Source organism: Carya illinoinensis, chromosome 8, assembly GCF_018687715.1.
Source record: "Carya illinoinensis cultivar Pawnee chromosome 8, C.illinoinensisPawnee_v1, whole genome shotgun sequence".
In the NCBI taxonomy this organism is placed as follows: Eukaryota; Viridiplantae; Streptophyta; class Magnoliopsida; order Fagales; family Juglandaceae; genus Carya; species Carya illinoinensis.
The window spans coordinates 23,661,641-23,721,833 of NC_056759.1; the positions used below are offsets into that span (position 1 = coordinate 23,661,641).

The 60,193-nt window shown below is 35.6% G+C and overlaps 1 protein-coding gene across 4 annotated transcripts; it reads right to left on the reverse strand.

The window, feature by feature from the left end:
- Window positions 1–20,528: 20,528 nt before the first annotated feature.
- Window positions 20,529–45,170, reverse strand: LOC122318430 (phosphoribosylaminoimidazole carboxylase, chloroplastic-like). Of its 4 annotated transcripts, none has more exons than XM_043135762.1 (16): window positions 44,758–45,170; window positions 43,422–43,637; window positions 43,202–43,313; window positions 37,217–37,279; window positions 36,963–37,101; window positions 27,764–27,819; window positions 26,482–26,555; window positions 26,266–26,350; window positions 25,859–26,032; window positions 24,960–25,047; window positions 24,759–24,875; window positions 24,098–24,195; window positions 23,878–23,995; window positions 23,693–23,787; window positions 21,195–21,301; window positions 20,529–21,030 (listed from the first exon to the last, which is right to left on the reverse strand). In XM_043135762.1, the coding sequence occupies exons 1-16, from the start codon at window positions 44,994–44,996 to the stop codon at window positions 20,937–20,939; spliced, it is 1,875 nt and encodes a 624-aa protein (XP_042991696.1). In that variant the 5' UTR covers window positions 44,997–45,170; the 3' UTR covers window positions 20,529–20,936. The 4 variants fall into 4 exon arrangements, with proteins under 4 accessions (XP_042991696.1, XP_042991695.1, XP_042991697.1 ...); XM_043135761.1 differs by having other exon boundaries at window positions 26,203–26,350; window positions 44,758–45,169; XM_043135763.1 differs by lacking the exon at window positions 44,758–45,170 and having other exon boundaries at window positions 26,203–26,350; window positions 43,202–43,317; window positions 43,422–43,608.
- Window positions 45,171–60,193: the final 15,023 nt, after the last annotated feature.

Consider the following 60,193-nt stretch of genomic DNA (forward strand, 5'->3'; position numbering starts at 1 on the left):
CTGAGAATATGCAACAATGGCTGATGAGTATCGAGTACCGAGACTCACAAGCTCGTAGATAAGTTCATTTTCTGACTTATTAGTCAGATCATTATTTGATTGCATAATAGCACCTATGGAAGAAGCAGAAACAACTGGGGAACGAGGTGCAGAATACCTCATGTTTTGGCAATGAGAAGATTGCTGAGCCATTGCAAAGTGAGTAAGCAGAAAGAGATTGCAGAGTAAGAATGCAGATTAATTTCAGAAAAGTGAAGAAGATGAGATGAGAAAGAAGATGAACTGAATAATTCTTTTATAGAGAAAATTATGACGAATCACCTCTCGTGAATCATTTCTCTACAAGAGACAAGAGCAATGTAGTATCATAGCTACGGTGCCTGACAATTACAGAAGAACAAAGTAGTGTCGTAGCTATGCGGCGCCTGACAACTACAGAAGACCTATAAAAATCACGCGGATCAGAGTTGTCTGGTCTAAAACAGAGTGCCACCGATTTTGTTAAAAAGAGAGAGGTTAACGGTTTAATTTTGATGAATTCTTTACTAACTATGGTATTTACAAGAACATTTAAAGTATATCACCTATGCTTTTTTAAAGAAGAGTTTCGGAAGATTATTTACTTAAAGTTTTAGGTTTGGAGAGTATGTCGTTACAACTTGGCCAACCTTGTGCAAAGAAGTATAACATAATTGTTGATTAAAATAAGAGAGTTAAGGAATGGCATAATCTCAAAGGTAAATATATACGGGATAGACACCAGGTTGGTAAGCAACACATATTTCTTAACTTGTTATTTCTTACTTACTTCGATTTCGAGGACGAAATCTTTTTTTTAGGAGGGGAGATTGTAACAGCCCGCTAGAAATTCAATTGTGAAATTTCTGTTAACTTTAAGAATCTCGTGAAAACCCCATAAGTTTTCACGAATCCATTAATCATATAGGTTTTTGTCTAATTACATAGTTAGTGTTATTGTTTACTATGGTATCAGAAGTGTGTTTTTGATTATTGGAGATAGTTAGAAGTGTCAAAATGTATTATGGTTTGTGCCATTAGACTCGGAGGGTTATTTAAAGTCTTATGGCGCAATAACATTTTTTCATATTTTCGGTCAAAACGTATGTTTAAAACTGTAGATATTATTGGATAAAAAGAAATATCTTGAGGTAATTTTCATGAATATTATTGGGTAAAAATATTTTGAGTTGATTTTTATAGATATTATTAGATAAAATATTATGAGATAATCTTTTATAGATATTTTGGGTAGGAGAAAACTACACTCAACTCTCAACTCCAGCCTCATCTCTTCCATATCTCATCCATAATTATCTCCAGCCACCTCTCCCCACGAAATTATCTAATTACACATTCCAATAAAAGATTATCAAACACTCTCTCTCGGACAGCTTTTAGGAGGTCTTTTGCACGCCCATTTCGAAGCTGTTGTAAGTATTTTATCATAAAGTCTCCTTCATATAAGTTGTTCCTTTTTGAGTCTAGTTTACATGGATATCTTATTTGCCCCATTTGAAAATCATTTGGTCAGTCAAATATTGTATAAACTATAGAAAGGTCATTCTGGGAGATAAACTGGAGAATATGTTATAGTTTGGAGTTTTTGACCAAACTAATGGATAGATATTGGTCCGAAATTTTTATGGAGTATTGTTAACATGTATATGTGACTATTGGTTGAGGATTTTTGCATGATTAAAGGTTTTGATGAAAGATTTACTTAGATTTAGAAACTTAGAAACTGGAAGAAGAAAAACAGTTTCTGTTTTGAGAAAGTTTAACTCTTTGGTGGTCTAAACCTATTCTAATGACTTTAATAATTTTATTGGAGGATCCTAAGTATCTTATATACATGTTATATTATTATTTTGAAGATATTTGATGTTAGTTTCAAAGATATGAAATTTTATGCAAAGAGATATTCAAACAAGCCAAAGTGTGGATATTCTTGGCTAAATTTATGTTTTGGTTAATTTCTAACCATGTGATCTTGAATTAGAAGCTTATATATGTTTTAGGACATCTTTTTAAACCATGTGATGGTTTGGTTTGAAGATCATATATTTATAAGTCATAGATCAAGATATTTATCAAAACTAGTTGAGGAAAAAGTTTCTGTTTTTGGATTAAGTGTAAAACCAAAAACTCCAAATGTTATTTTGTGATTTTGGTGACTTTGGTTTGATGATTTAAAGCATGGTTGATGTTAGGATGATATTATGAATATGTTAGAAGTAAGATTTGATTTTTTGAAACTCTTGGAGATGTTTTGATTTAATGTCAAAACTTGTGATTCAAGTGCTTGGATCTTTTTACAAAAAAGTTTGGTGTTGATTATTAGCTTTTTCTAAATGGATGTTTTAAGTATGGTTTTGAACTTAGGATTGGAAGATGTTTGTTGCAAAATTTTGGTTTAAGCATGAGTTTTGAAGTTGGAAGGAATTGCAACAAAAATAAAGGGAAATGGCCTATGGATGTTTCAACCATAGTGTGTTCTTCATAGTTGTGTTTTGTTTTAAATTTTTCTGAGTTGATATTTAAGTTTAGGATAAAATTTACATGAGGAATGTAAATTTTGGAAACTTTTGGAGTTAGTATGCAAAATCCTTAAGTTATGGGTAAAACGGTCATTTTCCCACATGTAGAGAGTAAAATGAAAATTTTACTCTTTAAGTTAGTATTTTCCATATTTCAAATTATTAGTGATTTAGTTCTAACTTTTAGAATCACTAATTACAGTTCCTCGTGATCGCACTTGAAGTTTTATAAGAAACGCGGAGATCGAGGTAAGTTAGCTTTTAACTTACTAGCAGTCTACTATGTATGTGTGTTAAGTAAAAGAATTACAGTGTATGTATGTATGTTATCATATATGTCATGCCATGCCAAGTTATCATGTAATTGTCTATTATACAGAATTTATTCTGTCATCAATTTTTATCTGTTACACAATATATTCTGTCATGTATTACTATACATTACAAATATGCCATGTTAAATATGTTGTCTGTTATATGTTATGCCATGTTACGAAATGTTACTATCTCAAGTTGGTTATGTATTTAACTACAATTGTGATGCGTAAAATACATGGGGCCACAACAACTGTGGAGTATGTATTTTTCATGTTAAGTCAAGTTTATGTAGAATACATGGGGCCACAACAACTGTGGAGTATGTATTTAACTGCATAGTGATGTGTAGAATACATGGGGCCACAACAACTGTGGAGTATGTATTTACACATAGAATATATGGGGCCACAACAACTGTGGAGTATGTATTTTTAATGTTAAGTCAAGTTTGTGTAGAATACATGGGGCCACAACAACTGTGGAGTATGTATTTACACGTAGAATACATGGGGCCACAACAACTGTGGAGTATGTATTTTTAATGTTAAGTCAAGTTTGTGTAGAATACATGGGGCCACGACAACTGTGGAGTATGTATTTACACGTAGAATACATGGGGCCACAACAACTGTGGAGTATGTATTTACACGTACAATACATGGGGCCACAACAACTGTGGAGTATGTATTTACACGTAGAATACATGGGGCCACAACAACTGTGGAGTATGTATTTTTCATGTTAATTCAAGTTTCAGAGCAAGTTCATGCTAAGTCAAGTTTCAGATCAAATTCATGTCAAGTCAAGTTTAGTTCATGATTCAATTTAAGCTATGTCAATTATGCTATGTTGTACGCTAAGTTATACTTTAATTACTTATGAATTTGATTATGCATTTATGCTTTTACTGTCATACATGCATCATTAGTCTGTATGGAAGTTTTTTTTGTTAACTTGCTGAGATTTGTAATCAAATCTCACTGTGGTAGTCCCAACTACCATTCCCCCCGAATGGTAGATCTTGTTACAGGACCTGAAGGAAGATCAGGAGCTGACCAACTAGATACAGTCGACTGAACGACGGTGCGTCGTTAAGGTTAATATAGTAGTTAAATTACTACTTGTACGATGGAGTTGCATCTCCAGTACTTTTAGATCATAACTATTTTGGAATAGTTCTGTGATCTTAGTTATTCAATGTATCTTTATATATGAAGTATGTTTTAAGTATTTGGGATATTTTAATTTGGTGCATAGTATTGCTAAAGAAAAAAATTATCCGCTGCGAATATTGCATAATGTTAGATGCATGTTAGGATTATTGCATCTTATATGTCATGAACGGGGGCAGGTAACCTTGTGTTGCATGTCTCGACTCTTCAAATGTCCGTCCAATCCCAAACGGAATTTGGGGGCGTCACACTTTAACTCCCTTGTCACCCCCATCTCCTGCTTTCTTCTTCTGTCTCCTAGTGATGGCCTAGTGGGCTATGCCTGATCTTGGGCCTGAATATTTTATCATCTTCAGTTGCCTGCAATTCTTATGGGTAATTTGTTCCAACAAAGACCTTGAGAATCTTTAAGATGAAATATGCAACAAACGTTGTCCATAGAAATCTGAGAGGAAATAAACTTTGGGAGTTGGTCCCTAGTTGTCAACTTCACTTGCATTAAGCGATGAAGATCTTCGAGCGAGGAGTTAGGCAGGAGGTGTACTTAACCATGTAAAGTGCGAGCGCAGAGCTCGAATGTGGCGGGAGACGTATTTGATTGCCTTAAATGCGAGCACAAGCTCAGATTTGGTGGGAGACGTATTCAACCGAATAAAGTGTGAGCGCAGAGCTCTTCTTGGAGAGTTGACTTGACCACGCGAAGTGCGAGCGCAAAACTCGGATGTGGAGGGTGACGTATTCAATCATGTAAAGTGCGACCGTAAAGCTCGTCTTGGAGAAATAAGTGGGAGGCAAGCTTGAGAGCATAAAGTGCAAGGGTAGGGCAATCAAGTGACTTTGCCTAAGAGGTTAAGTGGTCCCCGAACTTTCCTATTTATTGACTCGTTGTCAAAAATAACCCTAGAGAGGCAGTTTGTGGCACAAGCGTAACACTCGACATTTACTGAAGGAGATGTCGTCTTAAGAGTAATATCGAGCAGTCGAAGGTCAGATCCATATTTTGCCATGAGGCAAGCTGGGTCGCCATAAAGTTAGATCCACCTATTAATCCTCGACTGAAAGGTAAGTAGAGATCTTTGATAGTGCTGCAAAGTCAAATTGGTTAGTGTAAATAATCTCCAATCACAAGTGCAAAACTTGTAGACCTAAATTGTCTTGCTGGAGTGTGGTGAAGGTCTAAGGCAGTTGTTGTGACGCTAGTGTAACACTCTACGTTTGCTGGGGAAGAGGTTGTGTTGGCATTGCGGCCTAAGGGTGAGTCAAGGGACTTGGCTTGTTGCACTAAGGTTGGCAAGTCAAGGGACTTTTATTCGAGAGACCATTTGGGCAAGTCCTTGAACTCGTGCCTAGCCCGACTTTATGGCGAATCAGGGGACTAGGTTTGTAGCATGAAAGTCAGCAAGTCAAGGGATTTGTGTCCAAGGGACCATCTGGGCAAGTCCTAGGACTGGTGTCTGACCTGACTTCGTGGCAAGCCAAGGGGCTTAGTTTGTAGCACAAAGGTTGGCAAGTCAAGGGACTTGTATTTGAAGGGCCATCTAGGCAAGTCTTAGGATTGTGCCCAGCCTAACTTTATAGTGAATCAAGGGACTCGACTTGTAATGCAAAGGTTGGAAAGTCAAGGGATTTGTGTTCGAGGGGCCATCTTGGCAAGTCCTGGGACCTTGCCCCGCCTAACATCATGGCAAATCAAGGGACCAAGCTTGTAGCACAAAAGTCAACAAGTCAAGAGATTTGTATCTGAGGGGCCGTTTGGGCAAGTCCTAGGATTGTGCCCAGCTTGACTTCGTGGCGAACCAAGGGACTTAGCTTGTAGCACGAAGGCTAGCAAGTCAAGGGATTTGTGTCCGAGGTGCCATTTGGGCAAGTCCTAGGACTATGCCCGGTCTGACTTCATGGCGAATCAAGGAACCCGGCTTGTCTGGCATGAGGGTCGACAAGTCTAGGAGCTTTTATCTAATCATTGTGTCGAGGCGAGTCAAGGGACTCAGCTTTAATGATGCAAGGATCGATAAGTTGAGGGACTTGTGTCCAACTATTATTTCATTGCGAGTCAAGGGACTAAGATTTTTTGGCGCGAGGGTCGACAAGCCGAGGGACTTGTGTTCAGCCATTTGTCCATGCTGATTTGCTTAGCTATGGCGCAACGTAGGTTGGAAATGTGCCGGTGAAACCTGTGGCTGGTTATGTTTCGACAATGACGGAGGTTCAATGTGCCCGCATGCACATCAGTGCCCATAATTTGTCCTGACCAAGTTATATTGGGATGTCTAGGTGGTGCCCGAGCAGGGCTATGTGACCGATGTTCTGTGCTATATGAAGTAATTTTTCAGTAGAAATAAATTTACACAAATTTTGAGAAAGACAAACTAGGGAGTTTTTTTGTTGCCATAGTCGACTTAGCTTGATTGAAACTGCCCACATCTAGTTGCTTCTTTCTTCCTACTTTTTGTTGCCATGTGACCGACTAGAAGGGGCGCTATAGCTTATGGTTTGTTGCTTGAGCAGTTGAGGCGAGGGGCTTTTTATGCTGGAGGAAACCTGGGTGAGCTTGGTGCGCAATTATGTTGGGTGAGCAGACTTCGAGTAAGCATGTTAGGCGATCTAACTTTGGATGAGCAACTTTGGGTGAGCAATAGGGCAATCAGACTTTGGGCGAGCAGTAGGGTGGGCAGCCTTGGGCGAGAAACATTGTCCAAGGGGGTGATTGGAAACTGACTGTCCCCCCAGTTTGAGTTGTAGCTGAGTAGGGTGATGCAGGGAAGGGCACTGGCCAAGCTGCATGTTTGCTCGCACATGCATGGCTGAGAAACTCTGATCGAGATGCATCTGTGCATGATTTTTTTGGTCAAGCAAGGCACGACTGGGCAACAAGTGGCCAAGATGCTAGTAGCCAGAATGGTAACCAAGATGGGTGACCAAGTTGTTCGCCACATGAAAGAGGAAAGCATGCCCGCCACTAGGTGGCCAAGCAAAACACTGTAAGACTTGCCCGCCACTGCATAGCCAAGCGACATGCCTACCACCCTAGGTGGCTAGGAACACATCACGTGGGGGAGAAGTAGTTGGCCGAGTGTAGGGCCATGACAGAGATGTTCGCCACTAGGTGGTTGGGTGACACGTCTTTGTTAAGGGGTACTTTGCAGGTGACAGAGATTGTCAAAGGTCTTGGTGGTGGCGGGCAGCTGCTCGCCAGCTTGTGGAAGCCACGGGAGGTGGGGCTCCCTTTGGGGTGCATAGGGGAACGTGCATTTGTTGCCCACTATGCACAGCTTGCGCAGCCTTTCTTGACAGGGACAACCATGGCTGCAGTAGAAAATGGTGGCCACAGGTCTCCTCCGTTGGGTCAATGGACAGTGGGCTAGAGGCTTCTTGGGTGCATGTCACAGGCTACGGGTTTCTTGGGTGTATGGTGACGTGCACCTGCTAGCCAACATGTGCAGGGCCTCCATGGTTGGAGATCAGCATGGTGGAGATAGAAGCTACTGGTGGATTATGTGGTGGCCGCTGATGCCTCTCGCAGAGTTCACGACGATGAAGCCATGGACCCTTCAAGTGCATAGGAACATGCACCCATTCCGTGCATTGTGTATGGCCCCTAGCGTCGAAAGTGAGCCAGTAGAAGATAGAAACCTTCAGTGGCCCAAGTAGTGGCCATGAGCCTTTCAATCACATGGGGCAAATATCTAGTTATTGCCTTCCATGCAAGACGTATACGGGCTTCGTCACCGATGACAACCACGACCGCAACAGAGAACGTCGACGACCTTTGTGGTGGTCTGGAGTTCCCACCTATGGGCCCATGATGTGGGCTCAAGGTGAATCTCGAGTGCACAGGATGTGCACTTGTCTTGTTGCCATGCATGGCCTATACGTGCACAGCACGGTGCACTTAAGTGTGACACATGTTGTGCATGTATACTCTGAGTGCATCTTAGTGCGCATTTGCTCATATTCCTATCTCTTTTTATGTACAATGGTGGGGATGTGAATGGTTACTGGCATGTAGAAGCACAGTATTTTGCGTGGTACTATGCATTGAAGTGCACAGTATTTGCTTGCCAATGCATGTGCTATATGTATATGTCTCATGCATAAACTACACCCCCTAGGTTGAGAAGATGAGTGGACAAGTCACTTGAGCTGCAAGTTCCATATGTAAGCTCTTAAGTGTACAATATTATCAACTACATGGGTGAGGAAGAGTTTATTCGCCCGATTTTACAATGACGTCATTAATAAAAATAAGAGTGGAAAAGCTTACAGTACCTATATGGAGGAAGCTTCATTTTTTCATTCAAAGATTATTCAGTGTAGTGGAAAATCGCCTTTCTTCCGCCTCTATTGTGGAAAGTGAATCGGATCCTATAGAAGGCGCCAATGTTGATGCGTAAAAAATCGCACAATAGGCCTGAATGGGAGAAAGAGTTTTTCTTGAGCCGCTATGGTGATTTGGGCCTAGATTAGTGTAGTTTAGAGCTCCCAACGTGGTCTAATGCTGCTATATGGTATCAATGTGTACATCCATAACGGTGAAAGGAAAACAAATGCAAAGAAAGTAAAGAAAGATGAACACACAAATTTACACGTTTTGGTATATTGTTTATGTCTACGGGGTATTTACGGAGGGAATCCACTATAATATAATTGTTTTACAATCTCTAATGGACTTTCATTTTTCACTGTATAATAGAGATCTCGAATATATTGGTTGGAGAAGATGTTCATGCTAGAGCTCCCCTTTGAGAGGTTGAAGAAGTTGAAATCAAAGAAGAAGCCCTTTCATCGTCTGGCCGCTTGTTTTTTATTCGACTCCTTTCCGTGCGCTATCTACAGTGATGAGATATGGTCACCTTTGTGTGTCTAACCTCTTTCTATCATTTCCACTTTTTTCCTTCCCTTCTTATCCTTTCCTCCCGACACCTTCACTCCTTTGTCCTCTCTCTCTCTCTTCTTCTTTCTCCTAGTGGTAGTATAGTGGATTGGGCCTAGTCTTGGGCCTGAATATTTTATCCTCTTCATATCCATTATCATTGTTTAACTTGATGATTGAAGGGTGAGAAGATGAGCAAAACTACAAACTTCTTCATGTAGATTATAATGAAGCAATTCAAATTAAGAGAAAATCAATAACTTTCTCATGCACTCAAGAGAGAGCATGCAAACAACAAATATGTCATTAGCAATATATTAATAAAATTGTCCCAAAAAAATGCTAACATTATTTTAATATGCTCGTAATACCACTATGAAACTTAAATAAGCCAAGAACAATCCTCTCATAGTAGATCTGGCGAGCAGCTATTGGTTGCACTAAGTTACTAACCATGGACCACCTTCAACAATGGCACACTGTGCCATGAACTTACCGTTATAAAGAATTAAGAAATAATAATGATATATATAAATCTCAAATATATAAGTCTTGTGTATGTCTTCTTATAAGAAATTGGATCTCACTATGAAAAAAATGTGAAAACTCACTTTTTCTTGATGAGATCTAATTTTTTACAAAAAGCTTGCACAAAACTTGTGTATTTATGGTTTGTCCCTAATATTACTCATTAAAAAGAAACTAAGTAAAATATAAGTGAATTTAAGTAAAATAAAATGAAACAAGAGAAGATGGCGTGACATGGGAGGAGCTCAAACAATGAGTCTCGTTTGGTTGCACATATGAGATGAGATAAAAATTAAAAGTTCAATAAAATATTATTAAAATATCATTTTTATTTTAAAATTTAAAAATGTTGAATTATTTATTATATTTTATGTGAGAATTTTGAAAAAAATTATATATGATAAGTTTTATCTCATCTTGGTAACCAAATCAGGCCTAAGGGAAGTTTCTAAACCTTGCGGTTAAGGTCCTCTAAAGAATGGGTTGTCACGTGTTCTCCAAAGAATAGAAGCCTAACCAGTCATTCCACTAATGTCTAAAAAATACCCTACAATGAAGGGTTGACAAGTCGTCCTATGAGACTTATGTTGAACCATATAACACATGACTTTATTTTAGATCTCTTTTCTAGACCCTCACAAACTCGCCCAAGACCCTCTCCTAGAATTTTGTTTTCCAAACTCACCCAAAACCCTTTGTTCTAGAATCTACCCTCTCTCCCAAGACTAGGGGTGGGCTTCGACTTCGACTAGGATCGGAGATCAAAATCTATTCCGACACTGATTGGAGTTGGAGTCCAGAGCTCAAAGCTCCGATCGAAGTTGAAGTGAGCTTGCCCAATTGCCCTACTCAGATTGGGCTTGGGCCCATAGCCTTAATATCCAAGGCCCAATTTGAAATTTAGATTGGACCATTCTTGTTTAAAAATATTAAAAAAACAAAATAATGTAAAAAAATAATTAAAAAATCTAAAATATTGTAAAAAAAAGTTAAATAGCTAAAATTAAAATTAAATTAAATTAAAATAAAATGACTAAGTCAAATTACAAATTGCAAACAATAAATTTAAATTTAAAACTACAAAGCGCAATAAATTTATATTTACAACACCAAAATGTTAATATTGTCATAGATTTGATTCAAATATGAAATAGCCTCAATCCCCCACATCAATCTTGTCGATCCATGCATTTGAGTTGATGACTCGATGTGATTTTCAATTTTCCTATATGAAGTTTTATTGATTAGATGCACGACATTTTCTTTAGTCATTTAACTATAGACTTCTAAACTATCAGCCAAGTGATATATGACATTAAATAGGACACATTATGAACTTACTTCTATTTCTAACTCTGACGAGTTTTGCATGATGGTAATCATGGTCTTGAATTTCTTCCCAATAAAGGGGCCATCCCACAGTGTGTCCGTCTCAGTCATCTACAATTAGTCTAGGGTTTATAGATAGGTCTACAAAATCATATAAATTATAAATTAAATAATAAAAACATTAAAATTATGTAAATAATCATTTAAAATTATAAAGTTACCCTATTCAAACCTATAGCTCTCGACATCAACGGTATCTACTCCAATGGATATTGAACTTAATCAGTTCTGTGTGCAAACGAGAGCCTCAACAGTGCTCAGATACAATGAACTTCGATAAGCATCCACACGACCTTTGGGGTTAAACGCTGACTCAGAGGCAACCGTAGTGATAGGAATGACTAGTACATCCTTGGTTATTCAGGAAATGATTGGAAACTTGTCAGAATTCACCTTCCACCAAGTTAATATCTGGAATGTATCACTAGGTGCCTCGACATCTTCCATAAAATAACGCTTAACTTTAGACTTACATTGCATAATATTCCTCAATGCACAATTTTGATGATACTGTCTTAGCTGTAATAAATGTGAACTTTGTGAATGTGAGTCATCCCAGGAAGATGTCGAGCCAGTCAAGAGTGAGGAGCTACCACTTTCAGTTGAAGACTGATCACTACTGTTGTAATGGCTATATAAATAATCAATATCACATTTAAGTGATTTAATAAACTAATCAACGTCCTCATCACCGAGGACGTCCTTAATCCAATCTTCTACAATTGTCAACTTAAATCGAGGGTCAAGGATCGCATCCATAAATAATAATCTATTTACCTTATTAACATTCTCCTAATATTTATTATATTTGTATTTCATTCTTATAGCTATTGCATTCAACAAACTCACACTATTAGTATACTAAAAGATGAGATCTCAAATTGTTTGACTATTACCTTAAATTGGCGGACACAGTAAAGGGAAGTCCTCACATATCTCACAAAAGTTTCAAACTTTAATAATAGAATCATCAACTTCCTTGAACCCCTTAGAACCTATGAGGTTGATGATATGAGCACAATATTGAACATGAATAAATTGAGTTTTCATAAATAATATCCTCCTTTACTATCGTATTTCGCCTAAAACAATCAATGGCAGTGTCACTCGCACTGCAATTTCTTTGAAGCCGATAATCCATTTCCTTGCTAATGGATGAACCCTTATGATCAATAATTTCTTTGAAACCAATAATCCGCTTGTGCAACATCCACTCACTGTCAATAAAGTAGGTTGTGATACACATATAGCCCATATTCTGTTTGGAGGTCCATGTATCAATTGTAAATGACACTCTCTGGCTAGTGACCACAAACATTTTCTTTATTACTACCTTTTCCTTGGCATGTCTCTTCAAACAACCGCGTATCATAGTATATCGTGAAGGCATGAGAAATTATGGCTTTAAAATGTATACAAATTTGTGGAAGCCAACCTTGTCAATCAATACCGCTGACAGCTTGTAAGATGTGCTATTAATACTGACATGCCTTTCTTCTTCGAATGACAATCACATAGTTGCCCATAGTAGTGGCATCGAGCCTGTGGGTTCTCACGATCACCGAAAATTTTGGTAAAATGTTCTCATGTCCACAACCTTTTTTTACTAGGTCGTGTTGGTAGACCGGTCTCAATATTCATCAACTCCTCATCCTCATTAAGCATATCAACATCTTTTAGATCTATTAGGACTCGACTACTTGCACATGAGGTAGCTATTTTAAATGGGGGTTTACGGCCTGAAGTACTTGTCAGTGACCCCAACGGTACTGTGTCATCCTCTTGCAAATAATCTAAAATGATTAACAAACACCCATCATTTAACATGTTATGAAAATTATTTACAAATTGGAAACACATTGAAAGGGCAAAACATGTGTCTAGTGTTTATGATTTTAAAAATTAATAAACACAAAAAATGAACGTCCACTCGAGACACACTGGCTCGAGCGAATAATATGTAATGTTCACTCGAGCCACAATCAAGCAAAGGCTCGATCGAACAATCTATGTGACGTTCGCTCGAGTGTTGCTCGTTCGCTCGAATGTTCGAGCAACACTCGAGCGAACGTTATCTGGAACAAAAATATCCGATTTTTCCAAAACCTAAATTACTCAATTCTTAAATTTAACAGCCTAAAAACTGAAATCATTAAAATTCAAATAACAAATTATTGAAACGGACAACAAATCATACACATTCCACAAATTTCAAACCACAATATAAGAATTAAATGATTTTGGAACCCTAAATAGAACGAACAATCTGTGTGACGTTCGCTCAAATATTCGAGCAACACTCGAGCGAACGTTATCTGGAACAAAAATACCCGATTTTTCAAAAACCTAAATTACTCAATTCTTAAATTTAACAACCTAAAAACTGAAATCATTAAAATTCAAATAACAAATTATTGAAATGGACAACAAATCATACATATTCCACAAATTTCAAACCACAATATAAGAATTAAATGATTTTGGATCCTAAAATTCTATTAAAAAAAAAATTGAGTGAGTGCTGGGTGGCTTACAATTTATGATGAGCTACGAAAGGTGGCTTGTAGCCTCAGGTGACGAAAGACGATGGAGGAGGTGAAACATAGTATGGAGACGAAGGGAGTTGCAAGTTTGTTGTGCGAAAGTGAAGGGGGAAGAAGGTTTCCTGCGTTTTGAACCCACTTCTTCACAAAAAGAGGTTGTTCCAAGCAGAACGACGTTGTTTAGTTACTTCATTAAGGGGTCCTGCATTTTGGACTCCCTTCTAAGCAAAATGACATCGTTCTTCTCGAAGTAAAATAACGTTATTTTGATTATGTGATTTTAAAAAATATATGTCAAAGTTCGGATATCATATGGACTCCGACTCTGAATTCTGGAAACTTTAACTCCATTAGAGTCAGAGCCTTGTTAGAATTCAGCCAGAGTTAGAAATTCGAAGCTTTTGCCTATCTCTCCCCAAGATTCCAAGACCCTCGTTTTTCCACAACACATCAATCTCCTTCAACAGGCGTTCTTTGCTCAGCCACTCACCAAAGGAGAGGTAGCATAACCGCTTTTGCCACCATTGGTCCCATCTCTATGACTCCGATGAGCAGGATGGGTGAAAATAGAACTTCCTTTTCTGTTTTTTATTTAATTTGAAACCATACTAAACTACTAAAATTATGTCACTTCAGTTATTTTTCCATTAAATCATTCTAAGTAAGTACTCACACACAAACGATTATCCAAAGCCACATATCATATATTCCAAAGAGTAATTTGCAAATTCTAAATCCCCGTTATTGATTGCATTATTTCACCTGTCGTTGTTGGCACAACTGGTGGAACGTTATATCTTAAGAATCATACATGTTAGTACAGTTTTGGAAGCAAATGGCGTGAATATCGAGATTGAGTGGGATGTTGGCTAAAAAGATAGGAAAATGCTTCTCTCTTCGTGAATCCAGCGGGAAGTTACTACTGGAATTTTTTTTTATTTTTTTAAACAATATTAAAAAGTATTTAAAAAATAAATATAAAAACAAGTAAAAGAAATATATATATATATATATATATCTACTGACAAGAGCTTCCATCAGTGGGAGTAGCATTATCTCACATAGATTATCGAGATTGAAGAGTTTTGCATAACATGATTATCTCACGTGGAAAAGATATCGATGGTTTATTATAGAACTAGAACTATTTATTTATTATATTATCTTATGTATTAAATAATTTAATTTATTACATTTATTATCTTATGCATTATTTTTTTTTAAATTTATAACTATAAGTTATTTTTATAAAAAGTTACACTAGGAGAATTTTGTATCAAAATTATTCAAATTTAAACGTTTTTTTTATTAATCAAAAGATAATATTTAGAATTTTTATTTTTTATTTTTTATTTTTTAAATCGAGCTCGAGTCGTTTGTTTATTTTTGTCTGGCCCGAGTTAATTAATTCGAACAATTTTAATGGTTAACGAGCCGAATTCAAACAAAAATATTATATTTTTATTGGAGTTCAAGCCACATCCAAGGATACAAGAGAAACCATGAATGAAAAGCTCATCCTAATCCTAATGTTAAGATCTAAAATAAATAATAAAATCTACTTATTTACATAAGTTTAAATTTTTTAAACAAGTAGTGATTTCACATAATATATATCAGAGTAGAGATCCTAAGTTCGAATCCTGACTCTACACTTTATCTTATTTAATTAAATATTTCACATGTTGGGCTACCCATTGAGAGACAGTTTGGCCCACATATGAGGAGAGTATTAAGATATAAAATAAATAATAAAATCCATATCTTTTCAACTTCAAACTTTTAAAACAAGCAGTGATTTTGTGTCCGATTCCTTGTATTTCTTTCACGTCTTGCTAAGTCAGGATTTCCTTTAGATTTACCACCACGTACCATTCAGTGAGCATGCACAGAGATCAGAACTCCTCGTAAGCTAAAAGGATTCAGTAACTTGAGTTGCACTGGCTTGATAAAGAGGGATTTTAGGACAACATGAATGCTCATGATGTTCTGCATGAATTTTGTAGCCTTTACCAGAGGACTTTCATCTTGAAGCCATAAGGTGAGTTTCCTACATATAAAGTCTGCACTTTTAACTTATCATCATACCTGGATGAGTTCGGAGATAATCACAATTCCCAAACAATCAAGGTTGGAAGTAGTTGAAGTGTGAGGAATAAAAAAAAAAAAAAAAAAAAAAGAAAAAAAGAAAAAAAGAATAAGAATAAGAATAAGATTTGACGACTCCACATTTTGCAAACACCGATTGTATCGAGATACAAAAAAAATGAGTATTACTATATACAATCGTGGAATATTTAACAAACACTGCATAATCTTTTTAGAAAAGAGTGGGGTATGTCTACTATTTAAAAAATTAATTTTTTTTATATAAGTTTCGTATTGACTCACTTTTTTAAATGGATTGTGCATTGTTTTCATACTCCACAACTGTAAATATAATTTCTCTTATAGATTTTCCCCACAAGGATTCTGATTTTCAAGGAAAAAATTGGATTTGAGACAAACCTACCCATGAAAAAACAGAAGAATGAGTTCTGAAAAATCCCAGGCATACATTATAGAAACCATTCCATCATTTGAGTGATTCCACACTCTTATATCCCAGGCATACTGATTGTCACTTGATGGGAAACTTAAGCGCTTCGATAGCAACTAATTTGGAAGAGTCCCAACTGAACAACGAGTGTTCCTAGTCTTTGATGGCCTCAAGTCCTTTCCTCTCCCTTAGCGCACACTTTTTCCTAACAAGAACAAACCTGGCATAGCTGTAAAGTAGGATTCACAACAGAAAAATCTTACTTGATAAGGACCCATTACCTATCCAATTGTCACACCAAAAACTGATAGCAACACATTGACCTCAAAATAACTCAGTCATAAGATGTAGATTGAATAGCGTCAACCTTGAGCTCTCTTTTTAAGTACCTTTTGCCTAAAAGATTGGACAAAGAAGAGTTCCCTGTAATTACTCTCCAAGCTTGCCAACTTAGACTGGAGGGCTTGCAAAGAATATGGCTGCCTAAGCCTGCCTCTTGGTTTGATGATCTAGAAAGACAGCTTTAGCCATGAAACCCATTTCTTTTTTAGCAACCTTCAAAATCACCCCAGAAGAAGTCCGCAAAGGCTTTGTACAGCTTATGATCAATCATTTTTTTTTTTTGGTGGAGATAATATCGAGACATTTTAGCAAAGTAAGTTGTCCCCGCAGCCAATCACATTGAATAAATATTCTTTGCATCCATTATATTCATTTCTTCCAACGATCCGGCTTCGTTGAATAAAGTTTTATTTGGATATTGAGTTGAGTTTTTTATGAATAATAGTGAGTTAAAATAGTATAGTGAGTTTTGTAAGACCCACCTAAGATGAGTTTAGATATGTTTGGATGTTAATATGAGTTTAGATGTATTTATGTGAAATTGAAAAAACTTGTAGGTCTCATGTGTAAAAAGGTTTTGAGTTGAGTGATGTTTAGTGATTTGGAAGTTAAGTGTTTAGATATTCAGTTTAAAATTAAATTACATTGAGTTGATATATCTCAGTATCTTTTAACATCCAAATGAGACCTAAGTTGTGATAGAAACTTTGATAATAGTCAAGGAAACAACATTTACAAATAAAGTAATTTGTAAGGTAAAACTAGATCATAAGTTAAGTAGTTGAAAACCATGTATCTCATGTATGTGTTTATCTAAGAAGCATTATATATTGTAAACAGTAAACATACCTTTTAGTATTGATTAGAATTAAGCTCCAAAATTGTTGGAATAAAATTAATAGATCCCATGGGTATTAGTCCAGCCCATTGGTATATAAAGGGCCACTAGTAGAAGAGAGGAAGAGAGAGAGAGAAATCAGAGAGGGGCTGCCATGCACATGGTAAGAGGAATACAGCTCATGATCCGACATGCAAATAGGGAAAGTGACTTAAAAAGGAGAGAAGATACATAAAGCAAGGGACATAACTTCAAGGAGAAGAAACATGCAAGATGGATAAAAGGGAAAGAACTTCTTGACTCTAGGCTCCCTCTCTCTACCTCCTTCTGCACACCCAGGAGCTGAGGTACTATCATCTTCAACCTCTCCTCAATCTTCATTTCTATTACCATTTTAAGAGCAAAGAAAGTCACGAGAGATCATAAAATCACCAAATAAAATGAATTTCACCCTCGAAAAACTCATGGACGTATGTTTTAGTGCTGAACTATGTAAATTTAGGTCTGTCCCTTCATTTATATTTTATGCACTTTATTATTTACTGTTTGAGTCATGGATGAGAGTCCAAGCATTGCATCACCATCCAAGCACCACCGTGGGCCATCCAACCTTGCTATTGGCTTTCGGCCTTGAAGAAAAATTGAATCAACAATTTTCACAAAATGAAATGTCTAACGACCAGAAAAAAAAAAAAAAAAAAAAAAAAAAAAAAAAAAAAAAAAAAAAAAAAAAAGGTAATAAGGAAGAAGAAGAAGATCTCTTCATCAAAGTAATAAGTCCTCTGCTAAAACTTTTCATTTTGTTTATGCTATTTAAGTTCAAATTACACTATACACAACATGGATAAAGCTGGTGCATGAAAGTATGCACCCCACGCATGCCAATTACGTGTCATCTAAAGAATTAATTTGGATTGAGAAATCATTTCAACTCGTCTCATCTAATCATTATAATTTTTTTGAATTTCTAAATAAAATAAAATAAAAAATTTAATTCTTTCAAATTTTAAAATAAAAATATTATTAAAAAATAATATTATAATAATATTTTATTCAACTTTCAACTTTCATCTCATCTCAACTTAGCTTACTATCCAAACCTCTTAAATATATAGCTAAGTTTGAAACTCATCTAGTTGAGCGTCCTTGACATTTTGAGGAACATACTCCCCAAGTTAAACCTCGAGATGATCTGCTTGAGAGGACTCATCTGTATATATTCTCATGGTGATAGACTTGCTGAGGAAGAATATGGCCGTTTGGACAATGGATCCAGAGAGGAAACACATTGATTAGCAACAACACATAAAAGAATCCCAATTCTGATTCTGATTCTTGAAGATTTGCCGACATCAAATAATTTGTCCTTATTCATGTCAAATATACAAGGCAGCTCAATAAGAACTTTTCCAGAGCAAAACCACTCGGTGCTACCCAGAGAAAACCAATTCTTTAGAAGAATTCAACTGTATAGATAGTTTCAAGGTTCCGAGTAATTTGTCTATATGCATGCATGGCTTCCTATCCTGAAACTCCAATGGCTTCCTTATCAAAATTTCAACGTTGAGAACTTTGTGTGACTTTAGAACTAGTCTAGGAGATCGGTAGTACTGATCTCTTCGATCTCACAAATAGTGGCCAAAAGTCTAGAAGAGCACTTAAAAACTCATAGAAAACATAAAGTGATCACCTAGAACGTACAACTGATATATATGACCTTCTCTTTGGGTTAATTTTCCTCGGTGAGATTCATATATAGAATCCCTTTAAATAAACTAAGAAAGAATTGAACGACTTGGAGACTATTTTGGACGATCATTTAAATAAACTAAGAAAATCCTATATATTTTGGATCATTTTCTCTCAACCTGTACGTACGTGTAGACTATCGTATGTGAAATTTTTATTATCATTGTTTGAAGTACCACAAGTATCGATTGCTTTGTTAGGTCAATTTTTTTATTCGACTCAACTTGGTTTGAATTCAGTCCTACTAATTTGTTATTAAAACCAAAGTCTGTTAACATAAGTACCCATTATGCTAAAGCTCCTGATCTAACTTTTGCTATATTTAACCCATACATCCATACGTGCCTAAAAAGGCAAGAGTTGCTTGATGTATTTTCTTAAAATTTTCGGACTTTTATAAAGAATTTTAAAATTAAGTTTTATGAAATGAAAAATGATAGTTGCAGTTGGGACTCATGTGTGTGCAAGCGTCATGTAATCATTTTGAAAATAAATAAATAAACATGAGATCCACATAAAAAAAATCAATTAATTTTTAATAGTGAATCTCATTTTTTTTTAAAGTGACTACATGAAACTTAAGCATTCCGACCACACTGTATGTAACATTACTCTATTATAAAAGCGGTGAAACTATTAAATGACTCTTTTTTAAACTTATATTTGAGATTTTTTTTATTGGAATTTGAAAAAATGATGAGACCCATTAGATATGTGTTTGGAAATAAACTTTTTGCAAGAGCTTTTAGAGTTATCTATAAAGTTTTGAGTTTTGCTACATATAAACATAGTCGCGCACTAATCTGCATACCAATATTGATTTATTCATACTTAAAACTTAAATTAATACTGTTTTCAATAAAATCTATTTTTTAACCAATCACATCATATTGATGTATAGATTAGTGCACAATTGTGCTTGTAACTATATTTTTCCTAAAGTTTTTTGTTTTTGTTTTTAACTCAACTCGTTCATTAAATGACTCGTTGATGAACCCAAGATCATAATCAATTATTAAATAAAACTCAAGCGGACTCATATAAGTTTGTATAAATTCAAATAATTTTATATTTATTATTAATTTTTTTTTGGTAATATATATATATATATATATGATAAAAATATTCTAAGTATTTAAAAAAGATAAAAAGGAAATTACGTTTCTAATACACATGTTATTTGAAATCATTATGAATTATGTATAAACTTTATTATTAGCAAAAAGTTGAATTTTGTTTGTCAAAGATTTGTTGATAAAATTAGAAAATACAAAGTGAATAATCTATATTGTCAAGATACAACTCCCTCAACGATTAAATAAGTTAGTCGTGAACTTAAAATACAATCAAGTGATAAGCTTGAACTCGACTCGCATTCGAGTAACAATTAATCGAATAAACCTCGATTACTCGCTCGAACTCGACTCATTTACACCCTTCACCTTCGTAACCCTTCACCATCGTAACCCATGTCTTGTATGCTTCTTAGCATACCAATATACCATGCCTTTGAGAATCCGGTTGTACTTTGCAGGGCTCGAGGAACCTTAACCGTTCAGATTAGTGGCAAGTCTTGAAAAATTTGCAATGGTTATAGGATTCTCTCCTTTTCAACATTATCACTGATTCCAACTGTATTAAGCCATCGCTCGCCGTCTAGATAGTGAAAAACAAAAACCTCAAAAAGACATGCAACTAATGCATGAGGAAGTTCTTCACATCAATAAACTAAACCAGTACAGTGAATCTTATAGCTTACAACAATGGGCAGAAGGCTTCTTCCCATCCTCACGCTCCTCCCATATCTAGATTTTCTTTTTCTTCTTTTTTTTCCTTTTTTTTTTCTTTTTTTCTTTTAATTAGTAATTTCATTTCTTGACTCTCCATTCTGAAGCAAAATTGATACTTCCCATTTACACCTTTTTTTTCTGTTTTTTTCCCTCTTAGCATGTTTTTATTCATCCTACAAAATCATGATTCACTTGATATTTGTCATCGGGACATTTCCTTCTGTTCCTAATTTGTCCAATTCGAAGATCCATAATTAATGTTGAACTCAGGAAACCATCACAAGAGCTGCTTTGTACTCAGGGATTCAGATATGATTCCCAACCATCGTTTTCCAGCTTCTCTGCTTTTTTCAAGACATCATTCTTTGTATCTTCTTGATACTGACTCATTCTGTAAACAATATTAATCCCAGATCAGCAAATGCAGGACATGTCAGATAAATATTTTTTGTTCTTTCTTAGTTTCGTACTTGACACAAACTATAAATTATTTCTAACCACACACAGAGAGAGAGAGAGAGAGAGAGAGAGAGAGAGAGAGAGAGAGAGCTCAACCTTGCCAGTAGGTCAACATCTTTAATCCCCAACATCCTTACAGCAAGCAAACCTGCATTGGTAGCATTGTTTATTGCGACTGTTGCAACTGGGACGCCTCTTGGCATCTGCATTATCATCAAAAAAAAAAAAAAAAAAGGATTTTTTGGAAATCAGATCTAAAAACAACACAAAATGTAAATACATGCAATGGGGAAAGGAAACCTAATTTGAACTTGTAGATTACAGACGAAGAGATATTTTCTCTTAGGCTCCATAGTCTGTCAATTTTGTGAGGCTATAAAAGTCATCATTTAGGCACCTAATAAAACGTCGTTTAAAAACATCACTTCCATCCACTTGCCTAAATTCTAGGAGTATAATAAATTAAGAGTGGCAATATGTGACATGACTCATTAACCCAACACAAACAAAACACAAAATTGGTAGATTTGAATTTGATATAAATGAGTTCAAGTAAAAATGGATTGACCCGTTAAGACACAATTAATAAACGAGTCAATCCACTTAATCCAAAATCAATTCACAATAACTCATTTAAATTTTATTTCAAAATTATAATTATATCCTCTTAACCCTAAAATCTAAAAAACCCTAACTTATCACTTATCACTCATCTCTCATTGTCTTATGCCGCCCCCACTCCCCAATATGCTCATGTTTTTATTTTTGGGATTGTAATTTGAACCTATGCTCATATTTTTTGTTGTTGGGCTTGTAATATTAGTTTTATAATAGGTTAAACTATGAAAAATATTAATATCTTTTTTTTAGTATGTAGTCTTATTGTTTGTTTTAGAGATATAGTAGTTACTAATTAATATATATCTTAACTTTTATGTGAAATTATGCAAATTAAGTTAAATGGATTATGCGGGTTAGTTCAATCCATTTACATAAAAAGGGATTCAAATTGGTCATCTCGTCATTACCCATTTCTAATTAATTATTGAATGGGTCAAAACAAGTCGTATTGTGTCACCTGTTATTTAAATGGGCCGTGTTATTGTTTGAAGATCTAACCCATTTAGCTTAATAGGTTTATGACTTGAAACGACACAAACACGACCCACTAACACGAATTGCCACCCTTGTGATGCATAGTAAACATCGCACAATCATATTAAGGCAGCTTATAGAAAAATAAAAATAAATCATTTTCCTCGTATAAAATGGACAAATAAATTAATCAAAGAAAAACAACTAAAAGATTTGCCCTGTTTGTGAAAGTATTTCATATCTCATCTACTCATTACAACTTTTTCAAAATTTCCCACAAAATATAATAAATAATTCAAAATTTTCAAATTCCAAAACAATAATAATATTAAAAAATAATATTTTAACAATATTTTATTCAACTTTTAACTTTTATCTCAACTCACTATCCAAATCGCACCTTAGAAAAACAACAAAGATTGTATTTATAGGTAGGGCTACACCTCGGCCCGCCCAAAGATGTTTTGGGTCCGACACGACCTAGTCCATTCTGGTCGGGTTAATAAATGGAATTCACTTAGAGAAACTAACCCCATCTCATACTTCCCAAGCCACTTCATCTGAACACTTTATCTTCAACCCTTCTCATTCGAAGCCTTCGTTACCTGTGAGAGAAACCTCACGGCCATGGAAGTGCAAGCCCCATGACTTTAACTCGTGGATGTACTCCCTTCCCTCCACGTCATCGTGCCCGTGGTAAAACCTGGGTCCCTCATGGCCAAATTTGGCCCACCTCGCTGATACCTGACACACCCTTCCCAAGGCAATGGACGATTTGAGCTCGAATACTTCTCTCCAGACAAGATCATTTCATCTCCATGCGTTACACATGGCTCAACGCACGGAACAAGCCACCATAGGGTTTCCTTTAGCCGTAAAGCCACACCACCGCCATTGTCACTAGCATTGGTAATTTTTGTGGTCTCGATACGTATCTCACACGAATTAATTTGTTCTCTATTGTTGCCAACCTCCCCCCCCCCCCTCTCCCCCCAAAAAAAACACCGGATTTTGGAAATTAATTTTTATTTAGGTTGTTGAAAAGTAATTGCAGGGTAAGGATCAGGTGAGGGAAAGGTGAAGAAAACAGTCTTCGGTTCATTGACGATGGCATTGTTCTAGATCGGATCTAACAAAATACAGGCATGGCAGAGTGCAAACAAGAATAAGGAAAAACTGCGAAGAAGAGCTTGGCCATTTCGTGGTGATCAGACATAACGATGGAGAAGGTGGCTTTGGAAGGAGTCTTGACTGCGCACAAAAGACGTGTGGTCGATTTCGATCAATATTAGGTGAAATAAACCTGGTATTGGGTTTGACTTTTTGAACCCGACTTTAGTTTGGTGGGCCCATGTTGAGCCTTTCGGATTGATCGGGCCAAGCCCTTTTATGCACAGGCCTATTTATAGGATATGGGATCTTTACAAACTTCACAATACCATAAAGGTGATAATTTAGAAAATCATATACTAGCATACTAACCAAAAATATGGTATTACCTGGACAATGGATAGAAGCGAATCAAGTCCATCCAATGCAGAAGCACGCACAGGGACACCAATAACAGGCAAGGGAGTGAGTGCAGCCACCATACCTTCAAGTCATGCCAGGGTTTGATTAATGTCAGTGAGACCTGTGATGCATTACAACACTAAGGATGGAGCATAGCTCAGATATAACTTGCCTGGCAAGTGGGCTGCACCACCAGCACCAGCAATTATAACCTGAATGCCTCGCTGCCAAGCAGACGAGGCATAAGAAAACATCACTTCAGGGGTTCGGTGAGCTGAAACTATTTTCACCTGCAAATAATAAGAATTGTCAGGTAGAATTTGAATATAAAAGCAACGCAATCAATGGCACAAGAATTTCAAAAAAGTCAATGTAATTCACCAGAAGTTAACCTCATAAGGCACAGCAAACATATCCAAAATCCTTGCAGCATCTTTCATAACAGGAAGATCTGAATCAGAGCCCATAATGATTCCAACATGTGGTGTTACTGCACTCAGAATGGGAGCAACATTAACACAAATTGCATGTGACCGTGTCACATCTAAATCAGAACATATTCGGGATATAAACTTTGAAGGAAAGTAAAATGCTTGCAACTATAACAATCCATGACTCCCTAAGAAAATTTTATGGTAATCTCCCTCCCACCTTTAACTTTTCCACCGCAATATGTATAACCACAGAGCCTATTGACTGAAAATATATAGTGGCATTAGATAATTATTGCAGAAATTACCTAATTTCCACACTATTCCTTCTTTTCTATTGAATTGATCATAATCACAACCTACATTCCACAAAATTGAGAATACATATTTTCTCCTATTCAACATATTTAATCAAACTGATCAACTAAATGCAGATTTTTTTTGACATTTCAATTTTTATTTGGATAACAAATTTAAAATTTTTTATAGGTACATTTACGAAAAAAATTGCATCAGACACGATGAACAAAAACTACCGACCCTTCTAGACAAACTTACTTTTAAATCCACCAGCATCATGCCATTCAGTAGGTAAATATAAGGACAGTCTAGAGCAACTAACCTGCAGATGGATAACTGGAGCTTTCTTCCTTCAGCATTGCTTTTAATTGTTCTTCCACTTCACCCAAGGAAGAGCCAACAATGGTGACATGGCCCATCTTTCGCTGTTTTCGCATTTCTGCCAAGTCATTAAGTGCAAGTGAGTTTTCAAGTGGAGAGAGAGAGAGAGAGAGAGAGAGAGAGAGAGCTTGCAGAATCCAACCTGGCTTATCATACCAATGAACAGTAGCCCTTGGAATACTCAACGCCCTTCTGATCAGTTGGTGAGCTAAAACAAACCCAGACTCACCCTGAAATTTTAAAAAATTGGCCCAATAATCAACATCCTACCATTTGCATATCCTCTGAGGCTGTGTTTATTTCAATATAAAGCATTCGTATTGAAGAAACATTATCAGTGAAAAATTACCCAGTTACCATTGTTTGATTCAGAATGGGCTGGACTAACATGGCAGAGATGGCCTTGAGAGAGAAGTTTTAAATGGCGGAAAATGCTTTATGCTTTGAAAAAGCATTAAAAAAATTCCACTTTAAAAAGACATACAATATTTTTTTCTCATTTTGCTAGTTTTCCATTGAACAGGTAAAATTGTTTTTGTTGCTAAAGATTTTCAATGCACTAAACTCCATTTTGCGAGATACATTTACATTGGCACAAGCACACCCCCAAACATTATTCTTAGTGATAACTTTCAAGCATTTTGTTCAATATCCAATAGACAGATACACATAAAAACACATAATTTATCAACTAAAGCAAGGTTTCCAAGATAAAACAAATGGCAAATGTGTAGTTTACATCTTGAAGATTTAAGCATCCTTTTATTTTCTTCATTCAGAATTACAAGCGTAGACTTCATCCTATAAACTTGGTGCAACTTCAAGAAAATTCAAACATAAAATTGTCACTAAAGTATGTTACAGAATATGTTATCAACCCCATGATTCACCTTTTTGAAAAACGGACTTTATTTTCCAACTTTTCTCCATATAAATAAATGACTCCCCCCCCCCCCAAAAAAAAAAAAATTCTAATGCAAATCCAAAGTAAAAAGAGGAAGAAAATGGAAAATGGGATTATAATAGAAAAACGAACTTAACCTCATCTTCGCCTAGTATATTGTACATGATGGCAGCAGGAGACTTCATTGATGGATCACCAAGTGGAAGACCAGCAACAGCCCGCAAATGTTGTTCATATTGTGAGGTGTAGCAAGACTCAATTGTGTGATGACCACTATTGTGTGGTCTAGGAGCCACTTCATTTAACAGAATCTGTCAAGAGTTTAGAACATGTATAATTTGTCAAAAGTAGCAAATTGCAGAAACAAGGGATAAAATAAACATTTTTTTTCTAGAGAAAAAGGAAGCAAAATGCACTTCAATAAATTTTCTTTTTATAAGTACATTTCAATAAATACTATGTACGTCAACAAATACACAACCTGACCATCCCCAGTCAAAAACAGTTCAACTGCAAAAACACCAGCACCTTCTAATGAACTCACGGCTTTGTAGGCAACATCCGTAGCTCGGTTTCTGATCTCCCATGTCACATTAGCAGGTGCCTTGACTATGTGACAAATATTTTCCCTGCAAGATATCAAAGATCCCCACTGAAATATGAACAGTGCAAAGTTAACCTGTATTGCCACCAGGTGAAAGCTCCTCAGATACTTTTAACATAGACATATGGCAAAGTAAACATTGAATACAAATCTTACCTGTGAATGGTCTCAACAACGGGATAGCACAAGATGGAATCATCTCTTTCTCTTGCCACAATGACAGCCAACTCCTATAGTCATTCACAAAAAACAATAAGAAAAAATCCATAAGATGCTATCGTTCCAACTTTTTAAAGCAAAGTGAAGAATTAATATTTAAAAAGGTACTTTTATGTGAAAATACCTAAAAAGAAATGCCAAAGAAATACCATACCGATCATGGGAAAGCAAAAAATGAATAAAATCTAAACATTGGATTCCAAATCTATGCTCTTCACATAAAAAACAACTTCAAAGTAAAGAAATGATCTAAAAATAGTAATGCCAAAAGCTGCAAGATAAATATGATTAAGAAAATGGAATGCAAGTAATCAGACTTTTGTAAAAACCTTAATATTGTATAAATGCAATGAAGTAACCCCCAGGGATTGGCTCAATTGATAAAGGCCTTTGGCTTGGGGCTATGCTCCTTCTAGGTTTAAAAGGTTCAAATCCCCTTGGGTGCAAACAATCTCTAAGGGTCAAAGGACGGGAGGATTTTCCTCTTAAATTACCCGAAGTGCACTTATGGGAAACTCCTTGCCAATGGCCTGTGCACACCCGGGATTAGTCGGGATGCTATTCCTAGACACCAGTTGCCAATCAAAAATAAATAAATGCAATGAAGCATGAATGCTTAGAATTCAGAATAGATGGGAGTAAAAGGCTAACGAAATTAACTAAAAAGCTATGTGGTAAATGGACAGTATTACTTCATTACATTCTTTAGAAGACATAGCTTTGGGGGCCACAATATCAATTAATTACCTAGAAGGTTTCAAAAAGAGATTTCAGGATTAGCAACTTGTGTCTTTTTTTTTTTTTTTTAATAATTTGCTAAATAGAAGTGGCTAGAGAACTTGTTTTCAATTTCACAAGCATCTCCATTGCTCCTGAAGTATGCTAGCAAGCAGTTGATGCATGTGGGATCACACACCCTACACTATCAAAAGAAAAATTGGAAGCTCACTGCTTCCCTACAAAATAGATGGTTATATCTATTCATGCCCCAGTATCATGCAAATGAACCAGGCATGCGTAGTTGTAGAATTTAAAAAGGTGAATCACTTCAAAGAAAACTTGCAAGTTATTATTTTGGAAGGAAAATTATTTTGCAAATAAATCTTATATGTCTCGCCCAAAGTTTGGAACATGTGTTTCACATTGCAGCATCCATAAAAATTAAATTAAATAAAAATACAGATTATAAAAGCAAAACAAATTGTATATGTTCATTAACCTTTACAAAGGGCGCCCACTTCTCAACATATAAACCACGATCAAATCCTCCAAGAGCTGCAAAAATCAAGAAGTTCAAAGGAAATATAAGTATCCACCAATACAAATTTAAAAAACAGAAACATTGGTTCATGAAACTAAGAGGTTGTACATACATAGCTCTACACGACAATAATGTTTAATACATTAGGAACAATAACGATCACTCAAGTGTGATGGAACCATCTAAGCGTAGCAATGTTTCCATCTGATAGAAACAATCTACGATAAAGAATGCCTTTCAACATACCAGAATCAGCACGCTGCAAAAAGTCATTTAAGGTCTCAAAACCAGGTCACACTGATTTTGTTCAACCCATTTTGTCTCCATTTGGAGCCCAAAATACCCAACTTGAGGGTGCATAAAGACAAACCCTGTAAATTTATGCCCTCTTTTTAATTGACCAGGCCCAGAAAGATTACACATAATGTGATGTGGACAAATGCAAGCCTCTTCCCTCTGCATTCTTCCACAAGTATCTGATGTATAAAACCAGTTGATAAACTGAACACCTTTTTGGAAACGTACTAAATATAGAAAGGCCAATCAAACCTAACATAAGAGAGTCATCATCACCAGACCAGATTTCCTAATCCCAATAATGTTGATTTTTATTAAGTGAACTCCTTTCTAAACCTTATAAAATTAATTACACAAAGAATATATGAAAAAATCCCTGTTTGAATGACGCATATCTTTTCAGCTGTCATCTACCAGAAATGGTAAGACATCAGCATTTAGATTTGAAAGAGAAAAGAAGGCATAGCAAAAGTCCTTTTTTTCCAGATTAATTCTGATTTCATAGCCCATGTCCTCAGTGCCTCCTACACAAGAAAGCACTATCTACCTTATGACTCAGTCTCCTCTGAGCAAACTGAAATCAGGAATCATATTGTACAGTATTATGGGCATAAATTTTCAGAGCAACTAGCTTGGAGGCCAATTTGAAAGAGGTTGACCTCCTTGCTTTTCTCATGTTACAATCCTCTCCATTCTGAGCCCCCTTTCTTCTCAGTCCAATAAATTGCCGGGATGTACTTAAAAAAGACATCGTAAGTAGGGCTATTGAGAAGATCATTTCACAACCTCAAAATGCATTTGTCAGAGATGAATAAATTATGGACCCTGTGCTTATTGCTAATGAATGTTTGGATCATACACTTTGCTCAGGTTAGCCAGGGGTAATCTACAAATTATGTATTGACAAGGCATATGATCATGTTAATTGGGAGTTTCTGTATTATTTGCTTGAGACATGTGGTTTTGGGGACAAGATGACGGTCTTGGATGGCACATTTTATCTCTATGCAGGCTTTTCTCTATTGATGAATGATACTCTTGTTAGCTTCTTTTTAATTTTATAAGTAAAAATATTATATTAATAAAAATAGGCCTAACCTAAGTATACAGGGGGTATAAACGAGTTGACACCTAGTTACTAGGAAGAAATAGAAACAAGAAAATCATGAAAATATAGGCCATTGAAATCTACAGCTTTAGCCCAAAGGAATAAAATTTTAACAAAGAGGAATCTAATCTTGACGCCGGACAAAACGAGCAAATCTATTGTCTTCTCTGTGTTTATCATTTGCTAAAACTAGCAATCAAAATTAATCTCAATTCCGTCCAGCGTCAAATCTCCTCCAATGAATGCTCCTTATCGTCCAAAAGTCTGGTCATTTCTTTCTTTCCATAGGCACCATAGAATATATATATATATATATAGGAACCATCTTCCACACAGCTGTGATTTGTGGAATACCACCCAGATTCTTCCAGCTGGCCAGAAGCTCGACCATAGCCAGCAGGCATAAGTCAGGCTAACTCCAATCTTCTGAAGATATCATCCCATAATGCCCTGGCTAATGCCTTGATGATTCTAGTTTGTCGAGCAAAAAACCTCCAACCTCTTCTCATATGCTTCCAAACTCCCACTCTATAAACCTGTAAGGCTCTAATGGAAGGTTCAAACCACATGGCCTATACTCTCTAAAAGGACTAGTCAGTGGTACAATTAGAGCCCCATTAAAACAAAAGTAAGAATTTCTCATTTTCAAGCAATGTGAAATCTCATTCACCACCTACCCTTATCTTTATCATATGGGGTATCACAATCTCCCCCCCTTAAATTCCTAACATCCTCGTCGAGTTTGTTTGTTATAGGTGGCACAAGTCAAGTCCCACATTTTTTATTGAGATAGACTCCGATACCATTTGTAACACCCGAATGAAAGGCCCAAACCATAAGACCTATACTCTAAAAGGAGGACTAGCCAATGATATAATTAAAGCCCCATTAGACCCTTATAAAGAGCAAGAACTTCTCATTTCCCAAGTAATGTAGGATCTCATTCACCACCTACTCTTATTTTTATCATATGAGGCATCACAAATGACAAAACCCCTTGTACCTCCATAGTGCTTCCCCCCCCCACCCCCCCCCCCCCCCCCCAAAAAAAAAAAAAAACCAAACAAAAAAAAAAAAATACTGCTATATTGGATTGCTATTCTTCAAAATTGAGAACCTCGCTGTAGAGATTCTAAGAGCACCATCTTTCCCCAAATCTACACCTCCCAAACAAGCATAGTAGAAAGTCCCAGATAGCGTGATCATAAGTCTTCTCCATATACAGCTTGCATAAGATGTGTGGATCAACAGATTTTAATTTACTATCTAAACATTCATTAGCTATTAGTACTGGATCCAATATTTGACTTAGGCCTGGGCGGCGGGGCATCGCCATCCACCACCCATCCGGCCTCCGCCTGTCTAGGACAGGGGGCCCCACCCACAAATGGAAGGCATGTGGAGGCATGCCCGCTCATAGCTAGGGGAGGGGAGGGGCGGGCCGGGCCGGGGCCCGAGCCTGCCTAAGGTTTACCTCATCTACCCTGCCCAACCCATACATATGTATATCTATATACATATGTTAAAAAACAATTTCTTTAGTAAAACGACATTGTCTCAGGGTTAGGTTTTGTGTAAAACTTAACCCTCCCTCTGCGGCATCTCTCTCTCTTTCCTTTAAGTCAAGGCTGGTTCTTCTATTAGGCAACTTAGGCAATTGCCTAAGGCCCCTAGTGGGAGAAGGCCCAAAAAAAATCCTAAGTAAAATGAATTAAAAAGAATAAAAGACCTAATTAAAAAAAAAAAAATTAACTCAATGAAGAAACATCAAAAGTATCAAATAGATGTTATGTCATTACTAGTTTTAAAAGTATCTCCTTGTAATAATTATCTCCCTTGCTCTCCTTATAAAAATACACTTCTCCTTTGTCATTATTAGTTTAATATATAATGTGAAAATTATAAATAGTAAAAATCTAATTTTCGTGTGTTCATAAAAAGCTTTTGTATTATCCTTTGAAGAGGCAAGGACCAAATTTTTCCCAAATGCGTAGAATTTTATAGAATTACAACTTTTGCAAATTCATGCACAAAATATAATAAACAATTCAACTTTTTCAAATCCTAATTCAACTTTTTTAAATCTCAAAACAATAATAATATTAAAAAATAACATTCTGATAATATTTTATTCAACTTTCATCTAAAACCATCTCATCACATCTCATCTCTGAATCCAAACTAGCCCTAAGAGTCTAAAGCACGTCTTGTAAAATTAAATTAGATCAAATCCTCTCTAAATTGATAATTTTCTAACAAAGATTTAAGTCGGTTATTAGTTGAAAATGTGATATAAAATTCCAATCAGTAATTTACTTTGCAAAAAGATAGGAATTATTTTTAAATGAAAAGGTAACGTAAAAATTAAATTTAAAATTATTTTATTTCAATTTATTTTTTAAAAAACAAAAAAGCCTCACTCAAAATTTCCCCCTTAGGCCCTACAACATATTGAGCCGATCCTGCTCTCAGTCTCTCTTCCTCTCACCCAAATCCTCACGACCCCCCCATCCATCTCTCTCTCTCTCTCTCTCTCTCTCTCTCTCTCTCTACACCAGAGTTTGGTATTGGATTTTGATTTTTTTTTTTTTTTCTGGTTGGTATTGGGCATTGGTTTAGGCGGGGTGGGTAGACAGCCATGGGGGCCAATCTGCCCCCAGCATCTACGTGGGGGCACCTACCCATGGGAGGTGGTGCCAAGGTTTGGTGGAAAAGATCAAGGTGGCCCCCATCCAGGGGGTGCAGGTAGCAACCCTAATTTGCCTTCCCCTTACAAATGCATTTTGGGGTCTCGAAACAATCCTCCCCCAAGGTGGTTTGCTAGAACCTTGGAAATAATCTTACACGCTCCATTCACGAGGCCGAAAATCCTTAATATTCAAAGCCCCCACCTACTTGGGAATAAGCGCAATAAAAATGGCATTGAGCTTTTTTCTCAAACTTCCCAAATGAGAAAAATTCTTGGAAAACCTTCATCAAATCATGCTCACAGCTTCCCAACAAGATTGGAGAAAACCCATAGAGAAATAGTTTGGACTAGGTGCTTTGTCTTTGACCATCCTTTTCACCACTTTATGAACCTCTATCTCATTGAAGGGCCTCTTTAGCCAGGAAACACTCTGTTGCTCAATGGTCTCAAAAGCTAGACCATCAAGCTTTGGCCCAGACACCACCTACTTGGAAAGAACCTATTCAAAACCAGCAACATGCTCCCTAATCACTGGAAACTCTGTGGAAATAACTCCATCGATGTTCAACATTTCAATGGAGGTAGTCCTATGTGACTTGGCCACTCTATGGCAAACTTCGTACTTCAATCTCCTTTTAATCATAGTGCCCGAGATTTTTGATGCCATGAAATCTCCTCCAATAAGGTAACCCTCTGAATTTCTGAAACAATCTGTCTTCTGAGAGAGTTCCTCCATAGATAGTGCCCAACCCTCCTCTGCCCTCTCTACCTCATGTAGCTCCTCCAATAGAGACTTCTTCCAATCGCCTATATCTCCAAAAGATTGTGCATTCCATATCTATAAATCTTTTTTCTAAAGCTTTCAGCTTACCTACAAAAATGAAACTTGGAGTGCCATGGATCTTAAAGGAAGACCACCATTGCTAAACCCTTTCCATAAAACCTTCGGTTCTTAGTCACATATTCTCAAACTTTAAGTATCTACGCCCTTCGCGAATAACTCCACACTCCAACAAGATAGGAAAATTATCCAAACAGAGGCGAGTTAGTCTTAGATAGGAAAATTATCCAAACAGAGGCAAGTTAGTCTTTTCTAACATAACTCTGGATAATGAGTTTTCCCAATCCAAAGAGACAATCTGTCCAATCTAGATCACGTTTGATTGTTCGACCACATGTATGCTCCACCCATAAGAGGAATATCCACCAAACCCAAATCAAATATAAACTCTGAGAAATCCATCATTGTAGGCCAGAGCCTACTCTCTCCCGATCTTTCACTTGGGAATCTTATAACATTAAAATCACCACCTATGCACCATGGCATGTCCCACCAACAATGCAACCCAGCAATCTCCTCCAATAAAAGACCTCTTCTGCTGTCTAAATTTGGCCAATTAATTCCCGCAAAAGCCCAAATAAAATTATCTTCCACATTCTTAAAGGAGCATGCCGATGTATACTCCCCAATGTACTCCTTAATCTTATCCACTACCCTTTGATTGCAAATAACTAAAACTCCACTTGAGGCCCCAAGAGATGCAAGATAAACCTAGTCAACATATGGACAGTTCCACAAGTTCGCTTCATGAAATAATTCCCCTACCTACCAAAAAAAAAAAATAATTCCCATCTTAGTTTATTGCAAACAATTTATAAACAATATCCGCCTTCCACTTGCAAAGCAAGTTTTTTATACAAAGAAGCTTATTGGCCTCATTAAGCCCTTGGACATTCCAAGATACAATCTTAGGCTTCATAAAGAAATTACCGGCACCCTCCCTTTGGATTTTCCTCTGCTTGAGCTGCCCTCATAGTTAATAGACTAGGTCAATCTCTTTAGCTCCATCTGTTTTTTGGAACCAGACTTCCTAATCTGAGCATGTCCTGCTTCAATGGCAGTGAGCAATTCCATAAATTCAAAACCTTCACACTCAATCCCCACATAGTTTTGGATTTCCTTCACCTTGTGTAACACCCAGTTGAAGGAAAATCCTGAGGCTTGAGGCAGGGTGAATCCCTATATCCATTGCTTATTGTTATTTTCGTAGAGGTGTTAGCATAATGTTATGAGCTACTATTTATAGGGGCTTTCTCTTAGACTCCTCAGTGGGGGTGATAAATCATAAGGTGCTTACATTTCTCATATCTTGTTTTCAAATGATACCTTGATATACTATAAGGGGCAAACCTGGACCACAACACTCTGTAAGGGCTCTTTGACTATGCAATGAAGTTATTTTTGGTCTGGAAGTGAATTTGTCTAAGTCAAAGATGGTTCCTGTCAAGAATGTTTCTAATGTGACTAGATTGGCCACATTATTAGCATGCAAGGTATCCTCTTTCCCTATAAAATATCTAGGACTCCCTTTTGGGAGTCTCTTTAAAGGCTATTCTATTTGGGAAGCTATAATTGAAAAGATCGAGTGTAACCAATTGTATAGAGGTGTTACAGCAGGTGTTTATAAAGCAGGCTGGGTGACCAGTTCAAATTTCACCTAGTATGGTGATATAAAGCAAAGTTTTAAAATCCATTCCATTTTGGCCAGAATGGCCGAACCTTCCCGTACTGGATCAATGATCATAACACTAAACCTTTATATTCTGTTTTGTCCATGATACCAGACTATTTTATATTCTGTTTTGTCCATAATACCAGACTATTTCGGAATTTTTCGCATGTTTCGGATATTTCGGGGAAAATTTACATTTCGGCCTAAAATAAAACATTTTTATTTAATTTTCCAACAACCACAAACCGGTTAGGCATGAAAGGCAAAATCGCAATTTTAAAGCATTATGCTTTTGTGTTTCGCATGCCACACAGAGAGGAAGGGAGAGTTGCTTTTATTGTTGATGTTGAGTAAATCTTTACTTACTTTTTCAATGTGGGACAAGCTTCCAGCTTTCATGCATAGCACTTTTGCTTCTTTTTTTTTTATTTTTATTTTTTATTTTTTATTTTTATGGGTAGTTTCCTTTACTTAATGGGACATAACATTAGAGAGAGAGAGATATTATAGTATATTGCAAAGTGGAATAGTATATTGCAAACAAAAATTAAAAGATAAAGAGAAAACGGTATTTTAAACAAAGTATTACTAACAAATAATCATGAGACTGTTTAGAGATAAACAGAGTTTTTTTTTTTAAATAGCTATTAAATAGCAAATATAACTGCCTAAAAAATTTAAAAAAGCTAACAAAATGTTGAAGCTAACATAAACTATTGAGTAATTTATAGAATTACCGATAAATAGAGTAACAACCAACTATGTAAGTTTTCATTAAATTTCCATAATTTATAAGAAATTTAGAGTTTAAATTACATACATTTCTATATATATATATATATATATCTCTGTGTGTAGATACACATAAAGATAATCCCGAAATGGTACAATGGAATATATTGGTACCAAAATATTCCATTCCAATGCCTCAATCGAAACGGTTACCCAAATGGAATTCAAAACTTTGATATAAAGTGTGCTTTTGTTTAACTGTGCTCTCCTAGGGAAGTGGCTTTGACCTTACCAATATGAGAGAGAGAGAGAGAGAGAGAGAGAGAGAGAGAGAGAGAGAGAGAGAGAGAGAGAGAGAGAGAGAGGCCTTGTGGAAAGCTGCAGTAGATTCAAAATTTGGTTGTGTTTGGGGTGGGTGGTGCACTAATGAGGTACATAGGCAGACTGATGCTAGGATAGATAGATGCTATATGAGCAAGGAGAGCAGGAAATCATTAGACGGCCTCTTACAATATTGTGTGATTGCCAGTGCCTTATGGAATGACTTCCTCCTCTGTTGAGTTGGGTTAGCTTGGATTATAACAAAAGGATAGTGGACCTCTATGCCAATTAGAGAGGGTTACATGGCAATCCACAAATTGCAGCACAATGGGAGATGGTTCCTATTTGTCTAGCGTGGTGTTTCTTTTATCATTCTTCCATGCAAAAATACCACAACTTGCAAGCGCATGATGGAAGAGCTTAGAACTTTTTCTTCAAGACCATTTCTGTGGGCAACCTCTCTAGATTTTAATGGGCAAAGTCTTCATAATTTTCTTGTCTTTTTACCTATTCATATTTAGGTTTTCCTCTTGCATGCTTCCTATGTACTCAAGGATACGTGTTTTAAGTTGTTCTAATAATGTATTAACTTATCAAAAAATATATATGTATAAGTAATATGAGAAAAAAGACCATTACGTGCACATGACACCTTTGCATCATCCAGAGCATTAAAAAATGAAACCTTTGAGTTAAGGGACAAACCATTAATAGGAAGACTTCCCTTTTTGGATAAGATTGCATTAAAGAAAAGCACACATGGAGTGCAGTCCTAGTTACAGGATGTATACAAAAGAAACAGCCAATAGAAAAAGCTAAATAGACATGAAGTTAAACAAACATGCAACATATATGGAGTGCATCATGAAAATAACACATGATAACTAAGTTAAGCTAGATGAAAATGTTGTTATGCATCTTGAAATGTTGAAAAAGTACATTTTCCTCTTACAAACAAAAATTTCAGTACTGACCAAAGAAATCAACATCCAAAAGCCATGGTATTACATTGACATGAATGCATACATGCAACGATCTGGGAAAAGCACTAGCCACATTCACACTAAAACCCCAAAAAAGATTCATAAATTTGAAGCGCCATTACAATCACATTTCCATGATTCAGAATCGCCTAGTAAGTGGCCAATGTGGGACTTAATAGCTATGACTACCCTTATAACTTACCCACTCTAAGGAGATTATTCATATTTCCAATGTGGATCTGTAGTGCTAAAATAAATGCAACCTTCAGTTAACTAGTTTTATTCACCTCATTTGGTTTGTCAGCTCTTAACATAAAGAACTCTTCTCCAGCCACAATGTTTTGAATCCTTGTGCATATATAGACCAGAAAACAAGACAAAGCAATAATGTGCTTATTTAATGGAAGAAACAAAAGATAAATACAGACATTACAAGGCTAATAATTTTTGAATACCAAATTATAAGAAATCCCTACAAATATTGAGCTCAATCTTTAAATGCTGAACATGTTACCAGTTACAGCAGAGGAGAGCTCCTCCACACTGTTAGCAACAGCATTTCCACGCCCATCATAAGCTAATCTTTTGCTCTTAATCATGAGAGGATAACCAAATAGATCACCTGCTCTCTTGGCACCTTCAAGATCTTCTATCTGTTTTAGTCATGTTTCATAATCATCAAATTAAAATAACTTCCACAGATATTTAAAAAATAAAGTTAAGATATTAGCAAATCCCTTCAGTTGGATACTGATACAAGTAGTCTACCTGCATAAACTCAGGAAGTGGAATGGCATGCTGAGAAAAATGAACCTTTTGGAGATATTTGTCCTGTATGAATAGAAAATGTATTGACTAATTTTATTTCGATAGATAGGAGTAAATAGTATAAAAATAGTTATAAAAACTTACTTAGAACAACAAGAAGGATAAACAAAATTCTGGCCCATTGCCAACTAAACTTAAGTGGTCAAAAACAAATTCCTTATAACTTAGTCCAATTACAAACAAAAAGTCAATCCCAGCTCCAAAACCATGATAACCACCACACAGATCTATTTACATTTGCCCAAGTATTTTTTCTAATGAAACCAGAAACAGTCCCCCCCCCCTCTCTTTTCTCTCTCTTCCTCCAAACAAAATCTGTAATTAAAACTAAGGACATAATAATAGAACAACCTGAAATATGAATGTAATACCACAATAATGAAAAAAATGAATAAGAGAGAAAAATAAAGATGTGAGCATTGGAGAGTGGATAATATGCAAAGATGAGGGTCTCTTCTAACATAGGTACTCAAAACCATCAGCTATCCTAATTCAGCAGTTGAAAACAACTAGATCTTGATTACTTATTCTATTAAAGAGCTATCCTGAACCTTTTTTTTTTATAAGCAATAATCTTTATTGAATATGAAGAAACGTTGAGAGGAGAGAAATGTTTTCTTGTTTCAAACGATTTTCTTCCCGGATTCAACTGCACAGAACGAGCCGATTCACACGTTGGAGGTTTCTCGTGACTTAGTTGAGTCTCCTGAGATGCTATCAGAGGATGAGGTTGAGAGGGTGGGGGACACCGTTGAGGAGCTATCTCCACAACTGACGGATGGCCCTGTTATGCACCTTGAGTTGATCTCGGAGGAGGGGGCTGAGAGAACTGGAGCGAATATTTTTGTGGAGTCTGATCGGAATGTAGAGAACAATACTGATGGGGTTTTGGCTCCTAATTCACAAGTCCCTTCTACTCCTTTTGATGGGCAAAAAGATGTGGGCACAATGGTAGAATGGGAGGGTGGAGTGCAGCTAGGGGGGGATGAATCCCCTGGTGTGGGAGATCCAGTTCCGTTAAGCTGTTTAGAACCGACCGAATTTGAGGTCTCCGATTGGGTCTTCCGAAAGATCAAGGAGATTCAACAAGTGGTGGGCATGGAATGTGTGGGCTATGAGGAACAATTTCTGGCTCTTTTCACTTCTATTGAGGCGAGTCATTTTCAGTCCAAGAAAGCTGGAACTAAGAAACAAAGGGAGCTCAAGAGACTTAAATGGTCATTGAATGAGGGTAGCTCGAGCCGTGACAGGTCCAAAGGGAAAGGGCTAGCGACTCCTTTATGAAGCCAAAAATTGTGTCGTGGAATGTTCGTGGGTTGAATGACTTTAATAAGCGTTCGCGCATAAAAAATTTGCTTCGGGGTTGGAAGGCGGATATTGTTTGTTTACAAGAAACTCAAATTGGTGACCAAAGAATTAGTGAGAAGTGTATGGGGATGCCCCTATGTAGATTGGGTTTATTTAGCATCAAATGGGGCATCGGGTGGTATAATTGTGATGTGGGATCAAAGGGTGATGGAAAAAGTGGAAGATTTTGTAGGAGATTTTACTGTTGCCATCTCCTTCAAGATGGTGGAGGATAATTTTATGTGGGCTTTTGCAGGTGTTTATGGACCGAATATTGACAGCAATAGGAGATTGTTATGGGAAGAACTTGCACTTGCTGGAATTTATAGCTGCTGGGATCTTCCATGGTGCTTTGGCGGAGACTTTAATGTCACAAGATTCCCTAGTGAAAGATCAGGAGACGGTCATATACGACCAGCAATGACTGATTTTTCTGAATGTATCTTTGACTTGAATATGCTGGATCTTCCGCTGATAGGTGGGCCCTTTACCTGGTCCAATAGTCAGACATGGTCTAGGCTTGACAGATTCCTAATTTCGCCGGAATGGGAATCTCATTTCCCAGGTGTGTGCCAAAAGAGGTTGCCGCGTTTATGCTCAGACCATTTTCCCATTCTACTGGATGGTGGCGGTATTCAGGGAGGGCTACGATACTTTAAATTCGAAAATATGTGGCTCAAGAGCGAGGGCTTTGTGGACAGGGTAAAACTTTGGTGGTCTTCATACCAGTTACATGGTACCCCATCATACATTCTTGCAGGTAAACTTAAGGCTTTAAAGAATGATTTAAAGCTTTGGAATTTACATACTTTTGGTGATGTAGGGGGAAGAAAGAAAACTTTGTTGGAGGAGTTACAGAATATTGAGAGGGCTAATGAAAATAGACCCCTTACCATAGTCGAAAATGCCAAAAGAGCTGAATTGACATCGGAGTTGGAGAAAATGGTCTCCTTAGAAGAAATCTCTTGGCGACAGAAGTCACGAGCACTGTGGTTGAAAGAAGGGGATCGAAGCACAAAATTCTTCCATAGAGTGGCTAATTCTCATAGGAGAAACAATTCTATTGAAATGATGAATATTAATGGTATAGATTGCATGGAGGCTCCAGTGATCCGGGAACATGTGGTAAACTTCTACGAACACTTATTTACAGAACAAGAGGGGTGGAGACCAAAAGTAGAGGGATTGGGATTCGACTCTATTGACTCTCAGACAGGTGCCTGGTTAGAAAGAGCTTTTGAGGAAGAGGAAATATATGAAGTGGTCAGAAAAATGGGGAAAGATAAAGCACCAGATCCAGACGGATTTTCTATGGGTTTCTTTCAGACATGCTGGGAGGTTGTAAAAGAGGACATCATGAAAGTGTTTCAAGAAATATTTGTGTCTGGAAAATTCAAGAAAAGCATGAATGCCACCTTTATCGCTTTGATTCCGAAGAAACCGGGAGCAACAGAAGTGAAGGATTTCAGACCTATCAGCCTCATTAGTGGGGTGTACAAAATCATCTCCAAAGTGCTTGCCAACAGATTAGCGGTGGTTTTGGGTAAGATAATTTCGAATCCTCAAAATGCTTTTGTAAAGGGTCGACAAATTCTGGACTCTGTTCTAATTGCCAATGAGTGCCTGGATAGTAGATTAAAGTTTGGTAAAGCAGGTATAATGTGTAAACTAGATATGGAAAAGGCATACGATCATGTTAACTAGGACTTCCTCCTTTATTTGCTGAAGAGATGTGGTTTTGGGGAAAAATGGTGTTCATGGATTAGGTGGTGCATCTCGACGGCAAGATTCTCTGTGTTGATTAATGGTAGCCCAGAAGGTTTCTTTAGTAGCTCTCGTGGACTACGACAGGGCGATCCCTTATCCCCACTACTCTTTGTTATTGTCATGGAAGCTTTGAGTAGGATGACAGAGGCGGTGGTCAGAAATGGTTTTATGGCTGGATTTTTAGTTGGAGATTCACGTAGGGGTTTTATCTCGATATCACATTTACTTTTTGCAGATGACACCCTAATTTTCTGCGAGGCAGAGCAAGACCAGTTGAAGACACTAAAGGCGCTACTCTTATGCTTCGAAGCAGCGTCAGGACTAAAAGTGAATTTTGAGAAGAAAGAGTTAGTACCAGTTGGGAATGTCAGTAACACTCGACACCTGGCCAATATACTTGGGTGTAAGGTGGGGTCCCTCCCTATGACTTATTTGGGATTACCTTTGGGAGCCGCCTCAAGGGCCATATCTACTTGGGATACAATAATCGAAAAGATTGAACGAAGATTGGCAGGGTGGAAGAGATTGTACCTGTCTAAAGGAGGCCGGGTGACACTAATAAAGAGTACCCTTTCTAACTTACCAACCTATTTTTTGTCTCTTTTTACAATTCCAGCAAGTGTGGCGGCCCGGATCGAAAAACTATATCGAGACTTCTTATGGAGTGGGTTGGGGAAGGAACAAAAATTTCATCTAGTCAGCTGGGCAAAGGTATGCAGGCCAATTCAGTCAGGTGGGTTGGGGATTAAGAATTTGAGAACGTTTAATCGGGCCCTTCTGGGGAAGTGGCTTTGGAGATATAATGTGGAACCGGAAGCACTTTGGAAACTGGTCGTGGACTACAAACATGGTAGCTTGTGGGGCGGATGGTGTACTAGAGAGGGGAATGGTACATACGGCGTGGGGGTTTGGAAGCACATAAGAAGAGGGTGGGGGGTATTTGTTCGACACACTAAACTGGTGGCGGGGGAGGGTACTCGTGTAAAATTTTGGAGGGACATATGCTGTGGGGAGGAGGCCTTAAAAGATGCTTTTCCATCTGTCTTTCTAGTGGCCTGTGACCAAGAAGCTTCAGTGGCAGACCTTATGGTTCTCTCAGGGGACCAAGTCCAATGGGATGTCACTTTTAGTAGAGCTGCCCAAGATTGGGAAATGAACTGTTTTGAGGCTTTTTTCAGCCGTGTATATTCAGCGAGACTACAGGTTTCGTGTGCAGATAAGTTGTGGTGGATACCGGCAGGTAAAGGTATTTTCTCGGTCTGCTCTTTTTATAAATCTCTTACATGTCGACCGGATTCCCAATTCCCTTGGAGAAGCCTGTGGAGAAATAAGGCACCCCCCAAAGCACTCTTCTTCACATGGACAGCGGCTCTAGGGAAGATATTGACAACAGATAATCTGCGTAAGCGTCGAATAATTATTTCAGATTGGTGCTGTATGTGCAAAAAAGAGGGTGAATCAGTGGATCATCTCTTGCTACATTGTGAGATAGCTAGAGCATTGTGGAGCGAAGTGTTCAGTCGCTTAGAGTTAAACTGGGTAATGCCGGCTTCAGTAGTTGAGCTTCTGGCCAGCTGGGCAATTCCGGGTGGGGTCCCTCAAATCAAAGCAGTGTGGAAGATGGTCCCCATATGCATCATGTGGTGCTTATGGCGTGAACGTAATGATCGGACGTTTGAAGATAAGGAGCGGTCTTTAGAGGAGCTTCGGTCTTTATTTTTCCGTACTTTATGCCTTTGGGCCATAGCAATAGACTTTAATGGCCTAAGTTTTCAGGATTTTCTTGTTTCTAATGTATCGAACTAGATAGATGCTCCACCTGTATACCTTCTTGTGTACTTGGACTCTGTCCTTTATCATTAATACTACCGTTTACTTATCAAAAAAAAAAAAAAAACTAGGTAATGCCCAAGTACACAAGGAGTATACAAAGTGAGACACCTAGTTACATTCTAGTGGACTATAAAGAAAATAGAAACTCATGAACATTCCCTCCCTTTAGAACAATAGCAGAAAACCATTGAAACAAAGAGAATACAAAAAAGTTCCAGATCTCCCCCACTCCACGCTCCTTGGCATTAAAACACCTCTCATTCCTTTCCGACCATAAACACCACATTAAGCACAAGGGCATCATCCGCCACACTGCTACCAGTTGAGCGCTGTTGTGTGGTCTGTTCCAGCATGCAAGTACCTCCTCCACACTCCTAGGCATAACCCAATTTAGCCCGGACTATCCTGAACCTAGAATACCATACATGAAAATCCTAGATAAATTCAATGCACACCACATCATATGAATATATTGTTTCCAACCCTAGATGAGTGGGAGAGAAGAACCAAATGAGTGCCAGTTCAGTTGTATGATTGCATTACAATGACAATAGAAGTTAAAAATCAATCCTAACAATTATACACTTCCAAGAAATGCACTCTTTTCACCTCCTCCTACACCTCAACCCTAAGGAAAAAGGAATGTTATTGAAAATGTATCATGTCTTGGTTAATTTGCATTAAATAGATAGTAAATCTTAAAATGTATTTATAGAGAAACTGCCATTCCAATATATATTGGCAATTTGTTACCATGTTGTAATGCCAGAAAGAAAAATCCAACACTAAGGAAAATATGCAGTGGGACCTAAAATCCACAAGGATCTGCCTTTGAAAGGATGCAAAACAGAAGGGATTTCCTATTCGATACGACTTCTTATCTATGGTCATATTTTGCAAGATGACACTGTAAATCAAAATCTTCAAGATTAAAATTTCAATCTATTTATCTCTTTACATAAAATGGAAAAACCATACCTGAATTATTCGGATTGTGGAGGCTTTTGGTTGGCAATCCACTCCTTGTTGCTCGAGCATCTCTAGGGTTGCAACATCAACATGTTCAATTTCTACAGTCAATACTCCACACCTATCTACCACAAACATAGATATATTATAAGAAAATAATAACAAAAGAACGAAGAACAAAAAGTGACAGCTATGAACATAAGTGTCAACAAACTTGCGAAAATCGAACCTCTTTGCAAATTCCTGGACCATGGAGCTGTCATCAAAGCTTCCAACCATATGATGATAAGCAAGTGCACTTGCCGGGCAGTTCTCAAGTGGATCCAAAACCATTATTTTGATTGCCATTTTTGATGCTGCTTGACATAGCATACGACCTAGTTGGCCTCCACCCAGAACACCAACTATCATTTCAGATACTCCATGTGTTGGTCCATCATCTTTCCTGCATAAATTAGAATTGTGGGCGGGGGAGATTTTGTGTTAGATAAATGACTCCACCTACGGTCAAGATGTGGTGTAAGACCTAGTTTTACATCCTCCAATCACAAATTTCCAGCTAAAGGTTCTGTTGTTTTTCAAAAACGATATAACACGCTGGATTTTTTCACCTAAGGGTCACGGCGGATCTTGCCACCCAAATGCCAGGTAGTAGGAGATCCACTCACGGGTTATCTAGCCGCCCTGCTCAGGGTGGTTGCAGGACCGCCCGGTTGATCTGCACCCACCCCACGAAGGGTGGTTCTAGAACCACCCCAGCAAGGGGTGGATCCACACACCCCAGCACAGGGGATCCACCCCAGTGCCAGGCTGATTGCAGAGCCACCCTTTGTGGCAGCTGGTCTCACCCCAAATGGGGTGGCCAGCCATCCATGGAGTGGCCCTAAAAGGTTAAGTTGCCACCCAATTTTTTTATTTTATTTACAATTTTGACAATGCTGTAAAGAGTTTTGATTCAGCATGCGTGCATTCATTTTAGTAATTAATAAAATGGTGGTGCATCAAGTTTTTATTCAAAGGCGTAAAGGACTGATTGGATATAATTCTAGATAATCTCACCTCCCAAACAATTTTCAATTAGTGCTTTCAGATAAGTCCATGCTAACAAAAATCAATATATGAGAAGAGAAATGAAACTAAATCCATATTTCCTTTCTCATCCAAGCGGTGAAGAAAAAAATATTGTCAGTACGTTATCATAATAAGAATCATTTCATAGATAAACAAAATAAACTATATCCTCTAAAAGATTAAAAATATAGTTTTTTTTATCCAAGATGAAATATATACTCATTGGCCTAATAAAAAACCAAAATTGCTTAGCATTTCCCATATAAGTACCGAGATTTTGGGTCAAGCTGATAGCCAATCAGTGTCAAATTTATTCAAAATTCCAATATTATCAAGCAGAGAATCATTTCGAAACAATTTAAAAGCTTCAGAAAACATAATGATTTCGAAAAAGCTTCTCGCAGTTACCTTTTTCTAGCAATTTCGGAAACATAAATCGTTTGCTTCATTTTTTCCCGAGAACAGAAAACAAAAAAGAGACGAAATTACTTTACCTGGCCGAGGTCACTCGAACGTCGCGCGCAGACCGACAACCCAAGACTGGATTTATGTGCTTCGAAGACTGCCTCGTTAGCGCCAAAGAAGAAGGAAGAGGAGAAGTTCGAAGCTTTTCTTTGGTACCGTGGTCCATGGAGAGGCTCAGTGAGCTTGCGCTTGTTCGCGGAGCCAAACAGGCCCTGAACCTGAGATCCGGAGCCAAAAGAGAGTCGACGCTAGAGCCTTGGTGGAGCATTGCAATGTCAGGTGTAATAAACGCCGGCTCAGATGGAGGACGAAGCGGTGGAGCGGCGCGAGGCAAGGTGGAGATGGTGGAGTCAAACCCTAACCCACGTGAAAGGGAACTCCTGACCAAAGATTTAAATACTGTACCGGCTGGTACGGCCGGTGGCCACCGGTCCGATACCAATATTATTCTTATTTTATACTGTCTCAAATATCAGCCGTACTGATCTTTTGACTTATATCCGTTGATATTTTTACCTTTATTTTTTTTCTTTTTTTAAATTGCAAGTTTATTTTTTATTTTAAATTTAGATCAAACTATTTATAATTTATATATATATATATATTTATATATAATTTATTTATTTATAAATTATTATTTTAAAATATAATTTATATATATATATTTATATATAATTTATTCATATATTGATTATTTTAAAACGGTACATAAAATGGTATCAGCATTAAAATATTTCGTTCAAATGCATTAACCGGCACGATATTCAAAACTTTGCTCCTAATTGAATGTAGAAGTCGAGAAGGAAAGTGGGTGATCCGTGTGCAGGTTTGGAATACGAGTCCGTCTACATATAGGCATTTTTGTGCACCCATCCCAAGAACCAAGCTGACATGGTAGTCATTTTTAATTTATTTTAAAAAATTCTATTTATAAGTTTTATAAATCACGTATCACTTTTTTTATTTTTTTTATTTTTTTTATTTTACTAAATGTGTGATATATAAATGATAAATAGAAGAATTCAATTCTTTTAAGAAGAATAAAAATAAAAACAATTTTAAAAAAAATAATAAAAAGTATAATGTATGGTGTGTGAGACTTATGAATAGCATAACTCTTTTTTTAATATAAAAATGAAAAGACTAAAAAAAAAAAAGAAGAAGAAGAAGAAAAGGTAGTTACTTTTCACCACACGAAGGTCCATCTCCCTCATCTCCCGGCCTCTCTTGAATCCTATCTTCACAATAAAATTTTCCTCCATCTCCCCTTCTCAAATTTCATCTTTGTAGAAAATTTTCCTATATTTTATCATCATTTTTTACTTTAACGAACTTTAAACTATTCGAGCAACAGTGCTCATATTCCACCAGTATACAAGATTGAATTTTTACCAAAAAAGATAACGATGTATATATCTATAGTAATTATATAAAAGGGAATCGGTGTGCTACAGTGTTAGGTGTGATGACCCACTTTTACGTATATTTTCACTGAAGGGTTGTTTTTAATTTAATTAATATATTAGTTTATTTATTTTAAATTAATATATTTTAATTGGTTTTTATCTATTTGATGTTGCGTTTTATTTAATTAGTCGTTTTACGGTTGTTTTGCTTTCCGGAGTGAGGATTGGACCTCATTTCTTTTCTACATCTTCTCTTTTCCCTTTTTCCTTTTTCTCTTTTTCTCTTTTCTTTCCTTCTTCTTTTTTCTTTTTCTTTTTTTTCTTCTTCTTTTCCTCCCCTCTCTCCCGCGCGTAAACCCCCCGTTTGTCTCTCTCTCTCTCTCCTCTCCCACGCCGGAACCATCTTCAGCCCAAATCCACCGCCGCCAGCCACCGTGCGGCACACCACCCCTACCAAAATCTTCCCCTCTCTCCGATGAACCACCCCACCAATTTTCACCGCCAACGGAGTCGCCGTTTGGCCGAAAAAGGTCCAACAAGCCTTATGAATTTTGCTCCAATCCGCCACCGTCGCTCCACCTCCGGCCACCATCTCTTCACCACTTCATCACCGGCTCCTTGCCGTCCTAACCCACCTATTTCCGGCCTCTAACGACCATCGGAACAGCTCCCACAAGCTAGCTTTCCATTTTGGGAAATCCAGCCTTCCTCCGCCGTTTCCGCCGCACCCACGGCCAAACTTCACTTCCATTAGTTTCATAAACATCCTTAGACCCTTCCCTATCAATGCCGAGCCTTGGTTTATCCCCGTTCAAAAGTGGGTATTTTACAACCCACGACCACAGTGAATTTTCACTGTTACGTTGCTTTCTTTCCGCCGTTTGCAACGCCGCGTGTTTTCTAAAAATACCATATAGCGCTGTAAGTATTTTCCAAACCCTACTTTTAGATTTAAATATATTTTACTCTTTCAATAATTAATTGTTGTTGGTTGGCTGATTCCGGACTGACTCCGAGGAGTTTGGGGGTCGGATAGATTGAGGACGGAGTGCTTGGTTTTGCTTGTGTGTGATTTCTTGATTATTTGGGCCATGAGGCGTGAGTTGCATATTGTGTTTGTGTGCATTTTTTTTAATCGCGAAAATTCCGTTTTATTGGCGTAAATGGTTTTGGGTGCGTGTGTCTCACGAGCCCAAGTCGGGATGGGTTAATATCCCGGTGGAGCTCCTCTGGTCACTCGGGAGTGGATAATACTGAGTGACATCTCCTGAGTTGTCGCAGGGCGACGACCGGATCGCACGATACGGTAGCGCTGTCGTGTCGACTCCGTGGTCCCTAGAGTGGCGGGGACTAGAGGATGACCTGGCCAGGTACCCGCTGGGCGCGAGTCTAGGCATCGCTCGTTTAGGTGTCACATGCGTAGTCGTTACCTGCGGTGTGGCACAGAGCCAGGGTGTGTGGATGATCCCTAAGAGAGATCATGGTGCATGCATAACCGGATTGTTTTTATGGTTTTCGGATGTGGACCATTTTCTGGAAAAATGGCGATGTTTGATTTTCGAGGTTTTTGAAATGGTGGTTTGGGCCATTATCTGGAATAATGGCGAGGCTTGGTTTTAAGGATATGTTTTGTGAGCCAAATGAGTTTTTTTGGCGTGAGCGGAAAAAATTATGTTTTATGGCGCATGTGCATTGGTTTTTGTTTCATGCATATTGTTTGAGTTTTATATGTTTTTATCTAGTGGTGTTTGGAGTTTACTTACCTGCGGCACCATTTTTGGTACCGTAGATTTTGATGCAGAGATCGAGGATGAGGAGGAGGAGGCTGAGCCCGAAGATGCGGTTCCGCCGGGATGCTGAAATTTATGATTTGTATTTAGTTTAAAATTATATTTGTGTCTTGTAATATTTATTTATGTATGTTTTGAATAGTTTTGTATTAAACAAGAAAAATTCTGATACTTAGTTATTGACTTGCTTTTCGCTGCGTATTTCTTGTGCACATTCGTCGCTTTTTCACACACTTGGCACACGTCGATAGGGTGATGACCCGTGATGTCATCATCAGGACGTCCCGATTTTCCCATATTCGTGCGTGGGGATTTGGGGGCGCCACATTAGGAACAGTCATTTTTTCTGCCATTTTTACTTTTTGTGTTTTATAGCATTTGTCTTTTTTATCCTTTATTTTGTATTTGTTTCTGTTGGTGTGGTTGGATCATATTGGTAATTTGCCGAATAAGATTTTTTTGGCTCTTAGTTTCCTTTTCATTTCGTTGGCTTTTCATTTCTCTCGTCCATTCTCTCTCATGCTGTCTGTCAATTTCCTTTTCATTTCTTTGGCTTTTAGGTTTGCTTTTCATTTCTCCCGTCCGTTCTCTCTTATGCTGTGTGTCGGTTGGTGTAGATTTTTTGCTTCTCTCTTTCGTTCTAGGTCTGGCTTTGATTTTGTAGATCGTTTTTCTTTATTTTTGTACGTTTTCAGGTTTTGCTTTTCAATTTACTGCTCTTTGTTTGTTTATTTGGGTATTGGCTTTGGATTTTTGCTTTATTTTTGTTGTTTGGGGTTGTCGTTGGTTGAAGGTTGTGGCTTTTTTTTGCCTTTTTGGAAGTGTTTAAAGGTGTGAAAGTTTTACTTTTTAATGGTTGATTTTGATGTTGGTTTAAAGTTAGGATTTTTTGGGAGATTTCGAAAAAGAAGAATCTTTGGTTCTATGCATTCTCGATCATTTTTTTTTTTTTTGTTTTTGTGGGTTTTCAGGTTTTGCTTTTCGATTTACTTAAAAAAGAAGGATCTTTGATTCTCAGCATTCTCGATCGTTTTTCTTGTTTTTGTGGGTTTTTGGGTTTTGCTTTTCGATTTACTACTCTCTGTATGTTTTTTTGGGTATTGGGTTTGGATTTTTGATTTATTTGTGTTGTTCCGGGTTGTTGTAGGTTGTAGGTTGTGGCTTTTTTTGCCGTTTTGGAAGTGTTTAAAGGTGGGAAAGTTTTACTTTTTGGTAGTGGATTTTGATGTTGGTTTTAAAGTTAGGATTTTTTGGGAGATTTCGAAAAAGAAGAATGTTTGGTTCTCGGCATTCTATTTTTTGAATTTTTTTTGGGTCTTTCCGTTTGTGTTTTTTGCGATTGTGATTGTAGTTTTAGTTTTTGGTCGTAGATGTTGGTATTGGTTTACAGTTTGTGTTTTTTTACGTTTTTCATTACGTTGGCTTCTGTGAGTTTTTTTGGATTTTTTCATTTGTATTGTTTGGAGTTGTTGTAAGTTGAAGGTTGTAGATTTTTTTTTTTTGGTTTTGGAAGTGTTCGAAGGTGTGGAAGAATGGTTTTTTTCGTTTCGATTTAATGGTTTGGAAGGCTTCGAAAAGGAGCTGACTTTGGTTCATATTACCATGGAACTTTTACTTTTTGGTGGTCCATTTTGATGTTGGTTTAAAGTTTCAATTATTTGGAAGATTTTGAAAACGAAAAATCTTTGGCTCTCAGCATTCTATTTTGTGAGTTTTTTCTGGGTCTTTCCGTTTGTGTTTTTTGGGGTTGTGATTGAAGTTTTAGTTTTTTGTGGTACATGTTGATGTTGGTTTAAAGTTTATATTTTTTTACGTTATGTTTTGTGAGGTTTTTTGGATCTTTTCAGTTGTATTGTTCAAAACCTTCCAAACCAACAGACCTAAGCGGAATAATACTTTGTGGTGGTGCATTTTGATGTTAGATTTTTTTGTTTTGTGATGTTTTGATTAGTGTTTGGGTTTTTTTCTAGAGATTGGTATGAAACTTTGAGTTTGTAGAGGTACAATTGTATGTTTGTTTAAAGCTTGCATTTTTTTTTTTTTTTTGTTGCGGTTGTTTTCTATGGCTGGCAATTTTACTCTTGATTTAAGGGTAGCAGCTGTTTGTGTGTGTGTGTGTGTGTGTGTCTTTTTTTTTTTTTTTTTTTTTTTTTTTTTTTTTTTTACGTTGAGTTATTTATTATGTCAAGATTTATAAGTTATTTAAATTTTTGTTGTCTTTTTTATTGTTCAATATGTTTATGAATGTTTGTATACTTTTTTGTTGAGTTACATGTTTTGGTGTTGTTTTTGTCTGGGAATTTGTTTTTTTGTTTATATGCTTTTAGTTGTTCTAATTTGTCTATCTTTTCTTGCAGATAAGCTAAAATTACTGTTTTCTTGATGAGTTCATTTAATGTATTTTTGGTTTACAGTTATATTAAATGTTTTCATTTGTTGATCCTAAAGTTGGTTTGCCATTTAAAGAACTTATATCTTGTTGTTGCATTGAGGTTATCATGTTCCATGTTTATGTTGGGTTTGTTTGTTCTGAAAATTTTATTCTTTCCATTTAAATGATTTGTTAATGTTAAATCCTTTTAGACTAATTTTTATTGTTTGTCTATATTTTAGAGTTTATCATGTTCCATGTTCATCTTCAATTTGTTTTGTAAGTAGCATTCATTCCTTTAAAAATGGTTTATTAATGTTAAATGCTTTTAGACAAATTATATTATTTGTTTTATACACTTTTGTAAAACTTAAGATCATTATTTGTGCAAATATGATTTTATTTTTGGAGCTTTAATTTGTTAATATGCGGTTTGAAGTTTAGATACCTTTCTTTACTTTTTTATGAAATTTGTATGAAAAGATAAGGTTATTCATTTTAAGGTATTCACTAGAATGTTTAAAAAAATTACAATTACTTTCTTGTGGCTACAAATCAATAATATCAAATTACTACTTTATGGGTAAGAATGTTGGACTCAGTAACAGATTTGTATGTAATAGAAGTAATTACATACAGATTTGTATCAAATTTGTAACAGCTTTGCTTTGTTTGCTTTTGAAATGGTTTGCTTTGACTTGTTTTCATTGTTTGTTTATATTTTCTTAATTTCAAATATATATTAAGATATCATATAGTTTGTGTTTCTTCTATATGACTCAGTTTTGTAAAAGCTAAGATTCTTCTTTTAGCTAATGTGGTTTTCTTTTTGAAGCTTTAATTTCTTAACATGCATTTTGAAATTTGCTTACTTTTCTGTAATTTTTTATTGCATTATAAATTTTAAATTTTTATCGCAATATGTATATTGATTTTGTTTTGCTTAAAACATAATTCCCTTTCAAGAATAAAAAACAAATATCATTTTAACTGTTTTAATATATGTGTACAAATTTTTGAAGTTTGCATACCTTTGTCTAAATTTTTATTGTAATATGAATTTAAAATTTTTCACTTGGATGTTGAGCTCAATGAGAGATCTGTACATAAAACCAAAAGTTGTACTCGAGCACTTTTTATTGTTTTTGTTTTTTATGTGTATTATTTACGGAAGCCATATGTTTAAATTTTTTATTTGTTTTATTTTTCATCTTCTAAATGTTTGGGTAGAGCATAATTGTTTTGGGTATAGTAACTTTACCTTTGTGTAATATTTTTGTAATTTTTCTTTTCTTATTATTTTGCTGTCTGTCATTGGATACCATCAAAGAAATCTTGGTTCCAAATATTTTACATATTTAGTTTATTTCAAATTAATCTTTACTAATATTTAAAGATTTTACTTTATAATCAAAAGAGTTAAATTCTAATGTAAATACATAAAATATTTAGAGCATTATTCCCTTACAAGAATAAAACATAAATATCATTTCTAACCGTTTTAATATATGTGTATAAACATAACAAAATGGTTTTCATATGAATATTTATTTTCTTACAGTGGAGGAATGTTTTCAGTGTCTTTTGTTACTCAGTTATAATGACTTGAGATTAAAAAAATACAAAATAAATATCATTTTTTACCCTTTTAATACATGTGGACAAGCTTTTGAAGTTTGCTTACCTTTCTCTAATTTTTTATTGCAATATGAATTTTAAATTTTTCACTAAGATATTGGGCTCAGTGAGAGATCAAGTTATACTCGTTCAGTTTTTATTGTGTTTCAGTTTTTATTGTTTTTATATTTTATGTGTATTATTTATGGAACTCATATGTTTAAATTTTTTATTTGTTTTGTTGTTCATATTCTAAATGTTTAGGTAGGGCATAATTCTTTTGGGCATTATTTTGTAAACATCTCAGTTTTTATTGCCGTTTAGTTTTTATTGTTTTTGTATTTTATGTATATTATTTACAAAAGACATATGTTTAAATTTTTTATTTGTTTTGTTATTCATATTCTAAATGTTTAGTTAGGGCATAATTCTTCTGGGCATTATTTTGTAGATATCAGTGGAAGTGTTGTAATTTTAGTAATATTTTTGTAAATTAGGTTTAGTAACATTACCTTTGTGTAATATTTTTGTAATTTTTGTTTTCTTATTATTTAGCTCCATCTTTGGATACAATGAAACAAAATCTTGGTTCCAAATATTTACATATTTATTTATTCCCGATTCATCTTTACTAATATGTAAAGATTTTACTTAATAATCTTTTTAATTTGTTTTAAAACTAATTATCAATAAATTCAATTATTTTGTAATAAAATATAACTTTTTTTGGTATTAAAACTAATTTCAACTTTTTGAATGTAAGAAGGTTTACTTTATAATCAAAAGATTTAAATTATAATGTAAATACGTAAAACATTTAGAGCATTCTTCCCCTGCAAGAATAAAATATAAATATCATTTTTAACCGTTTTAATATATGTGTACAAACGTCACAAAATAGTTTTCATATGAATGTTTATTTTTTTACAATGGAAGAATGTTCTGAGTGTCGTTTGAGAAACATTACTCAGTTATAATGACTTGAGATTTAAAAGTAACTTTCTATCACTCATTTTTTTTTAAGTCTTTTTTTATTGTTTATAAAATTACTATTTTTTATTATTAGAAAATTGATATATTTTTTAAAATACTTACAAATATTAAAAATGATTTTTGACAAAAAAAAGACATTAAAAAAATTTTGTTAATCCAATCTCTAATGCCCACTAGTTTTTATATTATATCTCTTTTTCTTAGCAACCTTTATCAATAGTGATGTTATTTTCTTTGCGCCGTTAAACTTTAGTTTCATTATCTGAAAATATCAAAAAAAATTATCGTGTAAATGACGTAAAGAATATTCATGTTTTTTTTTTTTATGTTTTTGTTATACACAAATTTTCAATTTAATACAAACATAAGAACTCTATAAATGATATGTCAAAACAGACATTAAAATAATTTTGTTAAAGCTATCTACAAATCCAATTAGCTCTTACATTATATCTCATTCTCTTACCAACCTTAAATGATAATTTTGTCATTTTTTTTGGACCGTTAAACTTTAGTTTAATTATCTGAAAATATAAAAAACAAATAATCACGTAAATGGTGTAAACAAAATTTTATTTTTTTATGTTATTGCTACACACAAATTTTTGATTGCATACGAACTGTGTTAAACAATTTTTATTTTTAGACGTAAAACTTTAAGACTTTTTAAGCCGACTGCAACTTAAAATGTTATGTTACGTCGGGAACGTGCAATGTCAAAATGGTTTTATATACATTAATTGACAAAAAAAAAATGAAAGTTGTGTATGTGAGTAAGCGTTAATAATTGAATGAAAATTGATTTATTCACAGAATTAAGATCCAAAAAATTCCAGTAGTTGAAAAGTTTTTTTTAAATTGACTCTAGCTCCCAATTGGTTTAGGTAAATTTTTTCTTTTTTATCATTAACGAAAAAATAAAAAAATTACAAAATAAAAAGGAAAATAACAAATTTTACTTATTAGCAAAATAAGAAGGCATAAGAAAGGACATTTGTAAGTAGAAGTCTAAGTGTGAATGATAACGAGTAAGAGTTTAGGCGTGAATGATAGAAATCAAAACGGCTCTTTCATGTTTTAGCAAAAAATTTTGATCTTTGTATTTGTCGTTAAAATGCAGATTTTTTAATGTATATATAAATAATTATGATATTAAATATGTTAATTTTTTCCCTTGATCAACTTAAAATTCAAAGTTTTTGATTTTACCTAATTGAAAGTCACATTTTTTTAATGAAAATTTCAGAATTTGTTTTGCCATTTTTTCTTTTGAAATTCAATCTATTTTGATTTTTTTTTTTCTGAAACTTATTTAGAAATAAGATATTTTATTTATGTATTTAAATATATTTATTAATTTCCATTTAATATAACAAACTTAAAATTTAAATTCTAAGGCAATTTCACTTTGATTTTATTCAAAATTATGACCAACTGCATTTTTAATATATTTAATTGTGAGTTTAAATTGTCTTTACTTCAAAAAGTTAATTTTTATTTTTTTAATTGAAATCTGTCTGTCAAAAGTAAATTACATCAAAAAGTATATTTATTTCATAATGTATTTAATAATTTCTCTTTAGTCCTGCTACTCTAGGGACCACGGAGTCGTCACGACAGCGTTATCGTATCATGCGATCCGGTCTTCGCCCTGCGACAACTCAGGGGATGTCACTCAGTATTATCCACTCTCGAGTGACCAGAGGAGCTCTACCGAGATAATAACTCATCTCGGCTTGGGCTCGTAAGACAAACGCACCCAAAAACTATTTACGCCAATAAAACGGGATTTTCTCGATTAAAACAATATGCACATAAACATAATATGCAACTCACGTCTCATGGCTCAAATAATCAAGCAAACACAAACAAGCAAAACCAAGCACTCCGTCCTCAATCCATCCGACCCCCGAACTCCTCGGACTCAGTCTGGAATCAGCCAACTAACAACAAATATTTATTGAAAGAGAAAAATATATTTAAATCTAAAAGTAGGGTTTGGAAAATATTTACAGCGCTATATGGTATTTTTAGAAAACACGCGGCGTTGCAAACGGTGGAAGGAAAGCAATGTAACAGTGAAAATTCACTGTGGCCGTGGGTTGTAAAATACCCACTTTTGAACGGGGACAAACCAAGGCTCAGGACTGATAGGGCAGGGTCTAAGGATGTTTATGAAGCTAATGGAAGTGAAGTTTGGTCGTGGGTGGTGGCGGAAACGGCGGAGGAAAGCCCGATTTCCTAAAATGGAAAGTTAGCTTGTGGGAACTGTTCCGGTGGCTGTTAGAGGCCGGAAATGGGTGGGTTATGACAGTAAGGAGCTGGTGATGAAATGGTGAAGAGATGGTGGCCGGAGGTGGAGCGACCGCGGCGGATCAGAGCAAAATCCGTGAGGCTTGCTGGGCATTTTCCGGCCAAACGGCGGCTCCGTTGGCGGTGAAAATTGGTGGGGTGGTTCACCGGAGGGAGGGGAAGATTTTGGTAGGGGTGGTGTGCCGCACGGTGGCCGGCGGCAGTGGGTCTGGACTGATGATGGTTCCGGCGTGGGAGAGGAGAGAGAGAGAGAGAGAGACGAACGGAGGGGTTACGCGCGGGAGAGAGGGGAGGAAAAAGGAAGAAGAAAAAAAAGAAAAAGAAAAGAGAAAAAGGAAAGAAAAGAGAAAAAGGAAAAAAAGGAAAAGAAAAGATGTAGAAAAGAAATGAGATTCAATCCTCACTCCGGAAAGCAAAACAAATCTGCCGAAAACGAGATAAAAAAACCGTAAAACGACTAATTAAATAAAACGCAACATCAAATAAATAAAAACCAATTAAAATACATTAATTTAAAATAAATAAACTAATATATTAATTAAACTAAAAACAACCCTTCAGTGAAAATACACGTAAAAGCAGGTCATTACAGCATATGTCTATATTATTGAGCACCAAAAAAGAGGACTTCCACATGCCCATTTTTTGATTATATTGCATCAAGATTGAAAATTATATGCACCAGAATCTTTTGATGAGATCATATTTGCTGAATTAACTGATAAAGACAACAACTTACATCTCTATACAGTTGTTATTAAGCATATGATGTATAGACCATGTGGAATTCTAAATCCAATAAATATATGCATGAAAAAAATGGTTGTTGCAAAAATAATTACCCAAAACACTTTGTGCCTAAAACTGTTATTGGAAATGATTGCTTTCCAATATACAAACACTCTAATAATGGAAGAACAACCATAATTAGAGGGCATGATTTGGATAATCGTTGGGTTGTTCCATATAACCCTTATTTACTTGCAATGTTTGATTGCCATATTAATGTTGAGATATGTTCTACACTAAAGCTGTCAAGTATCACTACAAATACATTTATAAAGGCCACAATCGTGTTGCATTCAATTTGGTTTCTGAACAAAGCATTCAATAAATTGATAAAATTGAACGATTTCAATCAGTTCGATGGATTGCTCCACTAGAGGTTATGTGGAGAATATTTGGATTTATTGTCAATGAGGTTCATCCTGCAGTGTATAGTTTACATTTATATCTTGAAAATCAACACCAAGTGACTTTCCGTGCATATGAAAACTTTACAAATGTGATGAACTCTGATCTTTCAGCAAAATCAATATTAACAGAATTTTTTGCAACAAATCAAGTTGATCAGAATGCAAGAAAATTGTTGTATAGAGAATTCCCTTAGTTCTATGTTTGGAGCCAGCAATACAAAATGTGGACTATTCGAAATAAACAAATTGTGATAGGTCGAATTGTTACAGCAAATCTTTTTGAAGGAGAAATATATTATCTGCGGATATTATTAAATCATATAAGAAATCCTCTATCATTTCATCATCTCAAAACTGTAAATGGTATCTTGGCTCCCACATTTCGTGAAGCAACAACCATGCATGGTTTACTACAAAGATATAACAGTTTAGAAGAATGCTTATATGAAGCCTCTTTTTATCAAATGTCTTTCAATTTAAAGAGGCTATTTGCAATAATTTTGGTTTATTGTAATCCGACAAATCCAAGAGATCTTTGGGAACGCTTTGAACAAGATATCTCTGCTGATTTCCAATTAGTTGGACGTTTTTCATCAAATGTTAGAACTGAAACTTTACACTCTATCTCCACAATACTCGAATCAATGGGTAGAGACATCAATTCATTCCATCTTATTGACCAAAACATTGATTTTGACGAAAATGAATTTTTGTCTAGAGAAATTGATGATGAATTGGCTGCTCCAATCCCAGAAGAAGATCTTCATGCATCAACACTGCTTAACAGCGAATAACAAAATGCTTATAATTCTATCTTGCAAAAAGTTTTATCAAATCAAGCTGCCACATTCTTTATTGATGGTTCTAGCGGAACAGGGAAAACATTTTTATGCAAGGCACTCCTTGCTACAATAAGAGCAAAACTATTAATTGCTCTTGCAACTGCTTCATCTAGTGTTGCATCATCAATCTTACCTGGGGGTCAAACTGCACATTCAAGGTTTAAAATTCCATTAAATGCCAACAAAAATTTCACGTGCAGTGTCAGTAAACAAAGTAGACTTGCAAAATTACTACAAAGAGTAAAGTTGATCATATGAGATGAAGCTCCTATGTCAAGAAAAGAATCTATAGAAGCATTAGATAAAATGCTAAAAGACATTAATAATTTAGAATTATCTTTTGGTGGAAAAGTTATTGTGTTTGGTGGAAATTTTTGCCAAATTCTACCTGTGATCCCAAAAGGAACAAGACAACAACAAATTGATGCCAGCTTAATTTATTCCTACCTATGACCTAAATTGACAAAAATTCATTTGACTGAAAATATGCGGGCAAGATTAGATCCAAAATTTTCAAGATACATATTGGATTTAGGGAATGGGCTACCACCAACCACAATTAATGAACATGTCAAAATTCCTGCAGCTATGTTAATTTCATATGAAAATGATGCTGCTTCTTTGGACCATTTGGTGGATGCTTTTTTTCATGATATTTCTGGTTATTCAAAAAAAATTTCAAACATGATGAATCGAGCTATATTGACACCAAAAAACAGTTATGTTAAATAAATAAATACTTTGCTGATTCAGAGATTTCCTTAGGAGTTAAAACAATATTACAGTTTTGATGAATCAATGGATGCATCCGAACAGGTAATCATGGAAGATTTCTTACATACTTTAAAGCCAAATGGACTTCCTCCACATGAGTTACTGTTGAAACAAAATTGTCCAATCATGTTACTGAGAACATCAATCCTTCATAAGGGCTATGTAATGGAACATGATTTATCTGTCGTAATTTTGATCGTAACGTTATTCACGCAGAAATTGCAGTTGGTCATCTCAATGGCAAAAAAGTTTTTATTCCAAGAATCCCATTTTTATCAAGTCTTGATGAAAACAGTGGTTTTCCATTTAAGCAAACTTGATTTCCTGTTAAATTAAGCTTTGCAATGAATATAAACAAATCACAATGACATACATTGGATTTTGTTGGAATATACTTGCCTCATCTAGTCTTCTCACATGGACAATTATATGTAGCATTATCAAGAGCTAAGACTATTTCTGCAGTCAAGATTTTGATACGACCAGTCTCAACTGATGAACCAGAAAAAAACTGCATAAAAAATATTGTCTACACAGAAGTATTAACATTGGCCTCCTCTGATTGATGTTAGACAGGTAACAAAACAAAATTTTAAAATTTAATTTTAACTGCTATAAATAAATTACAAATTTCTTACAATTTTATTTTTATATTTTCAATATTTTGCTAATTTATTGTTATTAAGTAATTAATACATATCAATTTTCTTTTAGTTTTTATTTCATGCTTTAGTTAATTACATTTCTTGTCTTCTATACTTATAGACTTCATTTATTTCTAACTTATCAGCTTTCAAAATGCAGACCACTTATACATCAATCAAAGATATTACTCCAAAGACAAGGGACAGGAAAATCAAAATGCTTGTACTTGAAAAATCTCTCAAACGAATTGGGCAACACTAATCAGTAAAATACCAAAATTTAATGTTGGTTGATGAACAGATACAATACTTTTTTATGTATTTACCTCTACTGTACAAATATACATACATATATATATATATATATTCTATATGCCATTTCTTACACTTTGTATATAATTATGTTTCATTGTAACTTTTTTTTTCCTTTTTTTAAAAACAAATTTCTTACTTATTATAAAAACTAATGACCTACACTTTTTTATATGATACAGAGAAATCGTCTACAAGCAACAATATTTGAAAATGATATTGATTTAAGAGAAGACACTTTACATATTTTTCAATCCTACTATATTATTAAGGCATATGTCAAGCTACTAGATCCTAAATATAGAATAGAGTCACATCAATACCAATGGGTTATAAACACAAAACAATCATTGAAGAAATACCAGAAAATGAAGAATAAGTAGAAATGCCAAAGAACAACCTCATTCTCATTGACGAGTTGGATGCTTATAAAGATTCAATTATAGAAATAGGTAATTTATTATTTTATTTTAAAATCTTTTTTTCATAAATAACTAATAATTTAAATGTTCTTAATCAGACCTCTTAGCAGTTGCGCTTCATATCAAACCCCCTAAAGAGATAACATTGACAAATGGACCAGCTACTCTTCAAGAAATCTATGTTATAGATCAAAGATAAAAAATCTTTTTCATCTTTAATCTTTTATAATTACTTTATAATCTTTATTTTATAAATTTTTTTACTAATTTTCTTCATTTTTATGTCATAGCTTTAATCCTATCTCGTTGACTATGTGGGGTCGTTTCGTTCAAGATGAATGCCAAAAAATTTCAGATATAATCGAAACAAAACCAATTATATTTGCAACAAAGCTAAGAGTTTGTTCTTACAATGGTAATTTTAATAATTCAAATTCTTATTTATTTTTTAAAATCTTATATTTTTTAATTAATAATTATCTATATTAATGAAATAGGAGTATCTCTTTTGTCTCGACCAACAAGTGCATTTACAATCAATCTTCTTATTCCTAAGGCAAAACCACTACAAAGATGGAAATTCATATTAATTACAAAATTTTTCATTAATACATGTCTATTATAAACGTTCCAACCATGATTTATTTTTTTTCTTTTTTAAGGGTTGCAATTAATGATTCATGATTTGAAAGTATAATTGCAAAATCGTTAAAATATCTATCTACATCTTTATTCTCGGTTGGTATTCGAGAAATAACAAAAAATTGTGATATTGCTGCGTTGCT

What these genes read in the sequence shown, in the direction of transcription:
- LOC122318430 (XM_043135761.1), bottom strand. Translation starts at nt 44,996, where the DNA reads ATGCTCCACCAAGGCTCTAGCGTCGACTCTCTTTTGGCTCCGGATCTC. An exon ending in GTTGTTGAGACCATTCACAG is followed by an intron (nt 26,351 to 26,481) that starts GTAAGATTTGTA and finishes GATATCTTGCAG; the next exon opens with GGAAAATATTTGTCACATAG. An exon ending in CGCTTCTATCCATTGTCCAG is followed by an intron (nt 21,302 to 23,692) that starts GTAATACCATAT and finishes ATGATAATGCAG; the next exon opens with ATGCCAAGAGGCGTCCCAGT.